Source organism: Chiloscyllium plagiosum, unplaced genomic scaffold, assembly GCF_037043375.1.
Source record: "Chiloscyllium plagiosum isolate Xiang-an unplaced genomic scaffold, Cpla_swu_hap1 HiC_scaffold_14, whole genome shotgun sequence".
In the NCBI taxonomy this organism is placed as follows: domain Eukaryota; kingdom Metazoa; phylum Chordata; class Chondrichthyes; order Orectolobiformes; family Hemiscylliidae; genus Chiloscyllium; species Chiloscyllium plagiosum.
In genome coordinates this window covers 110,683,142-110,755,230 of record NW_028270152.1, presented here as the reverse complement: position 1 = coordinate 110,755,230, position 72,089 = coordinate 110,683,142, and positions in this window count along the sequence as shown.

The following is a 72,089-nucleotide window of genomic DNA, read 5'->3' as shown; positions in this document are numbered from 1 at the left end:
ACTGCCATTCAAGACTGTCTATCAAAGTTCATATAAAACAAGATTGCAGGAAAATACCGAAGACTGCAGACCCCAGAGACGACAGTTACTGCAAGGTTTTGAAAGGTAAGCTGATGTAATTTTAATAGAGGCATTCATTGGAACACAATATTGTTAAAGTGTTGGAGGTAGATAACAAACATTTTAGATAAAGGAGGCTGAGAGTAGTAATAGTTAATTTTTAGAGATACAGGATCATTTCATTTTGTTCTCCTTTAGGTTGTGCAATTTGAGAGTTTTCTGCCACTCACACCTTAACACATTACGAGGCACGGTGAGAATTTAGTGGTGTTTGGTTTAATTAGCAAAAGGGTTCACCGCTGTGTCGCAGCAAAACTGCCCAGCATCCTGAGTCAAGGGTCGTCGCAGATACCAGTCGCAGGCTTGGACACTATCAGTCAACCCATCGTGGATTTGAGGGTCAGGGCACTTGCCCGTAAAGGATAAATTTTTGCATGATTCCTGCTGGAATCAGATAATTTCCAAGAGGGATTAAGGGTAATGGAAGTGGATGGTACAGCTTTTATCAATTGTACATCTGGCAGAAAGTTGGTGAGTTGGCCTGAGCTAGTCAGTAGGCAGCACAGGTGCCTGGCAGAGTTGGGAAGAGGGACAGAGAAGAGCTTACAGAGAGAACGAGAGAAGATGCTGCATTCAGTTGTGTGAGTGCAGGACTATGAACATTGGTTGGAGCAGATTAAAGTAGCAGAAATAGAGTGATTGTGAGTTCACGAAGTGCAGATTGTGGCACTTACCTGGTGGGGTGGAGTAGGTCGTTGACCTCCTTCCAACTCTGCTGAGCATTCACATTGAATGCTGTCACCTCACACATCCAGGACTCAACCTGTGACCAAGCTGGCAAGATGACATCATGGCCTCTTCTGCCAGTCCGGGAGGAGATACTGTCCCTATTACACACCATATCATTCAAATGAACCTCAATTGCAACGTGAAGCACCAATTTTACTCCTTCTGCCATGACAAGGGCAGTTTCTCATTGTCAATCCAAGAGTGCAATGCTTTGATGTATGGGACCGGTAACATGGAGGGACGTCCAGGCGGGGGGTGGGGGATTGGGGAGTTGTTATGGGAATGACAAAAGGGAAGAAATGCTTAGGTTTATGTCAGATGAGAAGAGGACCCCAGGGGCTGTGCAGCTAACAATTGTAGCAAATTGGGAATGATATCACACAAAAAGTCACTTGGACTTGCTGAGAGTAAAGCTCTATGAAACCCGACAAAATTTTTAAAATGTGTCTAGATCTGCACTTTAAATCCTTCAGTTCCACGGGAGTCAGAACAGGTGCTTTCTAATGCCCGATGACGCGGTGTGTATTTTCTTTTTGTCCAGTAAAGACAGTGTAAATAATGTCTTTCCGTGCTTCATAAAAATTCAAAACTCTCTAAGTTTTGCGACGATTATACAGACAATGTACATGGTTGAGGGGAGTGGGCCGGCAGGAGTAGTATGTAAACTGATTGGCATCACAATAATAGTAATCCCATCCTTGATGCACAATGCTGTTTCACTGCGTTCGTGTATTTATCGTTGAAAAGGTGAAAACCATTGAATATCCAGTTCTCTGCCCTCGGCACGCTACAGCCGCATGTCCATGATGGCAGGTATATCGGACTTGTTTCTTACTGTCTGCTCTGTCATTTAATTTGCCCGGTCGAAAAGAAAGGAAGGAATTCGGGGATGGCTGCAAATGCCGGAGACCAGGATGTCTGTCGATTCCAGAGGGGGTTTCAGAGATACGAAGTCTTGTGAAGGCTGGGGGATAATACAGGAATATGACTGAAGAAAGTTACAAACAAAAGGAAGTTATAGGTTTGCATTGAACTGGAATTGAGCGGGACTAACCTGACTAATATTTTGGCTACAACAACCTTGTAGAAGGAAACCCGACACAGAAACTGACATAAAATATGCCTGGGCAAATTATCACATAATTTAGCTCTCTGTGCCTGTGCCTGTCTGCACCAGAAATCAAAACACGAACAGGCAGAAGGCAGTCAGACACACGAGGCTAGTCGATGTTGACAATAATATGACATGCAATCTGAACTGTCTACCCACATGGATTATGGTCAATGACGCAGATTCAGTTTACACCAATTCAAAACCTTCATGTTGTCATAGCAATTGAATTCAAATGCAACCTTTCAGGAAGTGAGAATGTATTCTGATCTGAGGTTCTACTGAGGAGACCTCTCGTCACGAATTGATATCTGGGAATTGTTTTCTACAGAGACTCATTTCTGTTGCAACTGTTCCATTTCAGTATCACGTCAAGAAAGAGACACAGAATCCTTGTAGATATTCAAAACTGAACAATCACCAGTGCATTATTATTCTGGAAATGATCCTCACAATGAGATCAATAGTATTTCAGGCTCCAGAAAAGGATATCATTTGTCCCATCATGTTTACACAGATCTTCAACTGAGCTGATTACCGAATTGCTGCTCCTGCCTCCCCATATCCTTACACATTATTTTTAATCACAATAATCATTTAAGCCCTTTTGAATTTCCATCAAACATGCATTTCCAACATCCAAACGGATCCCAACTGCACACCAAGTGATAATGATTTTACGTTTGCCATTGCTTTTTCTTTTGTATTTCAACTGAAATCTGTGCCCTCTCATTCTTGGTCCTTTAATGAGTGGGAACAGTTTGATGCTACCGAGTTTGCAGAAGGTTTTTAGCTCAAGTTGATGTTCCGGATGTAGGTTTGCTCGTTAAGGTTTCGTTGGCCAGATTAATGTTAATTGATGTATAAGGACTGTCACATCAAAGGAGACCATTATTTTATTTTGTTCTATCTTAGTGTCTTTGATGATCTTCAGGAACTCTAGGGTGAACTGGATGGTGTGGCGTGAGTCTCCTCCTAAGTGTTTTAGTCTTTGGTGTGTCTTCTTGGCCAATCTGTAAGTTGGTGTTCCAGGTAGAGAGACTGTGGGTCTGTTGGGGGCTCCTGTTTGGTGAATCTTGATAATCTGTAGAAGGATGGCGTGTCAGATCCGTCTGGTTTCATGGTTTAGAAGTCAGTCTTATTTAGTTCTCCAGATTTCTGAAGTTCTTTGAGTATGGCAGTGTATCAGTTCTCTAGTTATGGTGTCCAATATGTCTCCACATGTTGGTTAGTGTTGGCATCTGTAACTAGTGCATTGGCTTTTGCAATGTAGTCTCTTCGATTTGGAATGACTGTCAAGCGTCCTTTGTCTAGAGGAAGGATATCTATGCTTTTACACTTTTTAGACTTTCTGGTGCTTTCCTTTCTTGTGTATTGAGAGTGTTTCCCTTTTTTCTGTTTAATTTTGGTGCGACTACCTGTCTGGTAGTTTTCTGGGTTTCGTCTGTGAGTCGATTGTTTTGTAGTATGCTTTCTGATGCTGTTAAGAAACCTTTCTCGTCTGCATCCTGCCAATTGTAATTTAATCCTTTTACTAAGATGGTTTTTTTCAGTATCTGTTAAGGCTCATTCAGATAAGTTTTCTTTTATCCATACTTTTGTGTTGTCAGTGTTGTAACTTTGTGTAAGTTTGTCTAGTTTTATATCTGCAGGTCTAGTTTTTTTTTCATTTTCTGTGTTGTCGCCCTCCCATATCTATGGCTTGATGTACTGTGTCTGTCCATTCATGGTTTATTATCGATTGAGTAAAGAGTTTTGTTGCAAAATTTCCCAGTTGTATTTACGGAGTCTGTTGTGGGCACCATTAATCAGTTCTCTAAGCATTCTGACGCCGTTTTGCTCTGGTATTATTTTAGCTAGTGGGGTATTAAGGGGAGGTTTGTATTTAAGACATTTAGGTAGTACCTGTTTTCTTAGGCATTTGTGCAGGAAGTACACCTGTTCGTTGGTGGCAATTCGTCGGATGACATTCGCTTCCCATTTTTGAGCAATGTTTAGCGTATTGCGCCCAGGGGTCTTAGCGAGTTTCGAGAAGATTTTTACCTAAGATTGAGGTTCTTTATGTAGGTTTTCTCGCTGAGTTGGAAGAGTCATTTACAAACGTTTCGCCACGCTACTAGTTAACATCTTCATTGGGCCTCCAGGCGAATCACTGCTGCTGATTCCTGCTTTCTGTTTATATGTTTGTGTTTCTTTGGTTCGTAAGGCCATTTCTTGTTCTTTATCTCAGGGAGTGATAGATGGGGTCTACCTCGGTGTGTTTGTTGATAGATTCCTGTTTGAAATGCCATGCTTTTGGGAATTCTTGTGCATGTCTGTTTTTGCTTTATCCTAGGCTGGATGCGTTGTCCCCGTTTAAGTAGTGTCCTTCCTTCGCAATAAACAAGGATGCTAGTGAGAGAGTGTCATGTCATTTTATGACTAGTTCATATCCTGCTGGCTAGTTTTCTGCCTGCTTGTCCAAAGTAGTGTTTGATGCAGTCCTTGCACGGTATTTTGTAAATGACATTAGTTTTGCTTGCTGTCTGTATAGGGACTTTCAAGATCATTAGCTGCTGTATTAGTGTGTTGTTGGGTTTGTGGACCACCATGATGCCAAGGGGTCTGAGTAGTCTGGCAGTCATTTCCAAGATGTCTTTGATGTAGCAGAGAGTGGCGAGGGTTTCCGGACGTGTTTCGTCTGCTTGTTTGGGTGTGTTGCTGAGAAATTGCCGGACTGTGTTCATTAGGTACCCATTATTTTTGAATACATAGTATAGGTGGTTTTCCGCTGCTTTGAGCAGTTCCTCTCTGCTGCAGTGCGTGTTGGCTCGTTGAAATAATGTTCTGATGCAGCTTTTTTGTGGATGTTGGGATGATTGCTTCTGTAGTTAAATATTTGGTCTGTATATGTTATTTTCTTGTGGACACTGGTTTGAAGTTCCCCATTGGCTTCACGGTCTACTGTGACATCGATGACAGACAGGTTGTTGTTGTTTTCCTCCTCTTTTGTGAATTGTATGCCAATAAGGTTATTATTGATGACCTTGAAGGTTTCTACTAATTTATTTCGTTTAGTGCTGACAAAGGTGTCATCCATGTCGTGGACTCAAAGATTGGGTTGGATGGTTGGTAGAGCTGTTTGTTCGAGTCTCTGCATTACTTCCTCTGCTCATAACTCTGATATCAGAATCCCATGGGTGTTCGGTTGGTTTGCCAGTAGGTTTTGTTGTTGAAAGTGAAGTATGTGCGGTAAGGCATAAATCCAATAGCTTGACGATACGGTCAATGCTGATGAAGATACTGGTGTTTGGTATATGCGTCTTTGGGTCTTATATTAGTATTGTTTCCTTGGCCAGGTTAATATTGATTGATATAAACGGGACTGAAACATCAAAGGAGAAAATTCTTACATCCTCTTCGTTCGTAGAGTCGTTAATGATCTTTCCACTCTCGGGTGGACTGGATGGAGTGACGTGAATATTCTAGGAAGTGTTTTAGTCTTTGGTGTCGTTCCCTGGCCAATCTGTAATTTGGTGTTCCAGGTAGTAAGATCATGGGTCTGGAGCGGGTCGGGGGTTTCTCCTGGTTTGTGAATTTTGGGTAATCTGTAGAAGCGTGGGTTGTTGGATCCATCTGGTTTCATTTTTTGGAAGTTGGTCTTATTTATTTCTCCAGATTTCTGAAGTATTTTGAGTAGGAATGAGATTCGGTTCTCTAGCTGTGTGGTCGGGTCTACTGCCACCTGTTAGTAAGTGTTGGTATCTGTAAGTAGTGTGTTCGCTTTTTCAATGTAGTCTCCTAGATTTAGAATAACTGTCAAGCGTCCATTGTCTGCAGTTAGGATTGCAATGTTTTTTAGTAGTCTTTCCATTCTTCGTGGATTCAGTGTGTTTCCTTTCTTTTACCTGCTTAATGTTGGTGTGATTACCTATCTGGTATTTTGCTGGGTTTCTTCTGTGAATTAGTTGCTTTTCTTTAAGTATTAACTAAAGTCAGTAAGGAACTAGATAATGAAGTCAACGTGACGAAGAGTAAGATTAGGCAGGGAGCAGATAATGAATGCAAAGGGACTGGTAATATGAGGTACATTTGTTTTTTTGCAAGAAGTGCAGTCGATATTCCACATGCACTTAGGGCTTGGATTAGTACCTGAGAGTATGATGTTATTGCTATTACTGAGACTTGCTTGAGGCAAAGGCAAGATTGGCAACTAAGCATCCAAGGATATCGATGCTTCAGAAGGGATGGAGAGGGAGATAAAACGGGGTGGAAGAGTTGCATTAGTGGACAGAGAGGATATCACAGTTTTCGTGAAGGAGGGCATTATGGAGAACTTGAGCAACGAGGTAATGTTGGCGAGAGGCTGGATTACTGGCCTCCTAAAAACGATCGTGACAGACAGGTAAAAATATGTCTACAGCTTATGGACAGATGTAGGAGGTACAGGGTGGTGGTGATTGCAGATTTTAGTTTTCCAACATTGACTGAGATTCACGAGCTTTAGAGATCAAGATGCAGCAGAAATTTGTGAGCAACATCCAGGAAGGCTTATTAGAGAATGATTTAAATTGTCTAACTCGGGAAGGGGCCATGTTGTACTTGGTGATGGGGAATGAGCACCGCCAGGTGATTGATGTTGCAATATGTGATTATTTTGCGAGTACTGATCACAAGTTTGGAAGATTTAGAATACTGACGAGCAACTTTGGGGTGGCACAGTGGCTCAGTGGTTGGCATTGCTGCCTCACACCACCAGGGTCCAGGTTTGATTCCAGCCTCGGGCAACAGTCTGTATGGAGTTTGCACATTCTGCGTGGGTTACCACTGGGTCATCCGACTTCGTCCCACAGTCCAATGATGTGCAGGTTAGGTGAAGTAGCCTATAGTGTGAGCTACATTAGTCATAGAAAAATGGGTATGGGCTTGTTCCTCTTCGGAGGGTCGGTGCAGATTGATTTTGTAAAGTGTGGAAACAGGCCCTTCGGCCCAACAAGTCCACACTGACCTGCCGAAGGACAACCCATCCAGACCCATTCCCTTACATTTACCCCTTCACCTAATACTACGGGCAATTTAGAATGCCCAATTCACCTAACTGATTGAGCCAAAGGCCTGTCTCCACACTGTCGAGAATCTAATCTACTCAAAGACGAGAGTGGTTTTAAAGAAAGAGAGCTAAGCTGAGGAAAGGCCAACTATACTAAAATTCGGTAGGAGCTGGGGGATATAGATTGGGAGCAGCTGTTTGAAGGTACATCTGCATCTGATCGGTAGGAGGCTTTTGAAGAGTAGTTGATCAGAGTACAAGAGAGACACGTTCCTGTGAAAATGAGGTATAGAAATTACAAGATTATATCACCATGGATGACAGGGGAAATTGCAAGACTAGCTAAGCAGGAAAAGGAAGCATGCATAAGATCCAGGCTAATGAAGACAGATAAAGCTTTGAAAAAACATCGAGAATGTACAGGTAAACTGAAGTAAGGGATGAAGCGGGCAAAAAAGGGATCATGATATATCTTTCCCAAATAGGGTTAAGGAAAATCCCAAAGTCTTTTATCTATTATCAAGGAGCAAGAGGGCAACTGCAGAAAGGATTGGTGAAGGACAAAAGCGGAAAGTTAAGTGTGGAGACAGAGACACCGGGTGAGAATCTCAACGAGTACTTCGACTCGTATTCACTGAGTAGAGGGAGATGATGGATGTTGAGGGAATGCGTAGATGTTTGCTTACTGTAGGTCAAGTCGACATAAGGAAGACGGAAGTGCTGCTTATTCTAAAATACATTAAGTTGGACAATTTCCCAGGTTTGGTTGGGAACTATCTCAGGTTACTGAGGGAAACAAGACAAGAAATAGCTGAGGCCTAATCAGATATCTTTGCAGCAACCTAGAACACAGGTGAGATACTGAAGTATTGGAGAACGACTAATGTTTTCCCCTTGTATAAGAAGTGCAGCAGGGTTTATACAGGTAAACACAGACCGGCGAGCCTGACCTTAGCAGTAGGGAAGCTGCTGGAGAAGTTACTGAGGGAATGGATCTTTTACCATTTGTAAGAAAATGGTATTATCAGTGATAAGCAACATGTCTTTTTGCACCAATCTTCTAGTCTTGCCAACTTAACAGGATTCCTTGAGATTGTGACAAAATTGATTGTTGAGGGAAGTGATGTATATGTCATATACATGGACTTCAGTTAGGCGTTTAATCAGGTTCCCCTTCGGAGACTGATAGAGAAAGTTAAGTTGCGTGCAGTCCAGTATGTACCACTTGGATCGATTAAGAACTGGCTCGGCAACAGATGACAGACAGTTGTAGTGAAAGGGAGTATCTCAAAATGGAGAACAGCGACTAGTGGTGTTCGACAAGGATACGTGTTGGGACCACTGTTGTTTGTGATATGCATTAATAATCTGGAGGAATATATACGTGGTCGGATTAGTAAATTTGCAAACGACACTAAGACTGGGGGAGTAGCAAATAGTAGAAAGACCTGCCAAAATACAACAGAATATAGGTATATTGAGGAGAAGGGCGTGGAAATGGCAGATGGAGATCAATATGTGCAAATGCGAGGTGATGCATTTTAAAAGATCCAATTCAATAGTGAACAATACAGTAAAAAGGAATAGTCCTGTGGAAATTGATGCACAGATAGGTCTGGATGTTTATATCCATTGTACCCTGAATGTGGCAGCTCAGCTCAATAGAGTGGTCAAAAGGTGACACGACATGCTTTCCTTCATCAGACAAGGTATTGCGAACAGGAGTTGGCAGGTCACGTTATAGTTGCATAAAACCTTGATCGGCCATATATGAAATGCTGCTTTCAGTGCTGGTCGCCACGTTCACAAAATGGTTTGGCTAATTTGGAGAGGGTGCAGAGGAGGTTGACGAGGGTGCTGCCTAGTATGGAAGGTGTTGGACCGAAGAGAGTTTGAATAGATTAGGATTATTTGAATTATAAAGACGGAGGTTGAGGGTGGACTTGATTGAGGTCTACAAATTCATGAGAATTACAAATAGTGTGAATACTAGCAAGCATTTTCCAGTGTGGGGAATCAATTACTAGGAATCAGGAGTTCAAAGTGAGGGGGGGAGTTTAATGGAAATATGCGTGGAAAGTTCATCATGAGTGGTGGGTGCCTGGAACGCGTTACCAGCTGACATGGCAGAGGCGGGAATGATAGCGTGATTTCAGATGTATCTAGACAGATACATGAATGGTCATGGAGCAGAGGGATACAGATGCTAAGAAAAAAGGTTTACATGAAGGATCTGGATAGGTGCAGGCCTGGATGGCAGAAGGGCCTATTCCTGTGCTGCAATTTTCTTTGTTCTTTGTTCTTTCTTCTTGTTCAACCTACTTACCACCCTGACTTGGAAATATGCCGCCGCTCTTTCACAGTCGTTGATTCAAAATCCTCGAATTTCCTGGACCCCAGCATTGTGAGTGAACCCGCAGCAAGTGGACTGCAGCAATTCGACACGGCAACTCAACACCCCCTTCTCAAGGGCAAATGGGGATAGGCTATCAATGCTGGCCAGCCAGAGATTCCCAAGACCCACAAATGAATTAAAAAATCTTCAAAGGTATGTACACATATTCCAACCTACCCAGCTCCACCCCCCCCCCCCCCCCCGCACGTCATTCACAACTGTTCCCTTTCTGAGTATAAAACTTATAATATATTGTCTTAATGTACTTACTGGAACATTGCATTGTCTCGTGCTTCCCTGTGCAGAAGGTCATCTATCACCTCGCTGCTCACTGTACCAACTTTTCAATAGCTTATTTGTTTTCGAAATGTCTTCTCCACAGTTCAAATGCACATTGTTTATATATATCCAAATGAATTAAAATCTGAAAGCTGACTCCTGTGGAGATTCACCGAGAAGTTTCCATTAGCCTGAAAATATTTAGTCACCATTCCTCTTTGTTTCCTATCTGCCAGTCAAACTTGATTCCACGTTTTTATAGTTCCTTTTAATCTATGAATGAATGAAGAAACAAATAATTTTATTATCACATAAACTGAGTAAAACACAGTAAAACGTGTTTTGTTGCCTGTTCCATACATGTCCTACTCATTAATATTGTTAATTTCTCTTGACAGAATTTCCTCTTCACCTTCTTTGTATAAATGTTCCTTCGAGTATCGAATGAGCTTTGCTCTGCCTTTTAATATTCTCACTGTGAGGTGCACACAGAGGACTGCGGCACGAATCTTTTCACTCTCATTATTCTTATAACAGCCACCTGATCTATCAACTCCCCTCTGAACCTTCAACATTCCTCCAGGTTCTGAATTCCATTATTTGTATGACATCTAATATAGTATTGTACTTCAACATAACCTCTCACTGTCATCTACGGAGATTTGGATTTGTGTATTCTGCGTTCCCATTTGAGGGAACAATTCACGACTGGACCAAAACCATTTCATCTTTGAAGGAAACTCATTGTCCAGTTTCTCCTTTTTTGTCAAACTGTCAGTCAAACATTCATAGCTTAATTCTAGCCCCATTGAAGGCAGTCATTGCTTCTTTCTCATTCTCAATTATTACATTTCATATTCGGACTTTGGGGAGATAAAGATGTAGATGATTGTGTGGAAATCTGATGATGTACTGATATGCACGAGCTCGCTCAAGAAATTACAGGAATGTGTGTTAAATATCGTTCTGATATTTACAATAAAACGCTCGCTGTGCCCCAAAATGTTCCCCTACTAACACTGAATCTACTTTTTTTTTTCCAAGGCCCAAGTCCAACAGTACAAGCACTCTTCTCTTTTACACATATTCCTGAAGAAAGCTATCCTCCATGCAGTTAAAGGAGCATTTGCCTGTCATTGCTCTGGCATTACCAGGATCCCAGTCTGTATCTAGATAATTTAATCTTTTCAGCACAACTATTCTGTAGTGATGCTGTTACTCGCAAATGTCCCTAGATATTTATTTTATCCATCCTGTCCACTAGTTGGTGGCCTACAGATAATACCTCACAGTCTAACTGTACACGTTTTTGTTATGTAGCTTCAGCCAGTTTCATTCTGCCCTTGGAGGTATCCTCTTTCTCACTGACTCATGAATTCACGCTTTACTAAACAATTACTTCTACCCTTCATAATTTCCTCTCATTTCTATCGCTTCTGAATACTTTATACTCAGTGATATTTAACACACATTCCTTTAATTCCTTGAGCCAGCTCTTTTATATCAGTACATCATCAGATTTCCACACACTCATCTCCATCTTTAACTCCCCAAAATCCGAGTATTCACATTCATGTAGAGTAACTACGATTTAGAATTTATTCCTCACTCCATGGATGCTGTTATAAATGAGTATCAGCTGCATATCGATTTATTTTGGCAATCCTGGTACTTTACTCTACTATTCCCTTTTGATTCCCATCTCGTCGGCAAGTTAGTGTAAGCGCTCCCAAATGCCTAACAAGGAGCACAGTCCCAGCTCTGCCACTTGCAAACCTGTCCAGCTTGTACAGTTTATATCTCCCTCATAAACCGTTCTAATGTCCCACGAATGTGAGGCCTTTCCTACTGCACCATCGTTCCAGTTAGGTAATATCCGAGTTCTGTGTTTCATTGCACATAGCGCTGGGAGTAATCCAGGGATTGCTCCTTGCTAACCATTCGGCGAGTTCCAAAGATTTTGATTACCAGACCGTGTCACACTTGTCATTGCATGACCATGTCATTCCGGCCACCACGGATGGTGATGTCTGGCTTCTTGCTGCCCCCTAAACTAATGTACTGCAGACACATAGTGACATACTTGACTCCGCCATTCTGGAGTTACATTGACAGTCGCAGTATGACTTCTGTCTTCCTCAATTTACTGAATCCCCTCTGACCATTGCTCCTCCTTCCTTCTCCCTGCTCTTCTGTACACTCGTCCCGCTTGTGGTGCCACAAACATGGCTCTGACTGCACTCCCCTGAGCAGCCAGAACCTTCAGCAGCCTGGAAAATGGAAAACCGAATTTTGAGTCTATTCCTGTATTAACGGACTGTTTCTCTTTGACTGCTTGGTTGCCTATACCCTTCCTTCTTCCACGCTGTTATGACTGCAGTGCGATCCCCTCTCTTAGTGTGCTATTAACCAATGCTCATCGTCGCACATGTACCACACAGTCTCCTGTCTGAGCTCCAAGACCCGGTGCTTCTCCAGAACACCGACTGAGGCTATGACGTATCAATGAAACGGAACACATTTTCCATATGACTAGTATGTGCTATCGAGTCTTCCATGAAATACACCTACTCTTACTCAATGATGTTTACGACTCATTGCCTTATCCAAGAGTAGCTTAGTGATGTTACTTTATTATGTTGGCTCTGACTTTCACTTGTTCTTGATATTTCTGAGTGGAACCCTTCTTTCAGATGCAGATAAAATACATTGCCTAAGTTCCAACAAGTTAATAAAAGATTATCAGAAAATGAATTTGCAGCTTTTCTCGCATATCTTTCATACTCAGTTTAGGCAGGTTCCAGCAGCAGAAATGCGTTTCATAGTGACTCCCAGGAACTAGTAATCATGGAGCTCCCACACCACTCTGCTCCGTTACAGTGTCACTATCTCCGAGACTTCCAGTTATGACCATGCCTCAATCCTCTATGCTGATTTAGATCACCCCACTTTGCTGCCACTATACCTCCCAGAGCTGAGTCACTGTCAAACTTTAGTTTCTAGCTGTTCCCTTTCAGGCTTGCAACCGCTGCCACTGGGTTACAATAGATAGCGACAAGCTCTGCTGATACTGTAACTCCAAGTACCAGTCGGCCTCGATCCCCACTACCGATTTATGTTCTCCTGCTGTGTGCTGCTCGCTGTTAGGTTCTCTGCCCTTGTAACTTCGAAATAATGGCAGTGCCGAAGCCTCAGATGAGTTTCATAATGTCTCAATTCGCACCTCTACCCCACAGTTTCGCTGTTGTGCCTGGAAGACAGTTAAAAAAAGGAGGAGGCCTCAATGCTAGAAAGTGTGTTACAGAGACTCAGAACGCCAAAATAATTTGGACGTTACGTCTGGAGGAGTAGGGAGCTTATGATGGAGATAGTAGCTTGTTGGTGCTGGAAATTGTTACTCCGGTTCGATATTTGCTTGATCTGAGGGATTGAAGTTACAGGGATAGGAATACTTGAATAATATGACAGGGAGCTCTGGGGGTGCTATTATCTTGTGGATCTTAGAGTTAAGAGACTTGCAGTGACTGGAGGAAGAAAAGATTTAGCGAAAAATTTATAAGCTGCTGGTGTTCAATAATCTTCAGGACAATGAAAGGGTCAGAGTATACGAAAATTTTCCGGGATGGATGTGATGATTTGAATGTTATTGGGGGTGGGGGTGGTTGGTGGGGCTTGAAGACACGATACAGAGAGGGAGAGTGATTACTGCCTGAAATTATTGTATAGCATCATTCAACACGGCTAGCCACTGCAAATCGTCAGAAGTTTGGGAGGGGAACGTGTACTGCAATTGTCTGCAGCAGATAAGGAATAATGGAGGAACTGTCAGAGTTTCCAACGATAGGGAGGTCTGGATGGGTTGAAGCAGTTTTTTGAGAGAGAGAAATGTTCAGGACAGAAATAGGGAACACAGATTGTGAGATGCACAGTTATACAAAGTGACAGTGTTTGAAGTACTTGGGGGGAGGAGAAAACAGAGTTGTGGAATGTTGTCACGTTTGGAGAAAAGACACGGCAATGTCTGAATTGAAGGAAGGAATACAAATACCCATCTCAACTGGAAGCTCATCGATGCAAACATTCCGCGGAGAAACCTTTCACTTGCTCCATGTGGGAATGGATTTTCTTCGTCATCCAGCCTCGTTTCAAACCAGTAGGTTCGCACTATTCCTCTCATGAACGGTTCGTGTAAATGATATGACAAGGAGCAAAGGAATAGATGTAATGATCGATCTAAACAATCCAAGGCTGGCAGGTGAGCTGTTGCCTCTGGCGTTATCAGCTCGAGTTCTTCTGATTGTGGTGCTCTCGTGCATTGGATTCCATGCGACCACCCGTGAAACCCCGTCATGTTGACAGCAGTGCAAGTAACCAGCAGGATAAGATACAGACCTTTAGCCTCCAATAAGTGACATGCCCGGTCCCAGTCCTAAATCAGGACAAAGTCTTTAGGTTCTACAGAAGGAGTAGTCTCCTTCACACAGATCATTACCCTCGTGATAGGCTTGGTGTACTTCTGAATGTCAGCATTGAAGAGTTTTGAGTAACTTATGAACATGTTTTCCCACTTCATCACCACCGTTGTAGAAGTTTTATCAGTCATTGTGACAGCTTCGATCGATCTCCAAATATATCTACTGTTACTAGACAATGTTTATTACAATGCACACGAGGTAATTCAATAAACACAAGATGTAAATAAGTAAACTATTGACCAGGCAAGGGGGTAGTGAAAGAATAATGTAGTAACTTTTGCCTCGTTGCCAAATTGTGCACAATTATGCACATATTAAATTCAGATACGTAGGAGTTGTTTCGGTATCTCACCCAAGTCTGGCATACCGTCCTTATACCGTGACTAACAAGGTTTTGCGGGAAACCCAATAGGAACAGAACTTTGGTGTGTAAGGCAGCCTGCTTGGTAACGGCATTTACACGCTTATTCCTTTATAGACTATGTAAGTTACATCTTCATATTAGCCTTGTTCTTCCTTCTGACAAGAGATTAAAATTCTTTACTCAGCCACGGTCGCCCCGTTCGACCACTCCCTCCCTTCCTGACAGGTACATACTGTTCAAGGATATGCAGTAGCTGTTCCTTCAACAGTCTTCACATTACAATTGTGCCCATCACATACATGTTCCTTCCCCACCCTGCGCATCCTAAATCTTGGCTAATTGCTTCATAATTATCTTTCCCCCCTGCTATAACACATATCCTGCTATAAATACCTGTCTGCTTCCATCACTAAAATCAATGTAACGGAGTTGTGGCCATTGTCACCAAAATGCTCACTAAATCCTAATCTAATAACTGGCCGCGGTCATTACCCAGTACCAAATCGAATGTGGGTTCGCCTCTTGCTTACCTATCCATATATTGCGCCAACAAACCGTCCTGCAAAAGCTTGACCCATGTAAACTCCTCGAACTGTAGCGTTTCCACTGAAACGTTGGAAAGTTTAGTTCTCTCATAACAATAACACTTTCGCTCCTATCCAGAATATTATCTGCAATCCATTCTCTATATCACTGGAACCTTTCAGTGGCCTAATGAAAACTCCCAACAAGGTGACCTCTCCTTTCGTGTTTCTAACCCTCAGTCGACAAGTTTGCATCAAACGTCCTTTTCTGCCACTGTATTACAGACCTTGACGAACAATTCCACGCTACCCCCTCTTCCTTGTTCTTACTCAAAGATCTAAACTCCGGAACCTGCAACAACAAGTCCTGTCTCTTCTCCGTCCATTCCTCCGAAATAGCCATAACTCACTGGAACACCGCCAATGAGGAAGCAGCCACCACTGAAAGGTATCGCAAACATCACAGGGAATGTCATTTTGTTCCCAAGAATGCCACTGAGTCCATTGCTTCCTCCCCGTAACCATCAATGTGTATGCATCACTTCCTTTAGTGATGTACATGCAGGAGCTGCCGAAGACTTCCCTCACTGAACGATCAGTCCTCAGGAAAAGCCTCATCTTCATTCCGATGCGCGCTCCATTAACAATTTCACCATGCGTGACACAGTGATGCTTTCTTCCACTGCCTCTGCTACCATGCTTATTTTCTCCAGCAGGTCTCCCAACCACCCTCCAAGGACCCTTTGCCCGCATGCAAAATACTCAACTTTGGAACCCAGTGCTGGTCTGCTACCCAAACTCTTGTATTTATCTCCAACTGCGGCCATGACAATAACTGCCTCATCCAGTCTAGTCCTCTCAACGTACCTCCATTCCCTCGGCTCCAACTGCAACCACAACTTCAAACTATCAGGCAAAGCGTCTGCACTGATAGGTTGGCGCATATACTTGTACAGAGATGAAGACTGAAGCAAACGTATGGACACCTCTTCCTACTGCCCCGTCGGCCATGCCCTTACCTTGCATCACTTAGCTATCATCTCCCAGACCATCCACAACCACTTGAACTCAGAGAAGCACCATCCATAGCCTCTGACCTCATAATCAGGGCACCCTCCACTTCCCAGTTCAATATCTCAACCAAAATTCATAAACCTGACTGCCCGGTCGAGGGTGATCTCTGACAGGCATACACCACTGAAATTGTCTCCTAATACTTTTACACACCTCTGTACCTCTTATTTATGATCAACCACATACATGAGGAACACGACCCATAGTCTTCACCTGCGCAATTACTTTGATTCCGTGGCCTCCAATGCCTCACATTAACCATGGCCAACCAATCTTTAGATACGTCTCTCTGCCATGAAGGAGGCCTCCAGTCCGTCTGGTTTTATCCTCTCCTACTGACGCATCAAGTACACTCCGCCGGAACACTGATTCGATTAGCTGAACTGCTCCTCACATACAGTCGTTTCAACTTCAAAACCGCCAAATTAATTCAGACGAGAAAGGTAACCATGGCCACCAGCACGGACTTCAGTTATGCCTGCTCTTCGGCGCTTACGTGGAAGGATCCATCTTCTGCAGCTACAATTGCACCATTCCCACCAATCACACCATTTCATTGATGACAGTATCGGCATCACCTCATGCACCCGCGATGAGTTTGAACAGTTCATCAACTTCAGAAACAAATCCATCTAAGCTGAAGTTCACCAAGATCATATCGAACACCTACCTCTACTACCTGGACCTTCTCAATCTTCATTTCTTGCTTTCACTTTAACATGGATATATATTGTACTTCAAAATAACTGTCTCCCACAGATTACGTGGTTTATAACTCCTCTCAACCCTACATTGGAAAAACGCAATCCCTTCATTGTACGCCTCCACTGAATCTTCTCCCAGGAGGACCAGTTTCACATGAAACATCGCAGATGACCTCCTAATTGAAGACCGCCATTTCCCATTGCACATGGTCAAAAATCCTTCCACAGATGCTCCCCGCCCCCTTCCCACACCTCTGCCCTTGAACGCCACACTTCCATTCACAATAAATCAGAACGCTCCTGGTCCTCACCTTCCACCCACCAACCTACGGAGGCAATGCATCATCCTCCACCATCACCGTCAGGCACGCCAATCAGAGATATGTTTCCATCCTACGTAGTTCAGCATTCCGCAGAAAAAATATCCTCCACAAATCCCTCATTACGTCGATGCCCCCTCCCAACACACGTTGTACTCTAGCCATCTTGAAATGCCAAAACAATGGGTGTAAAACCTGCGTTCACACCTCCATCCTGACCTCCATCCAAGTCTGCAACGGGTCCTTCTACATCCTGCAGAGATTTTCCTGCACTTTCAAACACCTCATCTACTGTGCAAATTGATTATGATGCGGTCTCATCTACGTTGGTCGACAGGATACCAATTTGCGGAATCTCAGAGAATGTCTGCAGGATACATGGAGCAAACAATCATACTGCCCTGTGGCCGAACACTTCCTAACCAATCGGCCAAGTACATCCAAATTCTGGACCTTTTCCACCAACAACTTCGAGCCATTCAATGGCTGGAGGAATAACACCTCAATTTGAGCCTTAGGTTCCTCCAACCACATGGGATAAATGTTGCATTCACCAGTTTCCTGATATCCCCTCACCCATCTGATCCCAGAGCGAACCTTCCACCTCGAAACTGCCCCATTGAACTGTTCTACCTGTTCATCTTCCTTCCCAACTGTCTGCTCCACCCGCCACTCTAACCTGCTACCAGTACACCTTCTACCTATAACAACCCCACTAACTAACTCCCACCTCCACACTCATCCCATTTATCTCTCAGCCTCTCTCTCTCTCCCCCCCCAACACAAAACGTTTTAATTCGATCTTCAGCATCTAAAGTCTTCACTTTTTACTGAGCTGATTATAAACTTACTGCAAATCGTCTTCCAAGGTTGGCCAGTTTGAAGAGAGTCCCCTCCTCCATTCACAAGGAACTCAGTACGTATGTCATTCACTGCATCCCCAAGTTGGTATCCTGTCGACCAACGTAGATGAGACCGCATCATAATCAATTTGCACAGTAGATGAGGTGTTTGAAAGTGCAGGAAAATCTCTGCAGGATGTAGAATGACTCGTTGTAGACTTGGATGGAGGTCAGGATGGAGGTGTGAACGCAGGTTTTACACCCATTGTGTTCTCCTCTGCCCTGAACACAGCCCAAAAATACTGAAGCAGACCACCCACAACAGCGGTATCTTCTTCTTTCGTGCCTGCCAACGCAACGGACTGATCCCACATGGACTGCAGACGACATTAAGAACATCGAAGTATGCACTTGCCAAAGAATATCAAGACATACAGCAAATTCAAATTCTACAGGAACATTTCTCCCTCCGTATCCTCATCTCCACGCTCACAACCATGCCGCAAACTCTCCCTGTAGTGAGCCCTGCCGCCGCTCAGGGCCACACTCTCCCAGAATTGCAAAGACCCTCTGTTGGTCCAAATCCTCAGAAGAATCCACTCAGTAAACATTCACTTATTCTCCAGCTTATCTGACATTAAAGAAGAATATGTACACCAATCTTTCATGTACTTACCTCTAAACTCGGGATTCGTCGTTCATTCTAGAACTTTCTCCCGCCCTCCAGAATCTCTTGGACGCCAATAGCCACACAGCCGTTACAGAGTCATAGAGACATGGAGGTGTAAAACAAGGAAACAAAACCTTCGATCCAACCTGTCCATGCCGACCAGATATCCCACCCCAATCTAGTACTACCTGCCAGCATCCGGCCCATACCCCCTGTAAACCCTTACTATTCATACATACCCATTCAAATGCTTTTTAACTGTTGCAATTGTAAAACTTTTTAAGGACAACTCATACCCTCCGACGCTCCAGAGAAAACAGCCCCAGCCTGGTCAGCTACTCCTTATAGCTCAGTCCTCCAACCCTGGCAACATCCTTGTAAATCTTTTCTGAACCCTTTCAAGTTTCACAATAGGAAGGAGACCAAAATTGCGCGCAATATTCCAGCAGTTGCCTAAACAATGACTTGTACAGCCGCAACAAGACTTCCCAACTCCTATACTCAATACTCTAACCAATAAAGGGAAGTATACCAAACGCCTTCTTTACTATTTATCTGCCTACGACTCCACTTTCAAGGAGCTCTGAACCTGCACTCCAAGGTCTCTTTGTTCAGCAAAACTCCGTAGGACCGTACCATTAAGTGTATAAGCCCTGCTAAGATTTGCTTTCCTAAAATGCAGCACCTCACATTTATCTGAATTAAATTCCATCCGCCACTTCTCAGACCATTGGCCCATCTGATCAATATTTTGTTGTAATCTCAGTAACCTTCCCTGTCCAACACATCTCCAATTTTGGTGTCATCTGCAAACTTACAAACCATACTTCTTATGGTCGCATCCAAATCATTTATAGACATGGCAAAAAGTAGAGGACCCAGCACCAATCCTTGTGACACTGCACTAGTCATAGACCTCAAGTCTGAAAAACAACCCTCTACTACCACCATCTGTCTTCAACCATTGAGCCAGTTCTGTATCCAAGTGGCTAGTTCTCCCTGTATTCCGTGATATCTAACCTTGCTAACCAATCTTCCGTCGTTAATCTTGTCGAATGTCTTACTGAAGTCTATATAGATCTTATCAATCGTCTTTGTTACTTCTTCAATGAACTCAATCAAGTTTATGAGACATGATTTCGCACTCATGACTATCCCTAAGCTGACCTTGCCTTTCCAAATACATGTACATCCTGTCCCTCAGGATTCCCGATAACAACTTGCCCAGCACGGACATCAGGCTCACTGGTATATAGTTCCCTTGATCGTCCTTACCACCCTGAATAAACAGTGGCGCCACGTCAGCCAACTTCTGGTGAGATGTCTTCCGGCATGTCACCTGTGACTATTGATGATACAAATATCTCAGCAAGAGGCCCAGAAATCATTTGTCTAACTTCCCACAGAGTTCTAGCTGACACCTGATCATGTCCTGGGCATTTGTCCATCTTTATGTGTTTCAAGACATCCAGCACTTTCTCCTCTGTAATATGGACATTTTTCAATGTGTCGGCATTCACTTCCCTACATTCTATATCTTCCATGCCATTCTCCAGAGTAAATATTGATGCAGAATACTCGTTTAGTATCTCCCCCATTTTCTGTGGCTCCACACAAAGGACGCTTTGCTGATCTTTGAGGGGATCTATTCTGTCCCTAGTTACCCTTTTGTCCTTCATGTAATTGTTAAAAACCTTTGGATTCTCCTTAATTGTATTTGCCAAAGCTATCCCCTTTTTTGCTCTCTTACTGCCTTTATACTCTTCTAAGGATTCACCCGGTCTATCCTGTCTACACCAGACATATGCTTCCTTCTTTTTCTCAACTAAACCCTCAAGTTATTTAGTCAGCTAACATTCAACATACCTAACAGCATTTCCTTTCACCCCTATGGGGATGTACTTTCTCTGAATTCTGGTATCTCATTTCTCAAGGCTTCCCCATTTCTAGCTGTCCCCTTACATGTGAATATTTGCCCCCAATCAGATTTGCAAAGTTCTTGCCTAATGTCGTAAATATTGGCCTTGCTCTAATTTAGAACTTCAACTTTTAGATCTGATCTATCCTTTGCCATCACTATTTTAAACCATTAGAATTATGGTCGCTGGCCCCAGAGTGCTCCTCCGCAGACACCTCAGTCACCTGCCCTGTCTTATTTTCCAAGGGTATGTCAAGTTTTGCATACCTCGTAGGCAAATCCAAATAATCCAAATACTGAATCAGAAACTTTTCTTGTACACACTTAACAAATTGCACTCCATCTAAACCCTTAAAACTATGATGGCAGTCCCACTCTATGGTTGGAAAATTAAAATCGCCCATCATAACCAACCTATTATTCTTACAGATAGCTGAGATCTCCTTACAAGCTTGTTTCCCAATTTCGCTCTGACTATAAGGGGTCTATAATACAATCCCTAAATTTGATCATCCCTTTCTTATTTATCAGTTCTACCCAAATAACTTCCCTGGATGTATTTGCAGGAATATCCCCCCTCAATACAGCTGTAATGCTGTACCTTATCAAAAACGCCACACCCCTCCTCTTTTGCCTCGCTTTCTATCCTTCCTGTAGCATTTGTATCCTGGAACATCAAGCTGCAGAACTGCCCATCCCTGAGTCATGTTTCTGTAATTGCTATGATATCCCAGTCCCATGTTCCTAACCATGTCCTGACTTCATCTGCTTTCCCTGTTAGTCCTCTTGCATTGAAAGATACGCAGTTTAATTTATTAGTCCCAACTCGTCTCTGCCTTCCCTGACTTTTTGACTTGCTTCTGTTCTCAACTGTACCAGTCTTAGATTGGTCTCGTTCCTCACTATCTCCCTGGGTCTCACCCCCGCCCAACCTTACTAGCATAAATTCCCCCGAGCAGCTCAAGCAAATCTCCATGGCCATTATATTAGTCCCCCTCCAATTTGTGTGAAATCCTTCATTCTTTTACAGGTCCCTTCTACCCTAAAAAAATATTCAAATGATCCAAACATGTGAATCCTTCTCCCATACTCCAGATCGTCAGCCATGCATTTATCTGCTCTATCCACATATCCCTGACCTCACCAGCTACGGTGACAATGTGGGAAACAGCAATGCCTCTTCAGCCCCTGCCACAACACAGGCTACACCCTATGCTGGTTTTGCATATTCCGCAATCGCTGCCAGCATCACTGCCTCAGCGATTGCCGCCAAGATAAATGCCTCCACGATCACAACTAAGGCAACCACCTCTGTCCTTACCGATGACACTTCGATACTTCACGTCAACTTGCTTTGATGCCACTGACTCAGCAACTTTAGTACCTGCTGACATCACTGCTCAGAACACCGCCAATGAGTATGAAGCCATCGATGAAAGCACTGCAAACGACATTTGTAATGCCACTTTGGCCCCTGAAAAACCTTCGCTTCTGCCTCCAACTACCATTATGTGCATTAATTCATCTCCTGATGTCACCGATGATGCCAAGAGCACACGCATTCCAAGGACAATCTGACTCCACATCACAAAAGCCTGCCCCACACCAGGTTCTAACCCCGGCCCGGACGTGCTTTCCCATTCTCCAAACTTCCCTATCAGAATGAGCGATCAGTCCTCTGTTAAGTCCTCACCTTCATCCAATTATACTGCCACATCAACGAAGTTATGCTGCCTTTACCTCGGTACTTATTTTTTCCAACAGAACTCCAACTGACTATCCGATTACGGCTTTGCCCGCCTCCAGCACACTCCATCCAGTTGGACACGCAGTGCTGGTCGATCTCATTATCCCCCACTGCCACCTCGACATTGACCGCCTCAACCAGTCCACCCATAAAACCTACTTAAACGTACCACCCACAAAATTCATTGCCCTCCATACCCTCTGCTCCAAGCTCAACCTCACCATCAAACCAGCAGACAACGGCGACGCAGTGGCAGTTTAGCACATTGACTTAGATGCTGCTGAATCCATTTTCAACACAAGGACGCTTCCTCCAAAAGAAACATAGACCCGAGCCTCACTTCCATTCAACAAACTATCATCTTCCAGACCATCCTTAACCTCATTAGCATATTAGAAGAAAAAAACCAGGAGCAGGGGTTCGGCTATCGGACCCTTGGACGCTCTTCCCCTCGATCAGATTAAGGCTGATCCTTTTGTGGACTCAGATCCACTTACTCACTTTCGCACCATATCCCTTAATTTATTTATTGTTAAAAAAACACACTTAAGTTTAAAAATATTTACTGAAATAGCATCAACTACGTCACTGAGCAAGGAATTCAAGATATTAACAATCCACTGTGTGAATAATTTCCTTCTTAACTCAGTCTTAAATCTGGTCCCGTCAACTTGAGGCTCTGCCTTCTTGTTCCAGCTTCACCTACAAGTGGAACTCCTTGTCTCCTTCTATCTCCTTCTCCTCAAAATGTTTGATGTTTCAATGAGATCAACCCTCCCCCGCTATTCTCATGAATTCCAATGAATATAATTCCACCCTTCTTAGTCTCTCCTCATTAGCCAAATGTTCTATAGAGATAACCTGCTATTTATTCCTTGATTTAAACAGTAGTGTCACTTTTTTTGTTTTCCAATCTTCTGGGACTGTCCCAGCGTCCAGCCAATTTGTAAATTTACCACCAGTGCACCTGCTGATTCTCCTGGCATCTCTCTTCATTCCCTGGGATACATACCTTCAGTTCCAGGAGACTTATCAATCTTCCACTACATTAACTTACATAACAGTACCTGTTCCATAATAATGATTGTTTCCATTTCCTTAACTAATTTCATCTCTTTGTCATTTACTTGCATACTATTACTGTCGTCAATGTGAAGACCGACACAAAACACCTGTTCAATGCCTCGTCCATTTCCCATAACCCCCTTGAAATCCTCTGAAGGACCAACATTTACTTTGGCCACTTTTTTTGTGTGTTGTAAATAAACTTTTGCTATCTGTCGTTATATACTGTGCTAGAGTTTTCTCATGTTCTACTTACTTTTCTTTATTGCTTTTTTCGTTGAACTTTAACGTTTTCCCAATCTTCGAGTTTCATTTTGTTTTTAGCCAATTTGTATGCCTTATCTTTCAAGTTGATAGCCTTGTTTCCTTTGACATCCATAGCAGATTAGTCCTTTTCTTACATTCGTTTCTTTTCATTGGAATATAGTTTTGCTGACGACTTAGAGAAAAAAATTGAAAGCTCTCTACTGCCCGCTAACCGTCCCACCATGGAATCTCTGTTTCCAATGTACTTAAGCGAAGCCCTCCCTCGTTCTATTGTCGTCCCCCATGTTCAGGCACAGGACCCTGCTATTGGATTTATTATCACTCACTCTATTTGTATTCTCAATTAAGCTATACTGTGATCGCTATTTCCAAGAGGATCGATAACTCTGGAACAATTGATTATTCCAGTCTCTTTACACGGCACCAGATCTAAGTTAGCTTTATCACGCATCGGTTCCAATACATATTGTTCGAAAAAAAATCCTGGATGCAGTCAACGAACTCAACCTCCAGGCTACTCTGACAGAGTTGGTTCGACCAATCGATAATTAAATTTAAATCCCACATGAAAATTACGTTACCACTTTAATAGGCGTTAGATTTTTCTCTTTGTTTATTACGCGCCCCAATGGCATCACCTCAGGGGATCTCATAACCAAAGCCACCGCCCTCATACCTCAGGTACGCCGCACCATCTGGTTCTACCTGTGCACGAATTCCATAAACCTGACTGGCACAGACGGGTTATCATCTCCACCTGCTCCTTCACGAAATAAAATATTTCCACTTAACTTGACATTGCCCTGTACCAATTGGTCCAGGATCTCCATGCATTCGGGAGACTACCTCCGCCCAACATGACCGTCATGACGTTGTGTTCACCGGCCGACACTGCCCATTTCTTACCATGGACATCCAGTCCCTGTAGACGTCCATCCGCTATGACGAACACCTTGATGCCTTCTGGTTCTTCCTCTTCCACTGACCCAACCTGGATCCTTCCATCAACACACTCATTCAATTGACGATTTCTCTTCGAAACGTCCCACCTCCTTCAGACCAAAAGGGCAGCCATGAACTTTCACATGGGCCCTAGCTATGCCTGCCTCTTTCTTGGGTACATGGCCAATTCTTCAGCAGCAGCTACACCGACACTCTTCCACACATTTTCACTGTGACATTAAAGATTGTATTGGCACTTCCTCGCGCTCCCATGTGGTAGTTGAATAATACGTGAACTTTGCAAACACCTTTCACCCTGATTTCAAGTTCACCTGGAAAATCTCGGACACAACCTTCCCCTTCCTAAACTCTCCATCTCCATTTCCGGCGATCGATTTTACACCGACATCTCATCCAAGCCGACCCACTATCACAGAGAACCAGACTGTACCACCTCGCGCACCTCATTTCTGTATAAATGCTATTCCTTGTTTCCAATTCCACCAGATCTTCTGCAACTGCTCCCAGGAGGTCCAATTACAGGTCAGAACATCCCAAATAGTCTCCTTAGTTGAGGAACACAATTTTATCCTTCCACATAGTCAAATATGCACTCCAGCACATCTCTTCTACTTGCCACAACTCCACCCTTGAAACCCAAGCTTTCAATCTCAACAAGGACAGAAAACCTCTGGTCCTCACCTTCCACCACACCACCCTCCTGATTAAACGCATTATCCTCCATCATTTCCTTTACCGACAGTCAGACCCCATAAACAGTGGTTTTTTTCCCAACCCATGCTTTCACCCCACCAGAGAAAATTAGCTGCGCCACTCCACCGTTTGGTCCATCCCATCCATGAACCTACTATCTCCTCCCAGCAACTTCCTTTTACACTGCAAGTGGCGTTAAACCGGAGCTCATATCTCCCCCCTCACGGCCATTCAAATACCAAATGAACTTTCCACATCCGGCAGAGATTTTCCTGCGCATCCAAACACCTCATCGACTCTTTCAAATTTTCTGGACGTGGTCTCCTATAAACTGGGGAGACAGGCCGCCAACTTAAGGAACATTTCAGAGAACATCTCTGGAACACACACCAGACAACCCCACAGTCTCGTGGCTCATCATTTCAACTCCCCCTCCAACTCCACCAAGCACATCCAAGTTATGGCCCTCCACCACTGCCGAATGCTATCCATCCGACGCTGATGGAAGAACGCCTCGGCTTCGGTCTTGGAACTCTCCACCCACACAGCATCAATATTGATTTCATGAAATTCCTCATTTCACCTACACTCACCTCATCCCAGATTCAACGCTCACATTTGGAACTGCGCTCCTGAACTGGCCAATCTGGCTATGTTCCTTTCCACCAACCAACTCCACTTCTGCTCCAGCCTATATCCGTCACCCCACCTGCATCTATGTAACGCCTTCCCACCTACATTAACTCTAGTCGTACCACACCTTCACCTTTTTCTCTGGCAGTCCCTTCCCTCCAAACTCCCTACATTACTGATGAGGGGCTTTTGCCCGAAACGTTGACTCTGTTGCTCCTCAGATTATGCCTGACCTGCCATGCTTTTCCAGTGCCAGACTTTTCACTCTGATCTCCACCATCTGCAGTTCTCACTTTCTCCCAAATGACAGGTCTGCTCCAGTACAATGATGATGGTGTGTCCGGAGAGTCATACGTTGATATTTTTGAACATTTAGATATGAAAATGTGAAGGATATGGTGTGTGTTTTGATGCGCAAGAAGGTAGACTAGACACCAGGGAACACCTCCACCCTCCTTGAGCGTATCTCTCCACCCTTCAAGCTCTCTGCCTTTATTCCTGATGAAGGGGTTTTCCCCGAAACGTCGATTTTACTGCTCCTGAACTGCTGTGCCCTTCCAGCGCCACTAATGCAGAATCTGGTTTCCAGCATCTGCAGTCATCGTTTTTACCTAAATCCCTGAATACTGAGTAAAGCGAGGGTGTCAATATCTGGGACTGTACACAAACTCATTGTATGCTATTCAGTCACAGGAGAGGTTGCAGAGAACTGGACAATAGCCAAAGTTGTAACTTTGTTTAAGAAAGTCAGAAGGGACATGACACTAGGATATAGCCATCAGGTTCAATTGAAATCAGAAGCTTTTGCAGTGCTGCTTGTTCGTCAGGTGAATTCGTGCCAGACAGCTAAATAGCAAGAGAATAGAGAGATATGAACAACGCAGAGACAAACGTTTTCTTCTTAAATTTATAAAGCTATCATGTGTTGACACAGGCTTTTTCCGACAATGGGACTACTCCTGTGCTGAATAGGACATTGTGATTGGATAAAAGCAAAAGAATGGCAACATGTAAACTCGTGAATGATTATCAACAGTCACATTAATGTTCGTCTCTTCTTATCAATTTGCAGCATCATATCCTTTCTGCCACAGCGGCGAAAGACAACACTGAGAATGTAACATGAAAGACAGAGCTGGGAACTGGTGAATCTTTCTCGTCCCTCGCTCCAACGTCTCGGAGAACGCAGCACAGGCAGAAGTTGCATGCACTCCACCATCACCAGCAATGCTGGTATCTGTCACTTTTCAGCCTCACCACGCCATCCCAGCACTTCTCTGACCCACTGAGAGTACGCTTATGAACTTCAGTGCTGCTGCTCAGGGTGTACTGACAACTCTCACTGCAATGCTGTTTCAATGACTCTGTACTCAGGAACTGCATCTCTTCGCTGTAAACTGTGAGTGCGTACACATTCACTTTGAACTGGCTTGAATGTTGACAGAATTGTTGTCTTTCCTAATTTGGCCTTTCTCCGTATTTACCCTCAGCCAAAGCGATAAGATTCACATAACTGCTGGAATTTCTTGCCATTTAGCACGAACACAAAGCCAGAAAGCCTGATATAATTGTTTATTTTATGGCAAAGTTGTCAGCATAATGAGCCAATGGTAGTCTCAGTTAGCATCCAGGAGTTTCGGCAAGGTCCATCATTCTCCATGAAGGTCAGAGTCTGGATCATTTTGCTTTATGGTTTAAGGAGCTAAATGTCGTGAATTCACTATCCGTCTTGTTTCTTTCCACTATGTTGTGGATTGATTCCTTCAGAACGAGAGATCATCGAGAGATATTAAGAGTGACAGAAGTGTTTGGCACCGCTGTTAGTACAGGTGCAGCTGGGGGAAAGATGATGAGGTGTCCTGGACAATTAAGTTGGCAGCACAGACGGCAGGCAGGTTTGGGATCAGGTGCAGGGAGCAATTTAGAAAGGAAACAAGAGAAGATGTTGAATCTAACAGTTAGACTGGACAAACATGAACTTTGGTCTGAGGTGGGCGCAGAGCAAAGATGGAAAGAGAGCGATATCACCAATTCCATATGGTAGTACTTACGCTGGTGGATTGGAGGAGGTCAGTGACCTCATTCATAAATAGCCCGGTATTCACCCAGAAGGTTATCACCTCAGTGACTGAGTGGTCAACCTGAGAACAAGTTGAACTAAATTTGGCGTTATAGCATCTACTGCCAGACCTGGTGGAAGATCATACCCCACTCTACATCACGCCACTAGCCAGAACCTCAGTTGCTTGCCCGAAAAGTGTGTCTCTTACATTACACCCTATGCCTGGTGCAGAGCAGCTTCGGATTGACAATGCAAGGTTTCAAAATGTTTTTAAAGTGACACCTGTAACAAGATGGTCAGGCTATTTTGGGATATCCGGGCCGTTGTAATGGAGGTATGATCGACCAAGGGATTGATGGAATAGGTAGAGGCTAGAATTCTAAGAGACAGGAAAAATAGTCACTTAGAAGATTTCAGGAAATTCTAAGAGAGTTGGCTTGAATTTACTTCAGGGAAAGCCGTGTGTATTTAATCTGACGGTTGTGGGTTTGAGTCAATAGCTAGTACAGTTTATGTTACTTACTTGCATTTGACAAGAAAAAACATGGCAGACTGTTAAAAGACAGAAGCTATGGGGCCCCGTTTAACGCAGCAAGCAAGCCAAAGACATGTAAGGCAAAGCTTTTGGGGGAATCAACAGAACTGAGAAATACACAACAAAGTGAGAGAGTAGTCAATGTGGTCAGGTCCCTCAAGGTAGCTGGACACACTAAAAGTATAGTTAAAGCAGCGAACGGAATCATGTCCTGCATCAGGCAAAGAGCAGATCACAAGAGCTGGAAGCGTCTGCTGGAACTGAATACACCTGGAGTAACTGCGTGCAATTCCAGCCACCACATCTTCTCGAAGGACTGAACTGTATTGGAGATAGTGCAGAGGAGGTTTGCTGCCCTGGGAAAATGAAAAGTGCAGTTCTGAGAAAAGGTTGGATTGGAGATGCTGAGATCATATTTGTTTTGGGTGCACATGTTGGCAGAGGCCTGGATCGAGATCGAAAGAAAATCTTGTTTCTCATGGAATGTTCAGTGGTCCATAGGGAAGGTACAAATTAATAGGTTGAAATACGAGAAACGTGGTGAGGAAACATGTTATTTCACCTAGAGCTCGCACCTCGATGAGAAGTAGCAAAAAAACATTCAGACAGCTATTAAAATGGTGCATCTGCATCTCAAATTAGATCGTCTACATGGAATCAGAACAAGTGTATTACAAACAGAAGACAAGAAGTTGGGTGTTGTTTTTCATAATCTGCTGCAGACAGTGTTGAGTTACACTGATTGCATTGAGCAACTGTCTAAAGTTTTGAAAGTTTCAATATGTAAGAAGATCTATTAGCAAGGACGAGGGGTGAGGGCAGGGAGAAGCAGTGTGTAAATTATTTAGCGTCACAATAATACTAATCCCATCCTTCATACGCAATGGTACTTTGCAGTGTTGGTGGACTTATCATTCAGGTATATATGACGAAAATCCTTGAATACCCAGTTGTCAGTCTTGGTCACACTACAAACACATCAACCTAAAGATAGCTACATCTGACCTGTTGCATACTATTTGTTTTGATCAATTCATTTTCCTTTTTAACAAGAAACAAAAATAATTCAGGGATGGCAACAAGTGCCAGAGACAAGGGTGGATATTGCGTGTGAAGGTGACGACTGCATAAATAGGAAGGTTTGTGAAGGCTGGGGATATTACAGGGAAATGGATTGTTCTAGTAGCTAAGAGGGTGATTACAAAGGCAAGAATATTTATTGGTTCTGTTTGAATTGAAAAGTGAGCTGGATTAGCCAGGTAAATATTTTGGCGATAAAATGATGGCTGAGAGAAACCCTCCACGAAACCTGACGAAAATGGTATATGGACAAATTGTCACTTTACTTAGTTCTGTGTCTTTCTGCAGCAGAAACTAAAATCAATGAGGATGGGGACAAGGGAGTCAGTCAACCACGGCCTGTACATGCAGTCACACTATGAGAAGTGAACTGAACTGCCCATCTACATAGATTGTGGTCATTGATGCAGATGCAATTCACACAAGCTGAAACACATTTTGTTTTCAAAACAAAACTTTTCACTTGTGAGGAAGTGAGAAGGTATTCCAATCTGATCATCTGCTGAGTTGACCATTGGTAAAGAGTAGTCTAGATAGCTTTCAGTTGCCTTCTGCAGGGCTTCATTTCTGTTGTAACTGTACCAGTTCAGAAACACATCTGGGCACAGATGCAGAATAGACACATCAAATTTAGAAGTGGACAATCCCCAATGCTTTCGCTATTTAGAGCTTTTTACATCCGTTATGGAGTCCCATAATGCAATTCAGAACATGCCAGACTTCAATTCTCGCATGTACACGAGGCCACAGGGTGCTGGTGATCGAGTTTTTGAAGATAATAGAGGTAGAAAGAGAGATTTTATTTGGTGGAGTTTGAGATCGAGAGCCAGTAGACAACAAACGAGCCAGCTTGTGTTGGTGCAGCAGGGGATTGAGAAGAGGAGGTTCTACTGAAAAGGAGGCATTGTTTTGTAGGATTTTACGTAGAGAAAGAGGGTTACAACCATTGAAGGACGTTTCAGAGACTACCGATTGGATGGGACGAATGAAGATTAGAGATACGTGGAGGATTTCAAAATCTGATCGAGATTACAGGATATACGGAGGGCTTGTGGCGTTTTCAAAGATCGTGAGGGATTTAGAATTGGAAGTTTCCAGATACAGGGAGATGTTTTGTGGAACGGAATAATTACAGAATTGGAGCGCTGTCTGGATTAGAGGATTGGGTTTTGGTATTAGTTACTCAACAGGAAATGTTGTAATGTCTGGAGGAAGGTAAATAAGGTGGGCAAAGTTGTAGGTGGTAGAAGATAACTTTGCAGATAAAATGAACATAGTAATGCCGGAGGAGTTAATGAAGACATGAGATTTGTCATCGCTCGAGGGAGTTAGAAACAATGGTGATTGGATGATCTGGAGAGGACTGCAAAGGATTAGAGGTTTCTATGTATCAGAGAGGTTGCAACGGAAGAAACTGTGGCAAACACTACAGAAAGATTGCATAGAGATGATTGTATGTGCTGGAGACTCCAGAGAAAGAAAGTCCATATGGCTTGCATTAGTTAGAGATAAGAACGGCTACATTGTCTAATATGGGTTGGAAATGAAGTGATATATCGTACAAGATCGCAAATCTTTGCAGTTGCAGGACTCTCACAATTCATTGAACCACTCAGAATTCTTATGACACTGGAGGATGTCATTTTATCCAGCACATTGGTACTAGCTCTAAACTGAACTCTTTACTGAATAATGATTTCCTGATATGCACCGCATCCTTACTCATGGCATTTAATCAAAGAAATCATTCAATATACGCTTGAAATATCAGCCGAATATACATCTAAAGCATATCCAATTGTATCTTAACTGCTTGCAGAGTGAAAAAGTCCTTGCTCGTTTTACTGTTTCTTCACTGGCATATTAATTGAGATATGTGCCCATTCGTTCTTGTCCCTGTCATGAGCGGGAAGAATTTCATGCAATCTATTCTATCCAATCCACCAATGAGCTTGAAGAACGCCATCAGGTATCCCCTTAGCCATTTTGTCTACAAACAAAGCAATTCTAACTTTTTCAATCTGACTCCACAACTAAACTTTGTCACCCCAGATCCATTCTTGTCAATCACTTCCTCAATCATTCCATATGTTTGCATCCATCCTTTCATAGAGTACTGTAGTTGGGGCCTAAAATGTGGTTGATGCAATTTCAGTAGCACCTCCTTGCAATTATAATTTGTTCTCAATCTTTATAAAGCCAGGAATATTGTACTTTTACTGAAGTTTAATGTCCTGCCAACTTCAATTGTATGTGCACATGTAATTCCCCAACGCAGTCCTTCACTCCACCACTCCATCAGGTTTTGCGAACTATTTTATATTGTCCTTTTAATGCTCTTGCTGGAAAACTGCATTGTTCCGTGCTTCTCTGTTCCAAACTTCATTTATCAACTTGCTGCTTACCCTACCAAAATGTCAATGTATTCTTAGTGTTCTACAAAGTCTTCCTCACAGTTTAAAATTTGTTCAAATTCTGTGTGGAGGGACCCATCTGATGTCACGGAAAAGACCATAGAGTTCTTGTGGATGTGGTTCTTGTCGAGATAGCAGGGGATGGTTTTGTTGCTGGAGGTTGAGATCAAGACACTGCAGAGAACAGGGGTAGAAATATACGTCAGACGTCAGAAGTAGTTTCTTTACACAGAGAGTGGTGGGGAAGCAGAACGCCGTGCCTGCATTTCCATTAGTCTCGCAAACGTTGAGTAAATTTAAATGATCATTGGATAAACGTACAGATGAAAGGTGAATACTGTACTTTGGCCGGGCTTCAGATTGGTTCTACCAGCCGGCGCTAGTGTTCTATGTTCTAAGTTCTATGTTCTTACTCACTGTCACTCTCACAATCCCAGCCACTTCTCCAGCTTCATGCTCACTCCACTGCCCACTGCTCCACCATCAAGATTACCCATCTGCACATTCCTCCACTTTCCACGCTCACTCCCCCAAACACTCCGTCACTGTGACACTCACAACGCCATGTCCTACCCCAACGTCCTGCACACTATCCCACCTACACGCCCAAAATCCCGCACACTCCCACCGTCATAATTATTCCCCTGCACACTCCACCACCGTCATTCTCAATCCTCCACACAGTGCCATACCAGCATGCTCACTTCCCAGGAAAATTATGCAAAGTCGAGCTCACTACCCCAGAATATCCTCCACTGTCGCCCTCACAACTGTGCCCAATTCACACCATCAAGCGCATTCGCCCATGCAGACTGCACCATCACGTTCAGTGCCCCACACATTCCTCCACTCTCTCACTCACTGCTCCGCATGCTACCTTGTACACTCGGCCACCATTTCACTCCTTCACCCGCGAACTTCCCCACCAACTAGCATACTCTCCCTCAGGCCCATTGCATGCACAACCATTGTAAAGATTATAATCCGGCACACTCCCCCACTGTTGCTCACTTTCCGCCCACGCCTGCCATTCACAGTTGCTCCACTACACAATCATCCACCACCAAATTCACTCACCGCCCAATCTCCTAACATCATACACTTTGACCCGAACACACATGTTTCATCACGGTCACTTTCAATCACACTCGCTGACCATCACTGTGAATCGCCCACACACTTCCCTTTCCTTTACACTGAAACCACCATGCAATTCTACACCACCATGATCACTCCCCCATACAGAACATCATTGTGAAGCTCAAATGTTCGCTCATTCCCCAATCTTTAACCTCACTCTCAGCACACTCCACCACCATCATACTCGCACAACCCACACATTGTCCGACAATCACGTTCACCCCCCACACTGTCCTCCACTGTCAAGCTCACTCCCACGCTTATGCCCTCACCATCATTCACACCCCTGCGCAAACCCCAACGGCATGCTCACCCGCATGAATCCAACTTACCATCATGCTCACACACCACTCTCAAAACCAATAGCCCACACATTCCTCTGCTGTTACATTCAATCTCTGCACACTTCCTCACCGACACGTTTATTCGCCTGTAGACTCCACCATAGTCATTCTCATTGCCCAGAATATTCCCCCACCGTTACTCTTTGCATTCCCCCATGCATGTACACACAGGATCAAACACACACACCCGCACACTCCTCAACAACAAGCCCATTCATCGGCACATTTCTCCACCAGCACTCTCATTCCCCACGCACACAATTCCACTGTCAATCTCACTTTTCCTCACTCTCCACCACTGTCACATTCACCGTCATGCTTATTCTCCCACTGTCACAGTGACTCCCCTGCACTCTTTTGCAAAGCCACGCTCACGACACTGCACATTCCCCTACCGCACTCTGACGCACACACCACTTCCACGTTCATTCTCCTGCAGTCACCCCCACAATCATGCTCATTCGCCTGGAAACCTCACCACGTCGCACTCATTCCACCGCACAATCCTCACCATCAAGTTCACACCCCCCGAACCCTCTCCCACCATCACACGCGCAGCCTCGCGCTCTCTCAATTCCCCATGCGTGGCCACCGTCATGTTTCCTCCCCTGCACACTCCCACACTCAAACACCTCCTTCCCTGCTCCCTTCCCAACTGTCAGGCTATCCCCCCGGCAATACCTGACAGATATGCATGCTCCCCAACACACGGACACACGTTCAATACCCACACACTACCCCACCATCACGCTCACTTCGCCGACATTCGTTCACTGTGATGCTCACTGCCACTCACAGTCACCCGACAACAGGTTCACACCCCGAGGCACTCCGGTACTTTTATGCTTGCTCCATCGCACACATCCCCACCATCAATCTTACTTACCCACACAATCCGCCATCATCACACTCACTGTCCCGCACATAATCTTACTATCATGCTCACTCCCCCAGAGACTCCCTCATTGTCATGCTCACTACCCCAGAAACACCCCCGCTACCACGCCTAATCGACTGCTCACTCCGCACTGTTAAGCTCATTCCCCACTCACATCCCACCTCAGGCTGACTCCCTGCAACCAACACCACCAAAATCTTTGTTCACTGCCACACAACCCCCGCACACACATGATTGTCGTGCTGGCTCCCCCATGCACAACCACCACCTTTGTCCTCAACTCCACTGAACAATCCCTGCCTGCATAGGAATTCGCTTGGCGGTGGTTGTGTTCTGCCTGGAAGTCTGTGGTGAGTGGTGTTCCAAAGGGCTCTGTCCTTGGGCATCTACTGCTTGTAATTTTTATAAATGACTTGGATGAGGGGATTGAATGATGGGTCAGCAAGTTTGCAGACAACACAAAGGTTGGCGGTGTCCTTGACAGTATAGAGGGCTTTTGTAGGCTGCAGCGGGACATTGACAGGATGCAGAGATTGGATGAGAGGTGGCAAATGGAGTTCAATCTGGATAATTGCGAGGTGATGCATTTTGGAAGGTCGAACTTCAAGGCTGAGTACTGGATTAAGGATAGGATTCTTGGCAGTGTGGAGGAACAGAGGGATCATGGTGTGCAGGTAGATAGATCCCTTAACATTGCCACCCAAGTGGACATGGTTGTTAAGAAAGCATATGGTATTTTGGCTTTCATTAACGGGGGATTGAGTTTAAGAGTCGTGAGATCTTGTTGCAGCTCTATAAAACTTTGTTTAGAGCGCACTTGGAATACTGCGTCCAGTTCTGGTCGCCCTATTAGAGGAAAGATGTGGATGCCTTTGAGAGGGTTCATAGGAGGTTTGCCAGGATGCTGCCTGGACTGGAGGGCTTATCTAATGAAGAGAGGTTGACTGAGCTCATTGACTGAGACTTTTTTTATTGGAGAAAACGAGGAGGAGAGGGGACCTATTTGAGGTATACAAGATAATGAAAGGCACAGATAGAGTCAATAGCCAGAGACTATTTCCCAGGGCAGAAATGACTAACATGAGGGGTCATAGTTTTAAGCTGGTTGGAGGAAAGTATAGAGGGGATGTCAGAGGCGGGTTCTTTACACAGAGAGTTGTGAGAGCATGGAATGCATTGCCAGCAGCAATTGTGAAGCAAGGTCATTGGGGACATTTAAGAGACTCCTGGACATGCATATGGTCACACAAATTTGATGATGCATACATGAGGATCAGTGGTCGGCACAACATCGTGGGCTGAAGGGCCTGTTCTGTGCTGTACTGTTCTATGTTCTAATTCAACACTGTCAAGCTCACTCACCCGCTCACTCCCCCACCATTACGGTTACTAGCCTGCACAAAGACGAACTGTCACAATCATTCACCTGAACATTCATCTACAATTAGGCTCACTCCACTGCACAATAATCCACTGTGTGTCTCACTCCCCAGCACACTCGCCCAAGGACCTGCTCACTGCCCTGCACATGCACCCATTGTCACACACACTTGCCCACTCACTCCCTAAACTGCTCCACTGTCATTCCCAATCCCCCACACACTCCCCACTGTACCACTGAATATCACACACACTCTGCCCATTCGTCATACTCATTCTTCTGGAATGCCCTCATCGTCACGCTCACTCCTCCGTGCCCTACCCAACACTGTCCCAAAGTCACACTCACTCACCTCGCATTCATCCACTCTCACACTTACCCCCTCACACATAACACACTATTGTGCTTACTCCCCTGCATACACCACCACCGCCAATCGAATTCCCATGCTATTTCCTTTCCGTCATGCTCACTCCCTCGTATGTTCCTCCACTGTTGTTCTCACATTTCTGCGCATAGCTGACTGTCATGCTCACTCCCCTGCGCACCGTCATGTTAACAATCCTGTGCACAACTCCACTTTCATGCTCACTACACCACATCTTCCTTTGACAGCATGCTGATTCTCCTGCACACATCTCCCTTCATACTGACTCCCCTGCTATCTCCCCCACACTGCACCACTGTCAATCACACTCCCTCACACACTCCCACACCATACTGCTCCCTTCGCGCAGTCCAGCACGTCCCACAATCATTTATCTGCACATATACCCATCGTCAACTCGCTCACCGGCTCACTCCCCCAGACTGCCCCTCTGTCATACTCAGTCCCCTGCACCCTTTCTCAATATCATGCTCATTCACCCAGGAACTACTCCATTGTCACGCACACTCCCTCACACACTCCTCACCATCAAGCCCTTTCCCCTGTCGAAACCTCTCGTCATACTCAGTTCCAGGCACTCTAATCACAATCACATTAATTGCCCCTCGCACAGCCCCACACACTCCTCCACCATTAGTCTCCCAACCACACGCAGTGCCCTAACAATACACTCCCGTCCATGTTCACTCCCCTGCATTCAGACACACTGTTAAGCTCACTTCTCCACTCCCTCGTCCACTACTATTCTGGCTCAGCTATCCACACATCACCATCATGCTTGCTCCCTCATACTCTGTCACGCAGTCACGTCACGCCCACACTCACCCACCACTGTTCAGCTTACTAACTCCACATTCCGTCACGATGATACTCACTGCCCGTCACTCACTTCCACTGTCAACTTCCACACACTCCCCCACCGTAAAGCTCACACCCCAGCACAGTCCCACCAGTATGCTCCCTGCCCCGCGTACAATTGCACTGATTCCTACTCCCACAGAAACTCAGATTCACACTCACTCTCCCAGCAACTCTCCCACAGAGAAGCCATGTCCCCGCACACCCCAGTTCCATCACAGTCGCTCCCCAACCATCGCACGTATACCCTGCACACTCACTTATAGCCCTCAATGTCCCATAGATACTGCATCTCATGCATTCCTCTGCACACTCTCACAATATACCACTCACACCCCACACACTCCCACACCATCATGTGCACTTTTCCACATATTTACCCACATTGATGTCCACTCCTCCACGCACACAGACCCCATCATGCTCACTTGTCCGCACTCTCTCCCACTGTCACACTCATTTCCATGCACACTTGACATTGTCCTGAGCACTTCTCATGTCCCCCCTTGACACACTCATTCACTGTTGCAATCACTCTCTCGCGCTGTGGCACACCGACGCATTCACTGACTCAATGTCACGCTCACTGCCCCAAACAGTTGATCACTGGCGCACTCACACTCTGCCACACTCTACCACCGTCATACAAACTCCACTGCATTCTCCTGCACCATACCAGTCACTCCAGCACACTCTCTGACACATCTGTCCACTAAATGGCACAATCCCCCTCCATCACGCACAGCCACACACACTAACGAGTACAAATTTGCATCGTCTTGTTCACTCCACTGCACTCTCACAACCATCACACATACTTCGCTGCAAACCACCTAACACATCACACTTTCTCTGCCACACACTGCCCCACCGTCACGCTCAGTGCCCTGCATACTCACACACCAGTCGCTCCCCCGCACACTCCCCCTTTAAAGCTCAATTTCCCACCATCTCATCCATCATCCGTCTCGCTCCCCCATCCCCAAGCTAACTCTCCAAATCACTCCCACAGCACGTCACTCCCTTCCCCACACACTTCCACGTCATCATGCAGACATGCGTGCAGATTTTCTGACTGTCGCACATCGCACACCATCCCTCCTTCAAGCTCATGTTCCTGCACACTCCCCACCTTCACACTGAGTTACCTGACCACTCCCACAACGTCGTGCTCACTCACCAGCACGCTTCCACACCATTAATCACAATCTGCTACACCTTCATACTCACTCAATCACATACAAACTAACTCACGCTCACTCAACTATCGTCACCTTCACTGCCTAACAGACTTTCACACCATCAAGTGCACACCCCCAGTGTAACGAGTACTCCTCCGCACGCTCCCCCACCATCACATTTGCTCAGCCGCCCACTTTCCTCCAGTCATGCATTTTATGCGATGTATTCCACCACTGCCATGCTGACTCCGCCTCACACTCCCACCGTCATGCTCACTTCACCACTGTGACACACAATCTCCCACACACTCAACCATCATTACTCTCAAGGCCCCACTCTCCCCCACTCTGATGCTCTCTCTTCACGCACTCCCTCACCTTCTGCTCAGTCCCCACACACTCAGCCATTTTTACACTTGGCCCCCCAATGTCACGCTCACTCACTTACACTCTACCTTACAATCACCAGCTCCCCCCGCACATTGACAAACTGTCACCCACTTTTCCCCGCTCATAACCCTACCCTCGCTCTCAGTTCCCTGCACACTAATGCCATCACCCTCACTCACCCACACTTTCACTCCTCCGACACACTCGTTCTCTCACTGTCATGCACACTACCCTGCACAATCCCAACCCATCACCCTGTCTACGCCGCAAAGTTGTGCATCGTCGCAACCACTTCCCCAGACCCTCCCCCACGGTCATGATAACTCTAACACACTCCCCAACACTGTTATTCTCACCCAACATTGTCCGAAACACGTCCAGCGCATCAAGCTTACTCTCCTGCACACACTCCACCATCGCTCTCACTGCCCGTGCACGCCCCCACCATCACACTCACTGGCCTACATACTCACACACTGTCACACTCACTCCATCGCAAAATCCCACACCATCGCACTCACTCCACCATACACTCCCGCACCGTCATGCTCACTGCCTCACAAACTCTCACATTGTCACCCTCACTCCACTGCATGCTTCTCCACAGTCGAACTCGCTCCATCACTTCACGTTCAATCCTCAGCACACTCAGGCACAGTCATGCACTGTCACCCTCACACTCTCCCGACATCATGCTCACTCCTCCAACATCACACTGTTCCAACATCACACACTCACGCACTGTCACTCTCCAACGTTCCCACACACCAACACAATCACTTTCACTCCACTGCTCACTCCCCCACTATCATACACAACCACCGTCAAACTCGCCTTTCATCCCACTCTGTCCCCTGCCCATTCACCTGTTGTCTCACTCAGTGCGATGCAATCCCGCCTACCGTTGTGCTGATACCCCCATACACTCACACAACATCAGGCTCACTCCCCCACATTATTCCGCACACCTCTACACATGCGCCCACTCTCATACACAACCTTCTGCAGTTTCCCACACTGTCACGTGCAATTCTCACACAAACGTTCAGAATCACATTCAGTCCCCTGCACGTTCCCACGCAGTCTCCTTCACATGCCAGTAGTCTCGCCGACCGTCATGCCACAGTCTCCTGCATTATCCCACACCATCACACAGTCTACACTACATGATCTGCCATTACGAAGCTCACTCCACCAGATACTCCCCCATTTCTCGTTTGCTCCCTCACACTCTCCCATACTGTCACGCTCACGCCGCTGCACTCCCCTGCACTATCACACACTCTCACATTTTCTCCCCATGCACATCTATACTATTGCACGCACTCCCAACAGTCTTCCCCACATGTGACTCTCACTTCCCTGCACAACCATCACCGTCCCACTGACGTCCCTGCATAGGTCCCATCCACCTCACTCATCCACACATCTGACCTCGATCACACTCACTCCCAAACACCACCCCATAAGACTCACTTGAACACCATCACGTTCACTCCACACACACGCCATCATCATCAATCTCCCTCGCCCATTACCTCTCTCTGCCACATACTCCCGCATCCACATGATCACTGCCCCAAAGACTGCCACACAGTCACACTCAATCCCACGCATACTCGCACTTGCTCAGAGCAAATTGCCCCAACGTCACACGCATTCACTTGTTCATACCCTGACCATCACGGTCACCCACCTGTACACTCCCCCAGCTGTCACACTCACTCCCCTGCATTATCCCACACCATCATACTCGCTGCCAGACATACCCCGCACACTCATCACTTTTACGATTTCGACCCTGCACACACTTGCATTGTTTTGTTAACCTCCCTATACGCACCCACACTGTCACACTCGCTCCCCGCATGCTCCCACACCATCATACTTACTGCCACCCACACTCCCTGCACACTCACAAAATGTCACGCTTACTCCCCACGCACTCCCCTGCCATCATTGTCACTCCCATGCACACTTCACTACCATTACACACTGTGCCCCACACACTTCCATGCTGTCACGATGATGCCTCCACTATCCACACCGTCACACACTTTCCCCTGCAAATTCCCTCACCGTCACACTCGCTGCCCTGCTCCCACTCTGTTACCCTCACTCCCTCGCACACTCCTGCACCACCAAGTTCACTCATCACACATTCCCTCAGCGGCACCGTCACTCCCCCTCACATTCGCCATGCATTGTACTCAGTTCTGTGCAATCTCCCCACCATTTCATGTGCTACTCCGCACACTCTCCTGCAAACCCGCCCACACCACTACAAAATTCCAACAGACTCAGTGCCTGCTCCCTCCCCACTGTCACACTACCTTCCCTGCATACTTTCACATTGTCACCCTGATTCAACCGCATACAGTCGTACCATCATATTCACTCACCCACGCACTGCCCCAAATTCAGTCTCTCTCCATCACATTCGCACTGCATTGCACTCAGTCCCCTGCAATCTCCCCCACCGTCCCTTCACACGGCCCCACTAACACCCTCACTCCCCGCTGTCTCCCACACGCTTATGCCTCCTCCACAACACACTTCTCCACCATCACACACACTCTTCCACACAGTTAAAAATAATCACATCGAAACTCTGCTCACTCCTGCACCATCACACTCACTACCCCGCGCACAGTCCAAACATCAAGCTCACTCCTCTGTGTATTACCCAACTTTATGATAATTCCATTGTACATCACCCCACCCACACACTCCCCGTCATGCAAACTCTCCCAACGTCAAATACACAGCCACACTACCCCCACAGTCCCATTCCCGTCCCTGCACACACCACCAGTATCATGCTGGCAACTCTGCACAATCCCCATCATCAATCTCTGTCCCCCAAGCATCTGACCTCCATCACGCTCTCTCTAAGGCTTCCTCCCCGTCACACACTCAAAACCTACTGTCACATCCATGCCCCGATGCACTCCGCCATCATCAATCTCCCACTGCCATTAGCCTGCTCACCCAACTGACACCCCGCCTACATCACTTCACAGCAGACTGCCACACCACTTCATTCACTCCCACAAACCCTCCCTGATGATCACATTCCCTCTGGCACCGTCATACTCATTCCCCAGAAACTCCCCCACTCTCACACTGATTGTGCCGTGCACATCCTGACGATCACGCTCAATCCCCTGTACACTCTGACATTGTCACCAGTACTCCACTTTGCTCTCATCACCGTCACCATGGCTCACCCACTATCATGCACACGCCACCACACACCATCACACTCCCGTACTGTCCAACACCATCATACTCACTGCCAAGCACACTCTGTTGTACAGTCCCACACTGTCCCACATATTCCTCCTCACACTCCCCCACTGTAACTCAGACTCACATGCACTCTTTGGTACCATCTCGCAGTATCTCACACACTGCTGCTGCATCCCACTCACTCCCCCACAGTCTTTCACACTGTCACACTGGTTCCCCTACACAGTCCCGTAACATAACTCTCACTCCAATGCATATTTCCACACCGTCACGGTTACTGACCCACCCACTCCTTCGCCACCACGATCACTCTCCTGTGCATTCGCACCGTCACCTGCACACTCCTATGCCATCACTCAATGAATCACAGAGGAATCACCCATGACCACATCCCCACTCTGTTCACTGTGTAACAAATGGTGAGGTCTACACAATCTGTTCCATGTGTAAAGACCTGCAGTCCCACCCCCAGTCTTTTGCCAGAGCCAGAGTCTCTGCTCCCAACCTGACATTTACCTCCCAGTAACGTCCAGTGTTCTCACATCCACTGTGTCCCCAGCAATGACATTTGACCCAATCCCCAAACTGTTCCCCGAAAAATGGCCTGAAGGTGAGGAAGGATTCGACGAAGAGTGTTTTGGAGAGAGACAGACATACTGGAAGGTGCAGAATTCAAGATGGAGCGAGAGTTATGGAGAATGGGGATAGGAGGGAAAATGCCATGCAGTGCCCAAGTGGGAGGAGGAGAGACGTTGGACAGTGTGAGAGTGGGAGGCAGGTATGGAGAGAAAAGGATAATGACAGACGGATGAATTCTGCCAAGGGCTGGTCTGCATGGTTGAAAGGATAGACAGAGTAACTAAAACCCAACTCCTGAACTCTGCTCCAATTTACTTCCTTTGTCTGTCTCCGCAGCTCAGCTTCTTCCACAAGAAGACACACAACAAAAATATTTGCTCTGCTACTTGGTACTTTTTAATGAATACATTTATTAATTACAAGTTGAACTTATCGATACAGTCAATAGGATGGTGCATTTTCTCATTGGCCCTTGAGATGAGAAAAGACATTGAAATGTGTCCATGTAACTCCTCTGGGATAACGTTTTAACAAACTAACATTGCCCACAAGCTTAGCACTGCCATCACTCTGACAACATAGCGACAGTTTGCTCCATCACTGATATATAGAACTGAAATGAGAAAATTCCGGGTGGATTGTTTAATGATAGAATTCGAATGATTGATGAACGTGGGTAAACGGATATTTCAGCACATTCTTCAGCTGCTGCTGGAACCTAGTCTGGGTCGCCACATAAATCGCAGTGTTTGTGCAGCAACTGAGAAGCTGCAATATGAAGCCCAATTCCTGCACAAGGTAATGTGGATACACAGGTATATCCACAATCCACCACATACGATTCCATAGAGAAAACAGCATTAACGTTGACCATAACAGAATGAAATTGACCAAGATCACACATAGTAAAACAATGGATTTTTTTGATTTCTCATTTCTGTGTCACAATGACCATCGACATTTGTGTGAGGACGGAGTCTCCTGCGAGCTTTGCTGTTCAGTAAAATGTGTCTGACAGTGAAAACGTTGAGCATCAGAATGAGGAGAAATGGGAGAACCGGGGTTAGAATATAGTGGAGGAAATCGATTGTGCCCCAGACGCGGGAGAATTGAACATTGATTGTTACATGACAAAACCAGGGGCGGTTCCCCTTCCGATACCGAGGTGTGAACGCAAAATACCAGACAATGTTCTTTAAACAGCTCAGCACAGTCATTGTTCCCAGGACTATACCCGACGTTTCCTCACTGCAATATTTACTTTTCAAATTCTGGCAACAAATGGCCACAAATCGATCAAAGGTGAAAGTGACGGTGAACCAGACAGAACAGTCAGTGGCTGCGTAAAGCAGGACGGCGTGGATATTACACAGGGGGATGGAGAACACGAAATGAAACTGTTTCCGATGAATAATGGGAATCTGTCTCAATATCAGATCGAGGATAATGACCAGGAGATCCGCAACTGCCATCGCCCCGAGGTAACGTCTGACACATGGAGACAATCCACAGTCTTTACAGATCAGGACGTAGATCGTCAATACATTAACTGTGAGGTAGAAAGACAAACACGGTGTACATCAGCCAGGAGGCAAAGTGACCAGTTTGATGAAGGACACAGTGAGATTTTCAAATGTCACAGTATTTGGACGATTACTGAAATAATTGGAACTGATACAATAAACGGATCGGTGTAAATCATTGCAAAAATGTGTCATAAACCACACGATACCTCCCTCCCCAAACACACATCCATAAGAACAGATGGTTTCTCGAACGTTCCCACACACTTGAATACTCGAGAGCAGATACAGATCACTTCTTAACACAGAGGGAGAAGACCTTGCTGTCCTGAAGGATTCTCTCCCAGTTATCGAAGGCAAACACAGGTTGGAAATTTCTGCATTTTAATCTAAGTTTTGATCCATCCTCCGTCATGAAGAAATGCAAACTCAAGAGAAAATGTACTCACCCCTTAAACTGCATGAGGGGACTTCGAATTAGTATCTCCTTCTCCTTCGACTGTGATTTCTTCCTTCGGATCTCTTCTTTTTTCTCAACTCATTAACGCCCGGCCGTTCACAAATAATATCATGAATAGAATGTTCTGGGGAACCTCAGACAAGAATGTTCCAGAACCTGTCTGATATAGAATGTTTTGGAGAATGTGCGGTGTAGAATGTACCAGGGAATGCCGGATGGAGAATGTTCGGGGGAATGGCAGGTACAGAATGTTCTGTGGAACGTCAAGTATATAACATTTTGGAGAATTTTGGCTACAGAATGTTACAGAGAAGGTCAGGTTCAGAATGTTCCGGGAATGTCAGTTATAGAGTAGCCCAGACAATGGTGAGTACAGAATGTTCCAGGGAAAATCAATTACAGACTGTTTCAGGAAATTTCGGTTTTAGAATGTGCCAGTCAATGTCCACTTTAGATTATTCTGGGGAATGTCACAAACAAAATCTTCCGGGGAATACTGGCTACAAAATGTTCTTGTGAATGTCGGGTGGAGAATGTTCTGGGGAGCGTCAAGTGCAAAATGTTCTGGGCAATGTTGGGATGTAGAATGTTTTGAGGCATGTCAGTTGCAGAATATTACGGAGAAGTCTGTTAACATAATCTTCCAGGGAATGTAGATTATTGAATTTTCCAGAGAATGGCAGGTACAGAATGTTCGGCAAAAGTGAGGACTGCAGATGCTGGAAACCAGACCTTTCATCAGCGTGGTGCTGGAAAAGAACAGCAGGTCAGGAAACGTCCGAGGAGCAGGAAAATCGACGTTATGGGCAAAATCCCTTCATCAGGAATAGAATCACCATTCCTGATTAAGGGCTTTTGCCCGAAACTTCGATTCTCCTGCTCCTCTGATGCTGCCTGACCAAGTGTAGAATGTTCCTGAGAATATCTGTATAGAATGTTACGGGGAACATCAGATATAGAATCTCAGGTATAGAATCTTCTGACGAATGTTGTGTACAGAGTGTTCTGGGGAATATCGCTTATAGAAGTTTCTGGAGAATATCAGGTATAGAATGTTTTGGATAATGTTGGGTAGAGAATTTTCTGGGGAATGCCGTTAGCAGACTTTTCTGCAGAACTTACGGCAAGCAATGTACAAGAGAATGTCAGGTATAGAATTTTCCAGGGATTGTCATGCCCAGAACATTTCGGGAAATGAGCGGTGCTGAATGCTTTTTTGGAATGTCAAATGCAGATTGTGCCGTGGAAAATCGGGCATGGAATGTTCCGGGAAATATCAGGTACAGAATATTTTGGAAAATGATGTTGTCCCATATCATAACGGCTCCAAATCCCTTTAAGTTTGTTGAGAGCCATTCAAAGTCCAGGTGGGAATCTCTCCCCAATGTCGACTTAACTGGAACGTTGTGCACGCACATATTATGATTAAGGATACCTGTTGATCGTTAGATAAAGGTCCCCTTTGAACATTGTACAAACGCCATCTCTTATTCAGCGATTACCCCACCTCCGTTTCAGTTTTGTAGAAAACTACCATCTGTAAACTATTGCGAATATTCAGTTCCCAATATCGTTCACCCAGTAGCCATGTCTCTCAAATGCCATTAAAATATGTTCGTCTCCCCCAATGCGTGCACTGTGTTTTCAGAATTCGTCACGCATTCAGATAGATTGCCTTTCATTCAGACTTAACCCTTTATTCATTGTTCCATTGTTACTTTTATCCCTCATATTGACCGTTCACAAATAGTCTGAAATCGACATAGTAATAGAATCAGGAATGATGGTCCATGTTTCATGAAGCCTCATCTTCATCCCTGGATATATCCTATCCCACCGGGAGGATAGACCATCCAGCAGTGTAGGCACAATGGGATACCGTGAGGAAAAGTGTTACCCTGGAATTCCCAAACATTGACTCTAGAACGCAGTATATCTTGTGCTAACAGGTCAAGGATGGTCAAGGTAACATCCTGATGATGGGCAGCTACTGCCCTCCACACCATCCCTCGGTGACAACTTAGTTGCCCGACATGTTGAAGACAAATATGAGGAAGCACTGTGAATTAAAAAAAAGACACAGAGCATACTGTGGGTGTGATACTTCAATGTCTATCGCCAAGAGTAGCTGCATAGGCCGACAACTGACTGCGGCCTTAAACAGAGTGAGGCCTTAAATACACACCAGTCAGACTTTGGCAAGTAATTGTTGAACCAACAAGAGCCAAACATGCTTACAAAATTACTTGTCGGAAATGGATCTCTCTCTCACAGTATCGGAATGATCACCCAGCGCACAGTCCTAGCGGTGGGAAAGTCTCAGCCACATATTGAAGATACCACCCCTGGTCTTGGGTGGCACCACTTACCGTGAAGTGGGGAACTCTTCGAAACGTCCAAGCAATTGGAAACTGGGCATCCATGAGGCATTGTGTGCCGTCTGCAGTTGCAGCATAAATGGCCTTCCCTCCATTATAAAGTTCACGGTTGCTTCCAAAATATTAGATTACATTACAGTGTGGAAACAGGCCCTTCGGCTCAACAAGTCCACACCGACCCGCCGAAGCACAACCACCCATAACCCTATAATTACCCATGACCTAACACTACGGGCAATTTAACATGGTCAATTCACCTGACCTGACATCTTTGGATTGTGGGAGGAAACCGGAGCACCCAGAGGAAACCCACGCAGACACGGGGAGAATGTGCAAACTCCACACAGTCAGTCGCCTGAGGCGGGAATTGAACCCGGGTCTCCATCACCATTCAGAGCTACAGCAATACTGAAGTAGTGCGTTCAACCCAACAAGAATTTGAAACAGGAAGATGAAGAAATTCAGCCATTCGAGGCTATAACTAGATAACTGGAGCATACATTTGAACGTCACAATGCAGCTGCACAGGAAATGAAAAGAAATGAAAACCTTTAAAAACTGCTACACAGGAATACTGTAAGGATTGGTTACTGATCCGGACTCATGGATAAGTTAGGGTAAATTAGTCATTTTTTGGTTTAACAGAAATTAACGTCTGCAGTTACACAGTGACCTGTGCTGGAACCTCAAATATTTTCACCCCAATCAACGATTTCGATCGATGGAACAAATATATTCTAAATAAATTTGTCAATGTCACTAAGATAGACAGGAGGTGGAGAATATGTGTCTGGATAAGCAAAGTATAAGAATGTGGCACATTGAAAGGAAAGGTGGTTAACAGTGAATTCATGTATTTTCTTAGGAGGAAGAAAAGGTTTTAATTTCCATAAATTGAGAGAGATTATAGGATTTAGCGATACAGTGTGTACTGGAGGGGTCATTCTGACCGTTTCAGACGTCGGGTTTTGTTTCAGCTCCCTGACAGTCTTCTCCCTGATGTCAATATTAGAGTGACGCTGGAAAAGCACAGCAGGTCAGGCAGCATCCGAGGAGCAGGAACGTCCAAATTTCGGATAGAGGCCCTTTATCATGAAGGCGAGCTGGAGGTTGCAGAGAGAGAGAGAGAGAGAGAGAGAGAGAGAGAGAGAGAGAGAGAGAGAGAGAGACTTACTGAGATCTTTGTAGAGAGAGAAGAAATTCTTCACGGTAGTCATCCTTGCAAGAAGATTTGCAATAAGTTTAGAATCAACCAGGCGAAAGTGAGTACTGCAGTTGCTGGAGATTAGAGTCAAGGTTAGAGTGGTGCTGGAAAAGAACAGCAGGTCAGGCAGTATACGAGGAGCAGGAAAATCGACATTAATAGCAAGAGCCCTCAATCCCAGATGAAGGTCTCCTGCCCAAAAAGTTGATTTTCCTGATCCTCGGATGTTGCTTGACCTGCTGTGTTTTTCCAGCATCACTATAATCTTGACTCTAATCGCCAGCACGTTGAGTTCTCACATTCACTTGCTCCCTCACGTTCCTAGTGGCCACATTGCTCTCAGTGCACAGCGAATATTTGTTATGGTGGGTTTACAGTGGAAAGTGGAGCTGTATTTTGTTTGAAACATGTATCAAGGCCTTTATCCGAGAGACAATCCGAGATGAGAATAACAGATTTCTTCTGAATGAAGAGTACGCGGCTGATGCCAGAACAATGGGTATTCACAAAAATGATGTATTGTGTACAAATGTCAACATTAATTAAATGAGAGACGGAGGATCCAATCAAAATAATGACAACATAAAATAAAGACATTGCCAGATCATCTGAAATGGTTAGTTATACGACATTCGCATATCACTTCACAGAAGCATTCCAGCCACTGTAAACGTCGAGGAGTCATTCACACAGCACAGAGCACTGTGAAAACCAAGGTCTGCTCAGTCCAACCTGACAATATAGCAACAGAAGAAAACTAAGCAGACTGCGTCAGTACATTGATCTTTAAATACGTTCTAGATGTCTCTCCAGCACGGAGAACGGCGCAGATCACAACAGTATAGTTGTATCCAGGCCACTCTGAATGAAGCACTTTAATGAGTTTGTGATGAATTTCATTACACTGGCCCTAAACTTCAAAGTTTTTGATGTAATCTTTCAAATTATGGTGAGAATGGATTTCTAAATTACTGAAACAAACCGAATAGGAGAAAGATGAGACAGCAATGGGCAAGTTCATTTCCTCCTGTTAATTTCTCATGGACAGCCTTACAATGAATTGCACAAAACTGCTCTGAATTTCCAAAATCATGCATTGAAGAAGGGCACAGCCGTGACATGGTATAAAGATTGCGGCAGAATCAGAAATTTCCGGCCGGAGCTCCTCTGCTGTGCACATTCTTTCGTTACTTTTTCTCTTGTTTTTCTTATTTATTTCCCAAACGTTTAAGTTTATAAATGATATTCGTAGTGGAATTTTGGAGGCTGGCACAGCGAAGCGAGTACACAATGTTGATTCACGCACTGGAGACTGCCACGGGGAGGCGACTCCCTAAGGGGAGTCTCAGACCTGCAGCAGGCGTGGGAAGGTGGCTCCAGGAGGGAACTCTCAGAATGGGCATTATTGTAGGAAGATGATTCCCAGAGATGAGTTGCACCTCCGAGTTTGGCTCCAAGACGTGACTCCCAGAATGGAGATACAGAATGTCCCAGAGGTGAGTCCCAGATACAGGCTGGCACCAGAGAGAAGTCCCCATGTCAGGCTCCAAAGGGGAAGCTGGCACGAGGAGCCGAGTCACGGACCGAATTCTCAGTTTGGAGGTTGGTGCAGCGAGGAGATTCCCAGAGAGGAGTCCTAGATTAAAGTTTGCCTCCAAAAACTGAGTTGCAGAATGGAGAGGGTGTGGTGTGGTGTGTCGAAGCAAGGACTCTAGCTTTGACGCCTGGTCTGGTCTGAAGACTGAGCCCGGTGCCATCCAGAAACTGGTTCCAGTGCGGTCTGGTGACTGGGCCCGCTCTGGTCTGCAGCATTATTCCTGATGAAGGGCTTATGTCCAAAACGTCAAGTCTGCTTATCTTTGGATGCTGCCTGAAATGGGCCACTCTCACGACTTTGATCTCCAGCATCTGCAGTCCTCATTTTCTCCTTGGATGGATTTTTTATCAAGCGCAGGCAGGTGGGATTAGTTTAGTTTGGGATTATGGTCAGCATGGAAAGGAATAACGGAAGTATCTGTTTCCATGCTGTATGAATCCATACCTCTTTCACTGGCTGTACTGCCACTTTCCTGAATACACTGGATGAGACCCAACTGGTTCAGCAACTTATCAACCTTCAATTCAATTCGCGTTCTGAGTAATTGCACCTAATGAATTCTAATCTGTTCCTATTTCTGGAATTTGTTTCTGTATCTTGCTCTCAGGAGTAAAGATGACCTTTGTCACCGACTGAGTTCATTCAAGCACTGTACCTGGGAGAGAATATGCATGCTACCCACTGCTGCTCTGACAGTTCTAGAATCAAAATAGTTCAATGAAACTGTTACTCCATGGTCACTGACAGTACAGTCCTCTCCATTGTGCGAGGTTACTGGTTCTGCTGAAAGTGGTGACAAAAAGCCACGACCATCTCATTTTAGAATCAAACTGGCTTCACGCTTTGCAGCTGGTATACTTCCAGGTCCAAATATGAATAATTTTCCTCTCAGCATATTATTAACCGTAAACCTGACAGAAGAGAACAGCAAAGGGAAAGTTGTCGATGATGGTTTATTCAGATACACCACTGACGCTGAAGTGAAGACTAGGCATGTTATGGAGTTTTGTTCGTTGCCAGAAGACAAAGAAACAAATCGGTTCAGGACGAAATGGAGTAGTCATGGTTCTGACCACTTCTTTTACTCCTCAGGCGTTTGTTAATGAAGGGTAGGCAATGTATGGAACAGGAATGGACTTTGACATGGACCGTGAATACATTGGTTTATATATTTGCCGAATGTAGAGAACAGAAATAGCGATGCCATTCGCACTTGTTTCCGAAGCAATTAGTCGGCAGAGATCGACTTACTAGGAACGCCAACAATAGCAAGGGTGGGAGACTAACCTGCCCGAATAATCATCAACACACATTCTATCCGCAATATTAACGATGCAGAAGTCCTTAGAAAGGTACTAATGACAACAAGATAAACTGCTGTCCATTATTTTAACAGTCTAGTGTTCTTAGATTCTGATGCATTCCTGGAACATTTCATTCTTATGTTCCCAGATTCTGATCTCATTCCTGATTCGGGCTTATGCTCGAAACGTCGAGTGTCCTGCTCCCTTGAAGCTGCCTGATCAGTTGCGCGTTTCCAGCATCAGACTCTCAACTCTGATCTACAGCATCTTCACTCCTCACTGCTCCCTTTGACTTTGTCTTGTTTGCATCTTCTTTAACTTGCACTCAATAGAGAGAACCCATATAAGCCATTCACACCTTAATTTAGTCTCAATTTGTTTCGATTTTTCTTCCACCGTAATTAAAGTCTCGTTTGACTTTTGCATTGCATTTCCAACCCCTCTATTTCCCGTCACCCGCCATCTGTGCCCAGAGATTAAAAGTCAATTTTTCTAAACCTTTTCAGTTATGAAGAAAGGTACGTCTGGACTTGAAATATTATCTTGTTTCTTTGTCTCTGCAGATGTTTCCAGACCTGTTGACTTTCGACAGAAGTGAACACACACAGAACACATTTTAAATTAACAAAATGCTTGTAATGGAAATCTGAAACAAAACCGAAACTTGCTGGAGAAACTGGAAATTTGTAGAAGGGTCAATCAATCTAAAAGCTTAACTCTGCTTTCACTTCACAGATGCTGCATAAGATGTTTAATTTCTCATGCAATGTCTGCTTTCAGATAAGATTCAAAGACGTGTGTCTAATCTGCTCAAATGCCCTGCTCAAGAGACGGAGAGCCATCAACGAAAAAATGAATGATAACGCAAGATGCACAGATTTCTTGGTTCTAAAGCTGCATCGGGTTGTCATCACTACAGAGATCCCAATCAAGGTCTCGAAGACAAACAAAGGGAACACATTCACTCTAAACACAGAAGATGACATGATCGGAAGGGAAAATATTTAGATGAATATGTTAAAAGATTTTGAGGATGTGACCAATTGGAGGCGTGAAACCACGGACAGACCCTGTGAAGAATGAGAGCCTTAAAATGGAAATGCTACTACATTAGAAGCTAGAGTATATCAATCGGTGCAGGCTTATGGGGAATGGGTATCGATGTGAATTGCAGACAGCAAGCAGAAATTAATTGCAGATCAAAATTGGGCAATCACATGGTGCTGCAGACTGCAGCAGAAGCAGAACTGTGTCCACTTACAAACTCTATCATATTTATCGGGACGATCCCTCACACGATGAGGAACATCAAGCTGATCGATGATTCAGTGATGAGCTTGAATTAACTTGTCAGTGTCAGAACATTGTTTACCTGAACCCAAGGAGAACCCATTAAAGATGCAGCACTTGATTGCTTCCATTCCAATCAGAAGAACCAACATCTGATAGAGACAACGAAATGATCCTCAGATCAACCGATCAGATCATACTCAGAGGTTCTGCCATGTACAGTCATAAATAATTATTGACTCATTAAAAATTCTCTGGAGGACAGAGTTCCACAAACATTCTCACTCCAAATAAGGGAATATCCCTACATATCAGTGTGACAGGCAAGCTGTAGTATCTGCAGCATCCTCAGTCATAACTGTTGAATGGATGATCCGCCTCACCCTCGGGCCTGATATCCACAGGATCAAAAATGCCCTTCTTCAAACAATTCGATTCGCTGCACGTGACTTTTGTAAAGAGCTGAACACAGTAGAAACGACAAAACAATGGCCAATGACACAATTCCTCCAATAGGACTGAAGACTTGTGCTGCACAACAAGTCGTGTCCATGGGGAAGCTATTTCATTCAACTTCTCATGATGACATCTACCTGGCATTGTGGAAAATTAATCAACTATGTCCAGTCGCTTAAGAGGAGACTAAATGCAAGCTGAATAATTAATACTCCCTCAGTCACATCAGGATACTCAAATGGGTTAGACAAACTGTCAAGCAGCACATAAATCACCTGTTCAGTGTGTTTTCTGTTTGGTCCGCATGTGGTGATGACACTGCTGTGAAGATATCACTGGATTACAAATCAAGACTAGACTTCTGCTCTGGTCACTGATCGACTTTGCAAATGATTAATTACGTGTCGCGGTACAAAATCTGCTGTCAATAATAGTGACCCTGAAGCCAATATTGAATGTAAACATCGAATTGCGTTACCAACTACATTCAGCAAGTGAGTCTCCCATGCTTTCCTGCTCTGCCTTAAATGTGACCCCAGACACGCAGACATGTGATTATCTGTTCAATGAACTCTGCATTGGCCAAGAAAGACATTTCATAGTGTCAACCTTCTCTGAGGTCTTAAAGGAGATAAACAGGTCAGAACACACAGTACCAGTCTCGGTAGCGGAAAGGCAGCGGGAAGCTCAGTTCTGTCGACTCTGCAGAGGCCTCCTTCTGAACATCTGAAAGCTTGTAACACATTTACAGAGCTTTCCCACACACTGCACAGAAGCATCGGGAAATGATAAGGCGATTATAACAATTCAACCTTCCTTATTCTAGTTCATGACAGAACATTTCCTCAATATACTTTTCCCCACCCACGTACAGATGTGTGATGACACATCTTGAACTATAAAATAGGAACTGTAGCAGTCCTTTCGGTCCATCAAGTTTGCTTCTCCATTGAATATGCAGGTAGTTCTCCAAAGCATGTGTTTGTTAATTGCAATTGACCCAAGGAAGGACACCACTACGACTCGGGCAACACATCCATGCCAGGACAAGTGCTACAGAGATGCACTTGTCCCGGTATGAGAACTCCAAGAAGAATGGCATTCCAACTGGTACTCGATCAAGAAACACGTCGAGTTAGACCCCATCTACCACCCCGAGAAAAGACCTGGAAATGACGCCACCGCAGGAAACGACATCACGAACCCAAAGAAACCCAAACATATAATACAAAGCAGGAATTATCAGCAGTGCTTCGCCTGGAGGCCCACTGAAATCGGTGATGTAATGTCTGGAAATGAATCGTCCAGCTCAGCAAGCAGACCTGCATCCAGATCACAACCTAAACTACAAATCTCAGAACTAGCTCAGCAATGCTCAATGGGACCTGTTTCTACACTGTAGGGAATCTGATCGATGCTGCTGCATTTTTAAGTATTATCTTGTTAAGGATTTTGCATCTTTAGTTCTACAATTCCTGCAAGATCACTTGATATTTCTCAGAGATTTTCTGGGTCTTCCTCTATGAAGACATATGCAAAATAACTGCTCAGTTTCTCTGCCATTTCCCTTTTCTCCGCAATAAATTATCTTGTCCCCATTATCACTTTCCACAATCGATCTTGATTTTGTTTTGTTTTCCTTGAAATTTAGATAATAGATTTAGTCAGTATATGTGTTCCTTGTTTGTTTGCACGCATGTTGTCTTCCTGACTGTCTTCGTTTGTCACGAAGAAATGTTGCACCAGAAACGTCGACTTCTCCACCGACTGATGCTGTCTGGCTTGCTGCGTTCTTCCAGCTTCGTGCCTGTATATTTTGAATTCCAGTATCTGCAGTTTCTTTTGTTTCTTTCTTGATATGCTTAATTGCCTTTTGGCTGTCATTTCTTCGATCGTAAATTTATCAGAACTCTCAGTTTCCTCCAATATATGGAATTATTCTGAAGCCACTTACTTTGATTTATTATGTTTACCATCTTTCAGTCACTTTCCTTTTCTTGGCTGTTTGTACCTTAGAGAAATATATGTACTCTGCAGACGTTACAATAATTCTGGAAATAATAACCATTGTTTGTCTCCCACTAAATTTGATATTGTACTTTGCCAATGCAGCAATGCAGCAACTTGGCCCTGTAGCCTGCGGGCATCCATGATGTTTGAACAGTATGTCCAAAAATTCTACATTGTCTGCAGGCACCGTGTTAAATCCAATATATTCTTGTCACTGTTCTTTAAAAGCTTCCTCGCAGCAAAATTATTAATTAGTTCTTCTGACCACACAGTGCCAAATCTGAAATACCGTGGTCTAAAATTTGGTTCACAAATAGTCTTCATACTACCTTATATACACTTACGGAATTTAATTTTCAGAGCATTGGCAGTCATTTAGTTAACGCAGTTGAGAATCAACTTGAGATTATCCGGCATTACTGCAACACCCACGATACTTGCATGTATAATTTACAGACCATAAGACGTCGAAAGGTTTTGTGGCAGTTTTGGTTTAGATGTATAACGTGCAATTGTTTGTTTTTCCTTGTTGCTTGTAAGCTCCACTCAACTGATTCTGTGGAATCTGTTGGACGAAATCTGTGGTGTTATCACTGATAGACCTGGACAGGACCTGCTGAGAGGCTCATCTCGATGCTTAAATGATCCAACGAAATATCCAGCAATGCAGGGAAAGCATATTCAACCTTCCCCGCTCTGCTAAGATATGTGTAACAGTATTCTGTTGCTCCATCACACTCAATGTACATTTGTTGTAGAACTGAACACCAAATAAGGCTGCTGTTCCACCACCCTCACTACTGAATGCAGCACATTGCTTCATGCACTCTCTCTGCCGCTTACGAAATACCACTGCACTAATAAAAAAAAGTATAAAGAAAACACAGTGGAATGCGCAATATCTAGTTCCTCTGTCCGCCACCCTTGTCTCCCCGCCATGTGTCGAGGACCCTGCCGGGATGACTCATGTGGAGATTCTGAAACATCCACCACCCATCAACCGAATAAGGACCAATGTTCGGTGAGGAGAAATTCTCACTTCAAACTCACTGTCAGTTTAAACTCACTCAGACGTCAGTTGTCTCACTCCAAAAAATCAGAAACCTCGTGCATAGAGATGCAAACAAAGAAATATACAGAATGCTCCATAAGCATTTCAATATACAAACGCACACAATACTTACATGGAGATGGACATGCGCACGCACAAACACACACACACACACACACACACACACACACACACACAGTTCATAATTTGAATGAGAAAAGGAGATCAAGAGTTACAGAGTGACGACAGGATAGTAATTTAAAGAAATATAAAGGACATTGTTCGGATCCTTTTTTGAATACTTGTTTGGTGATCTCTTCCCAAGCCTGCGTTTTTTGCATGTTTGATTGGAAAGAGTGAATTGTAGTTTGGTATAGGCTAGGCGAGCTGTATTGCTTCTGTCTGTTCCTAACTATTGTATTATTATGCATCAAAAGAGGTGTCGATTTGGATTTAGGAGAAAACAGTTTTGAAATAACGGCCCCGCATTGAACTACGAATATCCCATTCTCTTTAGTATTGTGCTATGTGAGGTGACGTCGGCCTCAGGGAACAGTGAAGATTCGGTTATTGAAGATATTTAAGGCTAAACCTGACTGTTTTTTTGTGGACAGGACTGTCAATGTTAATTCGGAACAAATAGGAAAGAGATGGCCACATACCATCGGACGATCAGACAGAATCGAATCAGCCTTGAGCATTCAAAATGTAGCAGCCGAATGGCCAACTGTAACGCCTACAACACGTGTTGCTCTCTCAATCCATCCATCGCGGCTGTCACAGAGGTAACACCATATTCAGCCAGACAGGATCATTACAATGAGACAGAGGAAACCATTCTGCCTCTCTGATGAATTGCAGACGAATAGAAAACGAAGTATATCAGCTCGTTGACTACACTACACAGCAAAAAGGAAGGCTCATAAAACCGCCTACAAAAAACAGAGAATAGAAACAAATACTTATTTTAAGGTGTTTAAGCTGTGATTCGTGACTTGTCGGAGAAATCAGTGTGGAGTCATAAATTATCAATTATCTGCATTGACGATTTTGATGAAGGGACCAATTGGATCTAAGCTCAATGAGCGAGTACTCCAAGATGGTCAATTCAATAAGTCACGAAACGGAAGTAGTGAGCCAGCAATATGATATCGACAGGGAAGGTGAATGAGCAAACCTTCAACAGAAATAACATGATATGAGTTATCTGTTTTGGTAGCAAGGATTAAACAATCTTAACAATTTAAATGAAGGGAGATTGAAGAACTCTGATACAGACGGTTTCTGTGGTCCTGCAACATGAATCATATGAACTCAGTCTGCAGATGCAGCACGTACTTTGGAAGTTAAGTGGAATGATGCTGCTGCTTCTGGCAAAAGGTATCAGGTTTAATTGAAGGAATATTTTAGTGCATCTGGAGAAGGCATTGTTAAGACCACATCTGATACACTGTGTGCAGGTTTGATCTTCGAAACTAAAAAGAAGACATAATTGTTTCTTGAAGATTTTCGAAGATATTTCCCTTTACTCGCTTCTGGAATGAAAGCCATTCGTGATGAAGGATTAGCAGTTCAAATCTCAGATGAGAAATCTTATTGAAGCATTACCAATTTTAAGGATAGTGCAGCAGCTGGATACATTTTTTCTCTTGTTAAAGAGATGAAAGCTATTGCGTACATTTTAGGAATAAGATCCACTAAATTAACTCAGATATTTTAAAATCGATTTTTAAAAATTATGCTGACATGTATACATGACATCCAATTGTAAATGATGGGCATTTTTCCCGATGAAAGCCACTGTGCATGACAACAGTTCTGCATTTGTGATTATTTCAATGATTGTGAACCTCTGCAAAGATTTCTTTGCTATGTTTGTCTGAAAACATGTCCGTTTGTATGTGTTATGTATGTGAGTGTCTCTGTGTCTCACATTTTTTTGGAGAAAATGACGGAGTTGAGACCTATACCATTGTCCCTGTCACTAAGCAGAATCAAATATGTCATCATCACTGGATAACTACCTGTGCCATGAGCTAATTGGCACAGGGTCAATACGACTAAGAAAGTAAATGTGTGGTTCAAAGATTAGTGTTGAAGCAATACGTTTGAATTCATCAGACTTTGTCACCAATACTGGAGACGAAGTTAATTATTCCGATGCCACTGTCTTCTTCTGAATCGTACAGGGACCAAACTCCTGGTGAATCGCACATCAAGCGCTCCAGGCGGGTTTGAAACAATACTGGTGGAGGGAATGGGAGTGCTCAGTTCTGGCGAATTTCGAAAATCCAAATTAAAGACGTTAAGTGTGTAGAACTCAGAAGTATCGAACTCAATATGAAAAGACAGCTGAAATTATGACAAGAGCTTGATAGACTTGAGTTTGTTCAAGCAGATAGGTCCATCACAAAAACAGAAAAATACAATCCAGTTCGGAAACTTAAATTGATATTAAGGCAAATGGCTTGAAAAGATAAAGAAAGAGAAAGAAGCGCCATGTAAGAAGAAAGAGGAAGAGAAAGCGAACAACGAGAAAGAGAGAGTGAATTCGAACTTAAGAAATTGCGAATTTGTCAGGACAGTCTAGTTAACAGGGTGGAGATGAAGAGGGAAGTTAGTGCTGCACACAAATATGTTACACAATTGCCACATTTGATGAGAAAAATGTCAAAGCCTTTTTGTATTCATTCAAAAAATTGGTGAGGCAGATGCGGTGCGAAGAAAACCTCGGTGTAGTGCATGTTCAATGTCTGCTGGGAGGTAGAGCTAATGGCTTTCATGCAGCGCTGTCATATGACGGTTCAAAAGTTTTGCAGATGTCCAGCAGGCTATTATGAGTGTTTATGAACTGGTACCAGAAATGTGAACACAGCGATTAAGAGACATAAAGAGACTTACGTTGAGTGTGAAAGAGTTAACTATAGTCAGTTAAATTAATGTGAGCTGACCTTAAAAATAGATAAGACACATGAGATTCTAAGAGAGGATATTAGGCTGGAGGAGTTTTCTTTTCAGACTTACTTCCAGAGATGAAATGAATACATGTGAATGCACGAAAATTTCAAAAAGTGAGAAGAGCGGCAGTAACGGCACAAGAGTATGCTCTGGTGCAAAAAGGAAAAAAAAAAAAAAGCCTTGTCGCATGAATTCCATGCTATGTGATATAGAAATTGGGAAAAGCAGAGATATCTCACCATACAAGAAAGAGTAAAGTACACAGGTAAGAGGTTACCACAGGTTAAAGAAAAAGAATTTCAAGAGCTTTAAGACGCGCTTAAAAGCCTTATGTGTGTTCAGCGCCGGAAGGAATGATATGTAATATCATAGTACTGGTCTTTGAAGAAAGGCAGTGTGGTGAAAGATGTGGAAAAGAGTATAAGATGTGGAAAAGAATTAGTGAACGTAGTAAAGAGTCTAAGATATGGAAATGAATTCGTGAACGTAGTAAAAAAAACACCAGAATACATCCAGGAGACACAGGAGAGAGCACAGACAAGGCATGGGCTTGGTATTAAGTGAGTGCCTAATCTCTACACAGACTTCACGTTTGTGCATAAAGTTTACTTGGGAAGAGCAAGAGGGAAGGGTAATCATTTGCAACATTGAAAGATACGGGATCTAATCAGTCTCTGCTCGTGAGCGATGAATGTATTTGCACTATTACTGAAAAGTGACCAGAGAGAGTGTCAATTCGTGGAACAGGTGAACATAAATTTAGCGTTCATCTATGTATGAGCAGTTTGGAGTGCCATGTGGAGACTGGGAAAGCAACATGGGAGTCAATGACAGTGTGTCAGTTGAGGAATTCAGTTTGTTCTTGGGAATAATTTATAAGTATCCAAGATGGGAAGGACGCCACTTGTTGTGGAGAAGCCAAATAAATACACGGGAATTGAGGAGTTAAAATGAAAGTACTGAGGAGTTAAAAATAAAATACTGTGAAATGTTTCCAGACTGTATAGGAAATGGTCACAGCAAGAAGCAATAACTCGAGACAATCTGAGAACTTGTGGGTTGGTAAGCTGACACCCTGTTTGATGCAGTGGTGCTGAAAAAAATAAAAGGCAGAGAGCCAGGCAGAAGTGGTTAGTTCAGGAAGGCTAATGCACTTGCAACAGAGAGATGAAAGAATAATCTGGTCATTAGAGATGCACCAAAAGAATCTACTCATTTTACTCCCTTTCACTGAATATTCAGATATGAAGTGAGAAGCCTTTTGAAATTAATCAAATCAATAATCCAGTAGACAGCCATCCATTTTTCCCAATTCCTCTGCCTCTGCCGCATCTGTTCGCAGGATGATTAATTCCATCATGGAAAATCCAAGATGGCCTCCTTCTTCCAAAACTGCAATTTTCTCTCCCACATAGTTGACGATGCCCTCCAACGCATCTCCTCCACTTCTCGCACCTGCACCCTTGAACTCCACCCTTCAAACGCAACAAGGATAGAACGCTCCTGGTCTTAATTCTCCACCAACCTCCGTATACATCACATCATCCTCCTCCACTACCGCCCAAATGTAAACAGATTCCACCATGTTGGATATATTTTCCTCCCCACATCTATGAGCATTTCAGAGAGAGCATTCCCTCCACAACTCCATTGTCAGATCCACGCTCTATACGAATGCTCACCCTATTCCCGGCACTATCATTCGCCACCGCAGGAAGTACAAATCCTGCGCCCACAGCTCCCATATCACCTCCATCCAAGGCCCCAAAGGATACTTGCACATCCAGCAGAGGTTTGCCTGTTCCTCCAACATTGTCATCTACTGCATCCATTGCATTCATTGGGGAGACAGGACTACAACTTGTGCGTCATTTCAGAGATTATGTCTGGGAGTCCTACAGCGACCAACACCAATACCCCGTAACTGAACGCTTCAAATTCTCCTCCCACTCCAACAATAAAAAGCAGTCTCTGGGCCTCCTTCTGCGACAAATTCGAACCACCAGATGCATGGAGGAATTTAGCATAATCTTCTGCCTTGCGACCCTGCAATCACACGAGATTAATGCGTATTTCACCAGTTTACACATTTTCACTACCCCCATCTTATCTCAGTCCCACGCCTTCAACGCAGCAGTGCCCTCTTCACCTGACTATTATCATTCCCATCTATCCCCTCTAGCATCCTCGCTGACCTATAACATGCTCCACCACCACCATCATCGAGCTATTGCATTCTCAGCTACCTTTCCCCGAACCCCCCCAACCCCCTCCCCACCCAACCCCCCCGCCCCACCGTCTCCAATTCCCTCCCATTTATCTCTCAGGCCCCAGGTCACAAGTGTCGTTTCTGCTGAAGGGCTTATGCCCAAAACATCGATTCTCCTGCTCCTCCGATGCTGCCTGACGTGCTGTGCTTTTCTAGCAACACATTCCCTACTCATTTGGTTGAATCTATCAATAATATGTCTCAGTACCATTTTCAGTGAGTGTGGTAGAGGAATCGTCTGCTCATGTCCGAGCTGTTTCTGGTGTAGCACTATGGAAGTGATCGAAATGAATCTTCTTGCATTATCTTTAACTTACAATGTATTTGATGAACTGTTCGAACTTACATTTGTAAATGGATTCAACCACCATTTACAAACAAACCTAACAGGGTCATGTGGGACAGCAATGAACGTGTTCACCTCGTTCTGCTAATATCTCTAGGACAACATTACAAAGAATCTGTTGTATCTGCTCTGAGCCGAATGAGACATTCATTGAATTATTTGATTTTTAAAAGTCATTTGTGGAACTGCTGGTGTCGCACCAAGGTGGACAAAGTCCCATTCCGCATGACGCCGGATTCAATATGTTTACTGAAAATCATAAGCTTTCAGAGCGTGCTCCTTCGGCAGCTAAAGCTGGTGAAGAGGATGTCCATGGAGATTTTGACTTTGAAATAAACACAATCTGCTGTTTTTGCAGTGAATTGGGGTGGGGGTGGCAACAAGTGTGGCATTTCATCACTTGATCCAGAAAAGGGACAGATTTATAGTCATTCATTCTAAAATAACTGCATGGAGATGCAGACACAGAGATAAACACATTAACAAAGAACATACAACACAGAGACGCATAGATGCACAAGCATATAAAGGCACACAGAGGCATAGACAGGCATATACCGGCAACAACACAAGCACAGATGCAGCCACACACATGCACAATCATAAACACATAAACACAAGAAGAACACAAATGCACAGACAAAAACACAAATACTCATGCATACAACCATTAACACATGGAAACTTGAACACGTGCATGTACAGTCACAACGAGACAGTAGTACCTTTAGAACAGAGAATGACAAGTTTTTAGTTTATCAAGGGATGATATTTTACGGGAAAAAGGGAGGAGACTGGTTTTGAGAAACGCATCAGACTTGATCGAGCCGCAGAGCAGACTGGATGTTCGCAATGATTAAGATCTGTTCCAATTTATATGCACGTATGGCGTTAAAATATCTTGACATGTGTCTCGAGAATCCAGTGCATGGTAAGGTTGCTGACGTTTTGATTGTCGAAAGCGATGCCAGATAGGTTTGTGGTGCTGAATGTTTCATTCTGTTCCTAATATTGTGACCTTCTGCTTCAAACGAGGTGCTCATTTGGTGCGTGTTCAACACACTTTAGAAATAATCGACCCTACATTGAAATAATAACATCCCTTTCTCCTTCGGTTGTGCTGTCAATTGTCTTCCCAACCCAAGGGGCACTGAAGACTGGGACATTGAAGATATTCATGGCTGAGTTCGACTGACTTTTACTGGACAATGGACTCAAGGATTATTTGGAACAGACAGGAATGCGGTATTCAGCAACAATCGTATCAACCATGAGCTTTCTGCATTGTGCAAAACGCTCGGCGGCTCCAACGATCACCTGAGACACCTATCCCATACGTTGTCCTCTCGATGAAACCTTTAACGTTGTTTCAAAGGTAAAGGAATATCCCATTCAGACACTCAGCATCATTACAATTAGACAAGAGGAGACAATTTTTTCCTTTCTAAGGATTTAGACATGAATAGAATGATATTGCCCAAACATTGTGCCACTACAGAGCACAGAAGGAGAACATCTAAACTTTCTCAGCTGATACACAGGAATAGGGGAGCCCTGGTGAGCTCCCAGGAAACACAGAATAGAGAATAATGACCGATATCTTTGACCATATAACATAACTGGTTGCAATTAAAATTTTGTTGCAAGCAGTGGACGAGAGAGGATGGAAAATGAAACAGTGACACCCTAACATTGGTCAGAACATGAATGATAAATTTCAAAAGGCTATTCAGTTTGGAATTCTCTTCCTTTGAAGTTTATGGTGTCTGGGTGTTTGCATTGCTTCAAAGCTCAGTTTCTTTATCATTTGTCACACAGCTGATCTTTTGAAAATGATGCACAGACAGGAAAACTGCTGCTAAGACGAGAATCCGATCAGCCACGATTTCGTGCCTGATGGAGCAGTGGCAAAGTGTCTCAGGAGCCACTCCTGATCCTCAGTCCTGTGATCCGATGTTCCATTCGGCCACTCAAACCTGCTGGCCTGGAGCAGATGAAGGCCATTGCTCCAACTTCCTGGACTACAGTAACACAGGATATAATTCAGATCCTCAAGATGGTCACACAAGGTTTGGTGTGGGTAGGAAAATGTTAATTGGATTGCCAGGCTGGTTTCGAGAATTTCCCAGTCTCTTTGCAGATTCCCCCACACACCACGCTGCAACTTGTATTTCATTTGTTCGTCATTTTCTAGACTCACACTCCCTGTGAATAAAGACCCACACCTCATCCAAAAATGCCTCACAAAATACTTTTGTTATGAAGTTGAGGGCATGAAATGTAACTTTAAGAGAAAGTGAAAACTGAAAGCTTGCAAACACTCGTTATATGACTGATGTTATGGACTACGCCAGACCACTCAAAATATTCATGAGCAGCTGACTCCGACCATGAATTTGCAATTTGATTCAGTAACTGTACAGTGAAAGTTACCCGGAGTAAGCTAACTCCGTTGACTACTAGAGTTCAAAAAAGACAGAAAAAAAACACGAAATTGCACAATGAAACACAAAGAACAGAATAAAATAACCACTACAGAACTCGGTCTATCCAAATGAAACTTCATTTTGTCGTTCTGAATATACAGAACAGTCCCAATAAACAAACCTCCTTAAAGACCAGTTTGAAAAATGAACAGATGCTTACAGATTGAAGTCAGAAAGGCACAAAAACAGTGAGAGAGTTTCCACACAGTTCACTGCTGAACTCCCAGCTAGTTCTGGACGGAACTAAACTGCTCAGCTGGACAGCTGACCACGCCCCGTTCATTATATCTTTTAACACCGAAGCGCTTTGGCTTGAAGTCACATCTGTATACACATAAACAAAACGGCCTGTCAATACTGTTTAAACTCTGCACCAAATCAGTCTGATCAGAGCACGGCCTGGTTTTTGACACTCGGAAAATAAAATCAAGGTCACAGTATCCTGGAGAAAAAGAAAAGCTTTTAGAAACAAAGAGAGCAGCATAATGACACTGACTAGCTGCCTGAGAGTGTACTGCAATATTGATAATATGTAACATTTGGCTGTAATCTAAATATCTCAGTAGCTTTTGAAACATTGGAATTTAGCAATCAGTTTAAATTATGCCTCAAGATAATAAAACCCAATCAATTTTGATTGTATTGTTTTGACAACATCGAAACAATGAGAAACATGATGTTTGAAGTATTAAAAAAGGCACTTGGGAAAGTTAGACAGAAAGGACACCAACTGCCGTTGAAAGACAGCTATTCAAAGCTGTCTATTGTTATTGTTTTCATAAGAAACGTGTTTGCATCGGATGACCGAAGACGAACCAGGAAATCTAAAATGAGAGGAAGACAGAAAACGGAGATGACAGTCACTGCCTGGATTTGCAAACTAAGTTGCTGTAAATTTAATATGGGCTTTATTGGATCAGTACTTTGTTATAACGTGGCAGATAAAGAGCCAATCTTTAAGTGAACGTCAATTTAGACATGTATATAGTTGTTGTTTACTGTTCACTTTTATAGTTTAAGAATAAAAATAATATTTACTCTTTGTATAGTAGAACTTGTTTCTTTCCCTGTCACTCATACTTTAAACAGGTTGGTAGGCGAGGTGAGATTTTCTTTGTGTTCAATTATCAGGTGTGTTTACGACATCATGTAACACTTTCCTCCCTCTAACTACAACATTTAGTAATAGAACATTCTGAAAAATATCCAACTAATAACTTTACAATTGCAGAATATGAGAAGATAAGAAACAGGAGTAGGGAATTCGGGCGTTCAAGCATGCCCTACTATTATATAAGATCATGGCTGATCTACTGTTGGCAGCAACTCCTCTATCATGCATTATTAGTTATGGTCCACAACTTTCTGTTAGGTCAAAGGTCAATTTACCGTTCGCTTTAAATAGCTTCAGTGATCTTGCTCCCCTAACTCTCGAAGTTGCATAATTCCTGACTTTCACTAGCGTGTGTCAGAAGCAAACACTCCCTACACATACTCCATGACCTATTAAAATGTACAAAAGAGGTGAACGCAGTGCTGAGGTAAGAGTGACTGGTCCTGATATCAAGACAGTGTTTGACTGAAGATGGTGTCAAGGAGATCCAACTAAACTGAACTTAATGGGAATCAAGTGCAATCCCTCCACCAGTTGTGATCATTCAGAGCAAAAAGAAAGACGTTTGAGGTTGGTGGACATCAATTCTCTCTGTCCCAGAGCATCGTTTTCTGTTAAGAACATCATAAGTTCTCATTACACTCAACTTTTAATGCAATCAACTCTTAATTTCTCACAGCGCTATAGTTGAATCTTTACTCACTCCTCATAGTACCATCATTGCAGGGATTAGTCTAGTGAAAATCCTTTGCAATCGCTCTGTGGCAAGAAAATCATTTCTTCTAAGGGAGAGAAAATCTGTTCAAAATACCCCAAATACTGTCTCAATAATGCCCTGAGAGTCGATAATAATAATTCCTAATACGCACTTCGTCATCTCTGTTTCTGCTCTGAGCAGTGCAATTAACTTTGAATTTAAAAGTTATTTGCATCTGTATGTCAACATGAATAAAGCCAGCACTGGAGGTGCATATGAAGATGAACATCACTCTCGGGGAGAGAGGCAAAGAGAAAGAATGCGCTTGAAATAGGTATGCCCACTTGCCTGAATGAAAATGAACTATAGGAATATTGGAAATAGGCAGAGGAATGGACCTACGATTTTCTTGGGACATATGTAGCCCTGATGATTAGATTAGATTAGATTACATTACAGTGTGGTAACAGGCCCTCCAGCCCAACAAGTCCACACTGACCCGCCGAAGCGAAACCCACCCATACCACTACATTTACCTAACACTACGGGCAATTTAGCATGGCCAATTCACCTGACCCTGCACATCTTTGGACTGTGGGAGGAAACCGGAGCACCCGGAGGAAACACACGCAGACACGGGGAGAACGTGCAAACTCCACACAGTCGCCTGAGGTGGGAAATGAACCCGGGTCTCAGGCGCTGTGAGGCAGCAGTGCTAAATATTGTGCCACTTTGCCGCCCACATGATGCTAGCATGTTATGCCTATCTTCAACTAAGTAACTTGTCCAGCTCTTCTATGGGATGATAAGGTATAAAACACATTGATGTGTGTTTGCAATCTCATAGAGGCCTAACCAGCAAAGGATGACATATTCCCTTCTCTGAACGACACGAGGCAAGCACATAGTTTCTTTTTGCAACAAATGCTGATGTTATAATTTAAATTCCACCAATTTCATGAGACATGAACAGATTTTTTAAAATTATATCCTCAATGACTTGAGCACCATGCACTTTCTGCCCATCTGTCAGATTCATTGCAGAAAACAAGCTAAACATCTGAAGTGCAATTACTTTTGAATAATTGAATAGTTACTAAGGAGGGGAAACTGTTATATTTGCATTTATGAAAGAAACAGATGATGGTTTCTTCAGAAGTTGCACTGAAGCTGAGGAGGAGACTGGGATATCGGGTTCGTGGTACTTGACAGGACTGGTGCAGGGACAGTACATGAAAAAGTAAATCCGAGCAGGACAAAAAAGATCATGGAGTTTGAGAACAGTCTGGTTCCTCTTTGCACAATCGTGAGTAATTTGTGAATATTAATTTGCTAGTTATAATTTGTACTGAATGAAATGTGTTACTGGAATTTCGAACTTTCCAAAATTTGCATATCATGAGTAGCAATTCCTTTCAATCTGTTTTAATAGATAGATGGACGACTTACCAGAAACACCAACTATAGAGAGGATAGGACAGTAAACACCTTGAATAATCCAAAGGACATCTTCGATCCGCGATGCTAATGATATCCAAGGCTGAGAAATCCAGTAAAGACCCGCGGAAAAACTCCTATCCATTACTGCAACATTCCAATTTAATGTTCTCAGATTCTGATCCATTGTTGAAAAATTCCAGACTAATGTTCTCAGTTTGTGATCTCTCCTCTCCCTCCTTGTGGAGCTGCTGATCCCTGTTCGTGCCGTTGCCGATGCTCCCGCTCGTACAGAAGGTTAACACATTGGAAGGATTCTCTTATTCATATAAGGGGCAATACCCATCAATGACACATTTAGGATCCATGGAGATTGACATTAATCACAGTTACTGCACAAGTAGCTCGAGTTAACCCTTTCAATTCAATACTCTAATTAAAATTCAAAACAAATGTTAAAAGTTACATATTCTGAATTGGATATATTAGGGTGACTGAAGGAATAAATACTGGAGATGGCAAATCGATTGTTCAATTAGTCAATCTGCCTTGGATATGGGAGCAATGCAAAATGAATGACCAAACATAAAAATGCTTGGCTGTTCGGTAATGTAAACATACATCGCATAACTCTGGTCATTGAGAGAAAACTTATCGTCCATAATTTGAGTGGGAAATTTTCTGAAGACAAAGTGATTTATAACAGAAAAAACTGCATCAGTATGTTAACAGAGAATTGTGCCTGCCCAGTGAAATTCAGGTTTATGTTCCAATATCAGGGAGGGAAGGTGAGGGTCATGTTGTTGATATAATTTTAATTAGAATCCCTAAAATATCTAGACAGGCCAACTAGCCAAAAAAAAGTGCACACCGACCCTCTGAAAAGTAACCCACACCGAACCATTCCCCCATCATGCTTTTCTACATTTCCCCTGACCAATGCACCTAACCTACACATTCCAGAACAGCATGGATAGTTTACCAAACCTGCACATCTTTGGACTGTTGGAAGAAACCCTGAGAGAAACTGGGAGAATATGCAAACTGAAGGCATTCAATCGTCCGAGGCCAGAATTAAGCGTCAATCTCTGGTGCTGTGATGCACCAGTGTTAATCACTGAGACAATTGCCGCCCGACTTTGATGTTATCGAAGGCAATGAACTGCAAGGAAATGTTGTCTTCTGGACTTCAATTACAGTGTGATTACGGCATTCCGGAAAAGACAGAAAATCGGAGGAATTGTGGGTACATGGCAGTTCAGAGTGACGGGAAGGACAATAATAATCCACATTCATCAGTATTGGAACATTAACAAAACAAAACTCATGTGAAGAACAGATTAAAAGATATATCTGAAATGAAGAATGAAGAAAGACAATACTCATGGAAATGTTTATTCAGCACAAAACAAAGGGACACAATGACTTTCTGTATATGCTAAAATATAGAATGTTCAAAGAGATAAGATTGTTAAAATTTACTCATGATAGTGAGCTATACAAAGTGAAATGAAGATTTAAAAATACATTGCAAGAGTGTGCAAACCTTATCAATCATTATTTGATTCATAATTGAGATACGGTTTCCCCTCTGTCAGTGATTTCCCACCACTGATTCTCTGGCCCAGTCTCTCACCTCGTTAATTATGGGGGTGGGGAAGGGGAGAACATCGGTTCCTGCTGCTTTTTGCCCAGTCTATTTAAATTCATCCATCGTTTGCCTGGAACCAGGTTGTTGGTGCAAATACAAGAAGGGAAATATTCGTTTGAAACCTCAGCAGATTGTCCCTTCGGTTTCTAACAAGCCCCATTCTTTATCTGGGAATCAACTAATCTAAGTATCCTTGTAAAATACGTTGCGCCTTTTCATTTACAGGATCTGCTATGGATATTTCATGGCCATTGATTTCCACTTTCTTATAAGAACCCCTTTGCACACTTCAATTTGGAAGGGCTTCGCCTGCTTTTCTTATACTGTAGTTTCTTCATCAAACTAACAAATTCTTTTGATCAGTATTGACTGCAATTTCTGCTTTTGCCATTCACTCTTCAAAGAACACATTGGCGTTGACTTTTTAACGTATCACTATAAAACATCTCGTCTTTCCAAACATGGACCCAACTGCATAGTGCCTCCCAGACTTAGTTTGACGGATCCTGTGAAATGGTAGTGATCATGCCGAGTGATAGTTATAATGCTGTGACAAAAGTGTTTCCCTAAGTTTGGACACTTCACCTCTGCACTACCCTTGTCTCTTTCCGTAATGACTTTGAAACGTACAGTTATGGCCACTCTCCCCAAAAAGTATTTCTAAAATCGTATATTCAGCATCCTGTCCAGTATCGACAGCCGACTTGTTTCGAACATCCTTCAGTCCTTACCAACCTACCCATTCATGTACCTTCCTACAGCCTCTCCTGTACATGATATCACTGTAACCTTGTCCATTTACCACAACACTTCTGCCTGTCCTATAACACCTCACTTTATCTAACATTCCACCTTCTATACACACTTCATATCTGTACTGATTCCTCCAGTTCCTCCTGGCTTTACTGCCAAAGTTCCCCTTACGTAACGTTCTGAAACCACTTGAACCCCTCCTAAATCTGCAAAGATGTCTACTCAACACAGTCATCTCAATCTCTCTAACTTCCTTCTATGACCAAATTTTACTTATCTCTGACCATCTCCAGTCACTAGTAGCTTTCCCAGCTCTCGAGCATCCTGCAACCACTAAAACCGCCCATGTGTCTGTAACATCCTCCTGATCGTTGAACAGCTTCCATTCCCGTCAACTGCCAGTCCATAGACTCCTTGCCAACGCAGTAACCTCTGTCTACAACTCTGAGCAGTACTAACTTCATCCAGTATGTAATTGTCGACAAACTCTGCAGCCCTCCATATCATTGTAACGTCCTCCAGTCCCTGTAATATACTACGCATCCTTCTTATATTCCGGACTATGCATTCGTCCCGTTCCGACAACCTTCGTAAACTTGGTGGCCTCATCAAATCTCTGTAATGCTTTATACCGTCAGATTCAGGGATGGCACGCTGCGTCAGTGATTAGCGCTGCAGCTGTGCAGCGCTATGGACCTGGATTCGATTCCAACCTTGTGTGACTGTATGTCTGAAGTTTGTACGTTTTCCAAGTGTGTACTCGGTTTTCTTCAGGGAGCTCTGTTTGCCTGCAACAATCCAAAAATGTGCAAATTCGTTTATCAATTACTGTCAGGGTTACGCTCCTGCTTTCACATTCTGCTTGAGTCTCCACAAGGTTGCATACAGTTAAACCTTTATTGAATATAGTTTGAATATTGCACTTTTATTTCGCCATCTAACGACATCTTTCTGGTGATGAAATCTCATTTATCTTTGTGTCAAAACTCCATCTGTCTCATTGTAGATATTACGTTCATTCCAAACAGAACATGAACATTTACTTTTTGACCAGAATTTCCTTCCCTAACACTATTAGCTTATGCACAGTTTTAGTTAAACAATGTGTCTCTTTGTTCTTTTCTGCTTATCTTCAGTCACAATTTCATGCTGTTCTGCAGCTTCACCTTTCCTCTTTAGATTTATAAAGTTACTTTCATTTGAACGCTGCCCCTGCATCATCTCTGTCAGTTTAATACCACTCCCCAAACGTACTGATATAATTGACTATGACACTGGTCTCAGCAAGCTTCCATTCGAACCCAAACTTTTTGGACTTTATTTCCTTTAATCGGGCGATGTGGGTGTCTCTGGCTAGCCAGCATTCCTTGCCCAACCCTGCGAATCATTGGCTTGTTCGGCCATGTCAGAAGGCACTTGAGAGGCAACCAGATTTTTCTATGGAGTCACACGATGATGTGCACACTCGGTGAGGTTGGAAACCTTTTTGCCGTATGGGACTTGACTGGATCAGGTGGGCATTTCTTAACATCAGAAATTCTCTAATGGTCATTTTGACATGTTTAATTGCATTTTGATGCAGTTTGCAATTGTGCAATTTGAACCTGGGTTCCCTGAACATTGGATTACTTTCTTGAAAATTAGGCAAGCGTTAATACCGTTAGACCATCACTTTGCCTGCTCATAGGTTTCGCCATGAATCAAACCACTTCTTCCTGCACAATTGTTTGATCACAAAATCTTCCTGCACTCTGTTATATCACTCACTATCTCTCTATGTGGTGTCCCTTACTTTATGGTTCTAAATGTTGCCTCTGTCATCACCTCTCGCTCTTGCATCCACTCCAGATGCAGAGAAAACAGCATTCTCCACTTCTGAGAGAGGATGCAGCACAGACCATGGATGGAGACTGGGATTTTCCATATTTCTGTGGTATTTAGTTTCATCATACATGTGCAACACGTGCTGTATCATTTTATTTCTCTATTCTGTCCAGTTCCCTGTCTCCTGTAGGTACTCAGGAATATCCTGACTCAGGAAGATTTCCCAACCGCTAATGCCCCGAACATCAACTTATTGAAGATGTTTGGTCAGCCAAACAGACAACGGGTAGGGAGGTCTGGATCCTTCAATAAGTCCTGCAGCGAGGTATGATCACCTACAATGGACAGACAACACAGCAAAGGGAGGGATCAAAACATTAGCTAACAAGATATTACTTTATGCAGTGCTGGAGGTAAGCACAGTACAAATACATCCCCGGCACAATCAAAAATTAAACCAATCCCTCCTGCCTCTTCCTGGCCCATACCCCTCCAATGATTTCCGATTCATGTACTTACCCACGTGTATATAAAACGTTGGAATTGTCTCCACATCCATATCTTTCTCAGGACATTCATTTCACACACTAAACCACCCACTGTGTTACAGTTTACCTACTTTTTTGGCATCAGTCGCCTCCATCCTCCATCCTTGTCTGGAAAAACCCAATTATGTCTACAATAAAAATAGCATTAACTCCATCTATACCCTGTATACTTTATAAAATTGTATATGGTCACCTCTCAGCCTACAGGCACAACTGTAAAAAAAAGTTCCAAAGCAACCAGCGTTTCTTTATAAATTATACCTCTCATGCTCAGAAACTTCCTGTTTCATATCTTCTGAACCCTCCCCA